A 72,089-nucleotide genomic window follows, 5' to 3' on the forward strand; every position below is an offset into this window, starting at 1 on the left:
AAATTGATGAGCAGCCTTATGGCCATTATTTTGAACTCTTTATCAGATAAATTATTGACCATTATTTTTATGAGGTTTATTTTGTTCTTTCATGTGGAACATGTTCCTTTGTCATTTCATTTTCCTTGACTCTTTGTACCGGCTTCTATGCAATAAATAAAACAGCTACCTCTCATAGTCTTGAATGAGTAGTATAATGTAGGAGATGATTCTTCTTGTTCAACCTTGCCCTAGATCTTGATTGTCTCTGCAACTTTTGTGATTGTCTAAGCAGTAGTTTTTGTTCTTCATGGCTCCCTGTAGTTGACGGTGTCCACGGCCTGTCAGTATCTCAAAGGGGAGGATCTCAGTCAGTACCTAGAAGCAGGCTGATTAGAAGCTGGACCCTCAGAAGGGAGATTTTAAATTATGCAAATATACCTCTGTCAAGGTTAAACTGGGAGATGGGCCTTTCTGTTTCCTCTGCAATGAGGCTTGGGATGACAGCCAGTTACAAGCTATTTCTTTTGTTTGATACCATCTCATTGACCCCATGAACAGAAATCTTGCAGCCACCAGAGCCAGACTATCAAGGGCTATGTCCTCTACACAGCAGCCATAAAAGCCATGGCACCAGACACATGTACATACTCCTTTCTCAGAGATACCACCAGGAGCCTGAGGAAAGGCAGATGGAGACCTTGAAGATGGCACCTGGCAGGCAGCCCCATTTTTGGAGAGGACTGAAGCTGGCCCCTTGATGTTTATTAAATTAGAAGACTGCCCCTCATGCTACAGCTATTAAGATAAATGACCTCTTTTAATACAAGACTGGGTGTTTCTGTCTGCTGCCTTTGTGCTGTGTCTTGGAGGATATTGGCTGAACTTACAGGGGAAGAAATAAGAAAGGGAGCTGTGGGGAAATAGGAGATGAACCCAGTTGGTGTGGAAGGGTGTTGTGGAGGGCAGTGGAGGATAAGTATAATGAAAGCCATCAAAGAAATTGACGCTTAATGAAATACGTAAGATGGAGCCAGGAAAAAAATTGAATAGCAGGGGTATGTCTTAATTAAATCAGTATCACAGTCACTAGCAGTTGAGATACTTTCTTCTTTTGGGAAGTTCAACAGCGCTAATGTGGAGATACTCTAAAGGATGTGGGAAATGGGGGAGAGGCAAGTAGAATCTTATCTACTTGCTTGTCTCTCCCCTCCTTCCTCCTCAGAATACCCAAAGGCTCCATGGAGCAGAGCTGAGAAACACTGTCTCACTAGATTTCCTTTCTCCAGGTCAACTTTGGATTGCAATGGAAGCAATGAGAATGCACAACAGACATCCCCACAGCTTATGGAATTTCCTTCACTGTCTTTGCTGATGTCCACACCAGAACTCTAGGAGACCACCTTTCCTATTCCATTTGCAAAAGTCAAGTGCCAATTGTGAGGTTCAAAGGAAATTTTGGGTTGATTGGAGGGAGAGGGGTGACTGAGAAACCACAGGGAGATGTAGCTTAGTTTGGATAGGAGGACTGAAGATTAAATTGAAACCAGTGGCTTTAACTTCCATTTTAACAATGGCTGGAAATTCTGTCATTGCTCAGAGCTGTGTTTATTAATTTCTCAGAACTTGGGATGAATAGAGTTAAACCCATTTTCAAGCCATAATTCTAACATGGTATTTTAACAATGTTTCCTTACCCTCTATTTCTTTGTTTGAGGCTACTCCCAACACAGACTGCTGGATCCTTCAAATCACCTTCACATACTTACCTATGCATTTCAGGCAGAGGAAGACAAGAAAAATCTGAGCAGGATGCAGTCTCTGATGGATAATCTTCAGCTAAAAGTACAAACTTACAAGCAGCAAATTGAGGCAGCAGTAAGTGCCTGAGGCTGTTGCAGCCTCATGGATTTCCCCAGCCATTGCTTTTGATTAATGGAGATGTGCGGGCCTGAGCTAGGCATGCAGCTTGTCAGAAAGAAGCTCATCTTAAAGTCTGCTCATTCTCTGTTTTTCTCAAGCTAGAATCATCACCCATGGTAAAATTTTGTGCTACTTTTCCCTCCGGGGAGACAGAGCTCTCTCCCTCAACCTTGTGATTATACCTAAACATGTACATTGCAAGAAATGAGCCAAGTAAGAGCATGGAATCCAGGAGGCAGGGTGCATCTTTTGGTTGGGTAATCACCCTGGAGCCTTCCTCACCCTAAAACTTCGAGTGAGCATAAATGCAATTCACAGGCTGTTTTCTGATGAACCTGGACATGACTGTGCACAAAAACATTATCACTTGAAATGTACCTGCCAATGTTGGGTTAGTATCCATAGTTACATGGAATGTAATTGGTAAGTGCCATATACATTGGCTTATACCTAATAATATCTCTTCAGGGGTTTTGAACTGATTATTTAAATGAATTGGACTAAAACACTGTTATATCTACCACCCATTGGCCCATGTAACTGCAAACACCAGCCCCCTCTGCCCAGAGTAGAACAAGATATTGAATTGATGACATAACAACCAGCAATGGTTATTCTTGCACATACCAAATCTGTGAGAGCTGCTCTACAGCCAGTATGTGGAAAGTGCCGACCATGTTCTACACTTGCAGGGGAAAACAGTTATAAAAATAGATCTTGTGCCTGCTGGAAAGTCTGAGTCCCTATATGTCATACCGAAATATGCTATTCCATTTAATATGCAGAAGTTTAGATTCCTTTCACACATTTTTCAACTTTCTTATGTCAGAGTAGAAAAAATATGACTTTGTAGGCACAGGGGATTTCTTTTTTTTTCATTTTTTATTTTTATAGGAAGCACAAGCCAATCAATATCTTTCCAAGTATAAGAAGCAGCAATGTGAGTTGAACTAAAGCTAAGTAAAGGGCAGAGATAGCAGAATCTCAAGTCAATAAACTCAAGATTAAAGCAAAAGAGTTTGGAAAAAAGTTACGTCAGATATTCAGTTCTGTTCTAACTCTTAAAGCATGTGTATTTAGAGCTCATAGCATCACATGGACCAGTATTACAAGACGTTTCTTGTTTTCTTCTTTAAACACTTTTTAAAAACGGTAACATCAAAAACAAAATCTAATAAAACCTTTCCATATTTATTAAATTCTACTTGTCCAAGTAGTAGGAGGTGCTAAGTATTTGAGTGGGATGCACACTGTATTTATACTTCTCAAATGCTTAATTCTAGGTTAACTTGCAGACTCTGAGAGCCAGAGCCTAAATTCATTTGTATAGAATAGTCAGGTGCCCAGGGAACAAAGATGGTTTAAACAGCACAGATGGATCTGCTTGAAATTCCAAGTGGACTGTTCCTCTGGTAGATAAGTACATGACTTTGCGCTATGTCAGTATGGCAACCTGGGGGCTCAGGTTTAAAACTGAGGCAGTGAAGAACAAATGCAAGAGTTCTGCTTTTTGCCTTCTGCTCTAAATCACAGAGAAGGAAATTTTCTACATCTCTGTGATCCATAAAACTTTCTTAATTTTCCTGACAAAGTGGTAGAGTGACAAAGAACATCGAACAGTAGGCTTAATGGGGTCAATGTTGGGGTCTGTTAGGGTTGGTTGCTCTAGGAGGACACCAGGGATTGGGCATCTGCTGTTTCTCATAGTTCTGGAGTCTAGGAAGTCCACGTCCAGGTGCTGGTAGGGTCGGTATCTGGTGGGGGTTGCTGCTTAGATGGTGCTCTTGTCACTGGAACCTCACATCGTGGAAAATGGGGAAGAAGCTCTCTGGGGTCTTCTTTTAAATTTAATTGTATTTTTTCATTGTTGTTCAATTCCAGTTGTCCCAATTTCCCCCCGCATTGCTTTCCTCTGCCCCCTCTTGCCCTACTCCCTCCACTAATACTGTTTATGAGGACTCCAACCTCATGACCTAATCACTTCCCAAAAGCCTCACCCAATACCATCACCATGGGTGTTAGGATTTCAGCATGTGAATTTGTGGGAGACACAAACATTCAGACCATAACAGTCAGGGTAGTCTCAGCTTCCTTATGGAATTTGCCAGGAACAACTAATTTTTAAAACGAGATCTGGCTTTAGGAGAAACTAATTAAGAGATATTGACTATCCTTCATAGAATGTCTATAAAGCACTTGGCACAGTGCCTAGCACAGACAGGCATCACCATTTCATATTTTAAAATTTGTTATATGCCTGGTCCTCTTTCTTATTTATTATAAATGCAAAATAAGTATATATGGTTGCCAGTAGTAAATACTCTCTTAAGGGAGGTCAAAAGAACCTCTTCGGAAGGAGATACTAAAAGTTGGTTTGGTGACTAAATTTAGATGTAAATCTGAGAAGTGTGAGTCATTGGCAAACCCCAGAGTTTTCTTTTTTCCTCACCTGAAGACATTATTTCAGTGCTTTTAGAGAGAGAAAGAAAGAGAGAGAAACATTGGTGTGAGAGAGAAACATTGATTGGTTGCCTTCTCATAGATGCCCCAACTGGGAATCAAACTCGTGACCTTTAGGTCTATGGGACAATGCTCCAACCAACTGAGCCACACCGGCCAGGGCCAGAGATCTCTTATTGGTGCTTGCATAGCTGTCGCAGGGATAAGGCCTAGGTGGAGAGGCCGTTAAGTGGTGTGAACTCTGGCCTCAATTCGAGGAGGCTATGGCATTGGATTTGGGGTCTTCTGTGCAGAGCCTGCCCAGCAACCCCATATCATGAGTTGTTTAGGGGAAGGCCTCACATGTGCAGCAACTGCACTCAGCTGCACGAGGTTGAAGGGCCTCCAAAACAGATGTAAAGTATTAGACTTTGTCACAGTTATTTTCAACAAAGAGTAAAATGAGCAAAGCAGAAATTGCTTCTTCTGAAAGGCCAAAGATGAATAGGAAAAGTGTTCTTGGCAGTGCAATGACTAATTGTTTCCCATTCACAGAAAGAAAGTCTGGAACTCTCTCAACTGTCATAAAGCAGAGGAGAAGGTTTTCTGACAGAATTGTGTGTCGGAGCTGTGGAGCAAATGGGTGATGTGGCTGTAGAGACGTTCCCTCGTGGGGTCTTCTGTCAAGGGCTTTGCCTTCACTGGCAAGGCCAGGTGGACAGAAAATTGAGTGACCGAGCATGGCTTTGGGGTGAGTTACCGTTCCATGTCTGCTTTCTATAATGCAGATAATTGCCCCAATTTTGTGCCTCCCTGTGAAGCTAATGAAGAGTTGGCTGAGGCCTGCTCACCTCTGGAAAGTACTGGGTTTGGTTCTGGGCCCATATTCCACTAGGAAAAGTCACTGGAATCTCACAGAACACACTGATAACTCTGGTTTTCAGGTTTGTGGAGAACAGGCAGTCCTTGCTTATGACAGACAGTGGCTGGAGAAGTACAAGTTTCCATTTGATGGCCAAAAAGCTAAATTGCATTTGAAATAAACATTAAGAAAACATGTTTTTTTAAAAAAGCAGCTTAAACAAAGTAATTAGAAAAATATAATAATTAAAGGGAGAGTCCTTGCTTCCCAGGTTAATGGGGATTTTTTGATCCTCAAATACAAGTAAATATTTCACATGAAATGTTAAATAGATGTAATGATCTTTTAAATTCTGAAGTTAACAAATGAATTAATACTTGTTCTTTATTAATATTACCTCTTAAATTGTAATATTCACTGGATAAATCCTTAGATCAGTTATAGTCCACGATGACTAGAGCATGTTAGTAAATGGCTATGATTGAAGTAAATGAATTTTGCTTGACTCATTCCATCCATAAATCGACATTTTTAGCCACTAATTGTGGGAGTTGATAAACTTCTCACTAGTACTGTAATTTACATATAGTTACAGTTAGGCATTTTGAACTTGTAAGGGAAAACTTCCTAACTGGCATACATGAAAGCCACATGCTGGTACAGACTTTAACCACTGAAACAACTTCCCACACAAGACATTCAGGCAGTGATAGGTGGTACACTGGCTTTGTTTGGTGCCAGTTTCATTAAGCTGGAGGTGCATTTCCAGAATTCCTTTCTCTGTGGTTTTGGATTGGAGTTGGGCATGGAGAAATTTGCACCAGATTTGAGAAGCAGAAGTGAAGGAGCAGCTGTTTATTTTATGCTCAGAAGGTCAGTATATGGCCCCCGGCACTTTGATAGCTGGCAAATAGTAGCCCAGGCCAAAAATGGTGAGCTGCCAGAGATCAGCAGCAGCTGCCTGGACCCACAGCCCTTCCAATGCTTGTCAGTTTCCCTCTTCAGCCCCAGCCTAGGCCAGGTGTGTGTGCAACTCCATGGCAATGGGCAGCAGCTTCTCCTGTAGGTCACCCACAGCAGGGGCTTCGGAGGCCATCAGACAGGCATAGATTCCAGTGATCATCACTCTCCTCACTCCATGTCCAACTCTCCCTCCCAACCATTGGCACAGCTGACCTAGAACGACTTCAAGCCCACTACCAGATGCAGAGGGGACAGCCTGGCATAGACTTCTTCACTGGTGTCTGCAATTGTGTGAGGTTGAACTCCTATAATAAATCCTTATTTTCTCTCATTCTCATCAGTTTATCTCTCTGGTGTAACACCGACTTCTACAGGTGGCTCTAAGATTAATTCAGGGGCTCAACAGTGTTGAAGGACCCAAGTTCTTTCGTTTCTGCCATTCTCAGTGTGTTGGCTTTGGTCTTTAAATTTGTCCTCATCATCACTCTAGAAGGACCACAGAGGTTCTGAGGATTTCCTCCCCACAGAGTATCCTATGGTTCTTTTCAAAGGTTTTCTTTACAGTGGCATCCTTAACGCTTTACAGCTTATATACACCTGTCACAACATTATATAGCAAGTGAGATTAAACAAAACTGTGCACAAGGTATGAGATTGTGAAGCCAACACCAGCTGGTAGAGAAAAATGGATCTGGTGGCATTCACACATAATTGAGAGTTGGTTTTGCCCTGTAAACTATAGGGTTAAAATTTGATTAAGTGACAAAAATCCTGCTTAGTCTTTTTCTTTCTTATAGATTGATGATTAAAATTAAGAGGAATAGATCACCAAGTCAGCTGAGCTATCCATTTTCTCCTTGCATAAAAATTTATATGGAAATCTAAATTTATTAGAAAACTGATGGACAATATGATGACTGAGCCAGAAGAGTGAATCAAATTATCTTCAGAGCTGGGGTCACTCAGCTATGCAAAGCTGGTGCTGTGAGCTATAACCCAACTCCAGAGATGTCAGTTCTTGGGTTGATAGGGCCCTTTGCTGCAGGCAGTCTTAGAGATACTGAGATACTTACTCTTTGGGGTTTCAAGACTCAGCACACTAAATCTAGTTGGTTATTCACATAAAACTAGAGTATAATATCTCAGCAAATCAATTGCCTAGGTTTCCAGGCTGTGGTTTTTCCACCTTTCCACTTAAGGTGATTTCTGCTCCTACCTGCTCTCTCATCCATCATTAGTTCATCAGATTTTTTAATCAATTCTTAGTGATACATTTCTTCCAAGTTCTTGGTGGAAACCTCACTGTAGCCTCCTGGGCTGATTGCACCAAGAGTGCAAATGAATGAGACAATTGTTTTCTAAGTTGGACTGGCATCCAGGCATTTATAACCTTGATGCCATTAGGTGGTCAGTGAATGACACTTAGGTGTTGGAGAGTGACCATAATACTGGAAAAGAGGAAGTTTACAAGTCTTTGCAATGGTAGAACGGCCTGGTCGTGGCAAGTCATTGCTGAATCCAGGTGAGGAAAGGGGAGGTGAAGTCCCTGGATATTAAGGTTCTTTGTGATACGTTGTCACAGTCCTGTTTTCATTTCCTGGACTGCCTAGCTATTCTGCAAGAGCCTACGACCAAGATAAATGGACTCGAAATGGATATTTTCATGTCAGAATAATCATTTTTATCTTAAGTATTTGATGATGGTAGTATTTTGTTTTGTTTTGGGGAGGCGGAACTTTAAGCTATTGTTAGCATTTCTAATCAGAGATCCATGACACCGTTATAAATTAAGTAGTTATGAAGCCTGGGTCTCATCAGTCAACTTTAATCTCCCTGCTAGATGTTCCTGAGAGTTTTTAACAAGTTTATGCCACTCTTGGCTCTTATTTATATTCTGATTAATGGGACTCAATAAAAGCTATGTGACAGAAAGAAAGTATACAATCAAACTGTAATTTGTAAGTAGATTATCAGCCCCCAAGGAACCTAGGAGTGACTAAAAAACTGTGAAAGGTCAGCAATCTGAGTCTGGACAGAAACTGCAGTATGCTTTCCTTCACTTTATCTTTCTGTACAATCTATACAATCCCATGTTTCCTTCAGAAGAATAAGTATATGGATGCACCCTTATCTACATAGTGCCATTCTCTACAAATAACAATAGGAGATAAGAGGAGCAACCACTTATTTAAGCAAGTATAGTCTGCTTCATTACAGACATTGGGAAAAGCCTAATTGTATTTTTTTTCCTTTCATATTATCCTGCAATCCATCCTGCCTTGTTTTCCTCTATAAAAGTCTTGAATGACAATATGTGAATCAGTTAAAACTTCAATTACCTTTTTACAGTAATATTTTTATACTGTAAGTTATTTGATAAAGGAAATGTCTTCCCATGTTTTCTTCATTATCATCATTGCTAGCTCTCTTATCAGTAGAGACAGAACTTCATTCTATAGGAAGAAAGAGAACAGAGTTAAACAGAATATTTTTGCAAACACTCATTCTCCCTTATTTCTATCTCAGAATACAGACATAGCTCGGAGCCAGCGCAAATTCTGTTTCAGACCACCACAGTAGAGCAAATGTCACAATAAAGTGAGTCACATCAACTTTTGGGTTTCCTTAGGCATATAAAACCTATGCTTACACCATTCTGTAGTCTATTAGTGTGCAATGGCAGTGTGTCTAACAAAGTACATACTTTAATTTAAAAACACTTTATTGCTAAACAATGCTAACCATCATCTGAGCCTTTTAGCGAGTTACAATCTTTATGCTGGTGAAGGGTCTTACCCTAGTAACATCAAAGATCACAGATCATCATAACAAATATAATAATGATGAAAAAGTTTGAAATAGTAGAAGAATTATCAAAATGTAACACAGACATGAAGTGAGCAAATGCTGTTGGAAAAAAAATGGCACTAATAGACTTGCTTGTCACAGGGTTGCCACAAACCCTCAATTTGCAAAAAACCCCAATATCTGCAAAGCACAATACAATGAGGTATACCTGTGATTATGTTATTAGAATCACCTTAGTTACTCACTCTTTCTTATCTGTCTCTCAACAAACTGCATTTAAAATGCATTCAGTGTAGAAATACCTCAAAAACAAACAGCAGTAAATTCTTATGGCTCATTCAGTTGCTCCATAGTGGCAATAAAGCCAACTCAACCAGATCAGGAATTCCCAGATCTTTAGGATTTTTGGCCTGATTCCTACCAACTGTTAATGTAAAACAACAGCCAAGGGTGTGGTAGTTAAAGATGAGAGTGATAGTTAAGGAAAAGGGAGGACAATGTCATTTCTCAAGGAAGGCCATTCTTCTGGCCTTGCTAAAATCTAGGATAATTTATACTTATCCTAGAGTAAAGGTATTTTAAAACAGAGTAATTGTAAAGGAATTTAAAAAGAAAATACTTGAACCATAGTCATATAAAACTACAACCAGAGACCCCGAGGTAGGCGAGTTTTATAGCTTTCAGTATAACGCCTTGAAATACACTTTCAAGCCATCTAACTACAGAACTCCACAACATTCTCTTTTTTTAAAGTGGCCAATACCACTGTGGCTCAGTGGACTGAGTGCCAGCCTGCAAACCAAAGGGTCGCTGGTTCAATTCCCAGTCAGTGTACATGCCTGGGTTGTGGGCCAGGTCCCCAGTAGAGAATGCATAAGAGGCAAACACACATTGGTGTTTCTCTTACCCTCTTTCCCCTTCCTTTCCCCTCTCTCTAAAAACAAAGTCTTTTTTTTTAAAGTGGCAAATATCCTGACATTTTTTTCCTGTCTGTGATTTGTATAGTCTTTATTATTAAAAATATGGTTGAAAAATTGGTCATTGTTTTCCAAGACTCTCCTTTTTTCTTTAAATTCATTTTTATTGTATTTTTTCCATTACCATTTATCCCCCTTATGCCCTCCCTCCCATATCACACTGTTTTCCACATCCATGAGTCCGTTTTCCGTTTTCCACCCTAAACCCACCTCTCCCAGAGCTGTCAGCCTGCTCTCCTGTGAATCTGTCTCTATTTGGCTTGTTAGTTCAGTTGTTCATTAGATTTCACATATGAGTGAAATCATATGGTATTTGCATTTCTCTGACTGGCTTATTTCACTTACACAATATTCTCCACGTCCACCCATACTGTCACAAAGGGTAAAATTTCTTTCTTTACAGTTGAGTAGTATTCCATTGTGCAAATGTACCAGAGTTATTTTATCCACTCATCTGCTGATGGACACTTGAGCTGCTTTCATAGCTTGGCGATTGTAAATAATGCTGCAATGAACATAGGGGAGTTTATGTCCTTTCAAATTAGTGTTTCAGGTTTCTTTGGATAAATTCTCAGAAGTGTAATCACTGGGTCATAAGGCAGTTCCATTTTTAATTTTTTGAGGTGTGCCACACTACTTTTCACAGAGGCTGCACCAGTCTGCATTCCCACCAACAGTACAAAAGGATTCCCCTTTCTCCACATCCTCACCAGCACTTGTTGTTAGTTGATTATTGATGATGGCCATTCTGACAGGTGTGAGGGGATATTTCATTGTGGTTTTGATTTGCATCTCTCTGATGATTAGTGACATATGTGATTAGTGACATTTTCACACGTCTATTGGCCATCTATATGTCCTGATGGGAGAAGTGTCTATTCAGATCCTTTCTCCATTTTTTAATTGGAATGTTTGTTTTTTGGTGTTGGGTTTTATAAGTTCTTTATAAATTTTGATATTAAACCCTTTATCAGATGTACAAGTGAATATGTTCTCCCATTCTGTGGCTTGTCTTTTTATTTTGTTGATGGTTTCCTTTGCTTTGCAAAAACTTTTTAGTTTGATATAGTCCCATTTGTTTATTTTTTCTTTTGCTTCCCTTGCCTGGAGAGATGTATCAGATACATAGTCTAAGAGCAATGTCCAAGATTTTGCTGCCTATGTTTTCTTCTAGGATTTTTATGGTTTTGGGTCTAATCTTTAAGTCTTTAATCCATCCGACATTGTTTTTGCTGATACCTCCTGACGGCTCCTTCAGAATCGGTACGCTTCCTGCCCTCTGCCCTGGACAGCTGACCTATATGGGTCCCATGTGTAGGGCATCTCTCCCATCTGGTTTCTGGTTGAGGTGGGGATCGGGGCGGGGGAAACAAAATTGGGTGTTTATTCTTCCAGCTCCTTCCCTTTAGGGTCATCTTGGTCTGGCTGTGTTCTTGAAGTGAAAGTCACCCTCCTTATAAGACAGCAGATTTTATGCAACTCTCTCCTTCCAGGTTTTGGGAACCTGCTCTTTTTCCTTGCCCCCTCAAGTTTAGTTGTGTTAGTGAATCAGTTGCTCCCAGCTCTGAGGGAACACACTATCTTTCGTGCTCCCCTCTGTAGAGTTTTGAGTGTGCCAGGTGTCTTCTGTTAGGCACTGACCTATGCACAATGCCAATATAGAAACAAATTTGTCATTCTTTATCAGTATGTAGTGCTTTTCTCTCCTATTATTTGAACCTAATCCAATCACAAATATCCTTATATTAGGTCAAGGGTTATATTTCTGGGACAAACTGTATTGCCTGTGATCTCCTATTTTTTTTTTTTTCCTACTTCTGGCCAGCTAAGAGATAGGTGTAACAAGAGGCCTAGCCTGCCTATTCACACGATCACAGGGCTAAAATTGCTGAAGCTCTTGCTCACAGTCACTCTTAAAATCTTACCTTCAATAATGGTTCTGCTATGACCACATCCTTCCACAGAAGTGACAGGTAGATACCAACCAGATGAAGAGATATGGGATCTCTTTCAACCTCCCAGGACCCTCAGAGCCTTCTCAGGGGAATTGTGGAATAAGGGGGTGCTTCTTGGGGCCTAAACATACCTTTGCCACTGGTTAGCTGAGTCATTTTAGGTGGGCTTAAGTCTGTTTCACATGCCTACTTAGCATTTAAGCTAACGTCTTGCATTCCACTTTCCTAACCTGCAAAATATGGAAATAAGTTTTTTCTAAATCTAACTCTGCTGATAAAAATGAAGTCTTTTAAGAAGTCCAATGACCATGGCATCTTAATATATCATTTAAATTGCCCTAAGTAACACTGCTTTGTTGCAGAAAATTTGGAAAAGGTTTTTAAATATTTTAAAAGAATTAAAATAAAATGACACATAAAGGAAAATACTATTTTGAGCATGGGCCACTATACATAAAGCTGAAAGAAAGAGAAAACAGAGCCAGGGCCTTAAGGAAGTCCATAAGGTACCTGGGCAGGTGAGTTGAGGAGAGGAGCAACCTTCCTCCAAAAGCAACTGTTTGTAAAGCTTTTGCTTACTTCTTTTCAGCTATTTTTCAATGCGAGATCATTGGAATCATACGGGGCATTATTTTACTGCCAGATTTAATTTTTAAATCTTTTTTTAGTAAAAACAAAAAGCTAACGTTTGATGGCCAATTAATTTTGCCATCAAATAACAGAGGATTACTCAATCCTCTGTTATTTATTGAAATAGTAGAAAAGCTGGAATTAACGGCAGTGTGCTGCAGTGAATGTACTTATATATAGTCTGGTGTGTCTCAGGTGATTAAACTCAGAATAAATTCCCAGAATTAGAATATTTGGGTGGTGGAAGTGTAAGAGCATTTTAAAAGATTTCTGATAAATTTTCCAAATGACTTTATGGAGAATTCAGATCTGTTTACATGCCCAGAAGCAGCGTAGGTGTGCAGCTGTAGGTCACACCTCACCCTGAACACCCAGGGACAGAACCAAATCCTCCAGGAGTTACCACATTTGATGAAAGGGGCACATCTTCTTGACTGCAGGACCCAAAGTGCCAGCAGAAGCACCGCAAGCACCCAAATCACTAAAGGCAGAATGATAATCCAGAGGGCTGCTCTTTGACTCGGTTCTAAATAAAACAAACAAAAAGTCTATAAACTGGAAGAAAAATGAATAGAAAATGTGTGGGTGGATGGGTAGAGCATGCTTACTATTTTTAAAACAAGTTATTTCTGCCTTGTGGGTGGCGGGCAAATTTCTTATTAGTGAAAAGACAAGCCTGTCTGGACCAGAGAGGTTTTTATGAGCATAGATAATACCTCCCAGTCTCAGTGCCTGTTTTGTAGAAAAACCTACAAAAGCCACAATTTTAATGAATTTGGGGTTAGTAGGGGTGAGAGTCGGAAGAGAAAAAGAGTCAGAAAACTTGAGAGGCAATGATTATGTTATGTGTTTAAGCGTCTATTGTTTTATATTGTGATAAGAGAATTAACACCCTCTTTACAAAGGAATAATTATGACTACAAACTATACAAACTAGCCTCAGTCCCGTGTTCTCCTTGCATGGAGAAGACAGGTTCCTAGAGAAACAGTGATAAGGAATGCAGAGGTGCTGAGAAAACCTAAGTAGCAGCCATGGTCTGGAGTGAGAGATGACAGGTGACCACAGGGATAATAGTGCTGAAGCTCCTCAGCAATAGCTGGAGGTGCCCGAATTTTTCCCAGCATCTTTTTTGGTGCTAGAATTTCAATTAGTATTAAAGGAAGTGGGGACCCCAGAAGGCAGGAACTTAGACACCTTGTGTTACCGAAGTCAGAACCTGCTCATCTTGTGACCTAAGCAAGCATTAGAGCACAAAGGCCTATTTAGGAGGGAAAAAAATGGTTATGGCTGTATTTTAAAATGAACAGTGCTATATAATAGATATCAACTTTATGAACATATTCTTACTTAATGTTTTACAATAAAAAACATAATCTCTCCACATATTTGTGTCATTCTGAAATTCTATACCCATGTAAAGAAGGAGCAATTAAGTAGAAATGTTAAGCTGACTTTCCAAATAGTTTTCATAAGCTTATTTTTCCTCCTGACAAAAATCCTGTAAGGTATAGCTTCTTCTTACTTTATCTGTGACCTTCAGTTCCCCCATCTGTAAAGAGATTCACCCAAGGTCACATATTGATTCAGCAGCAAAATTTAGCAGGAGTTATTTAATTACCTTCAATTCAGTGCAACCATTATCTAGTAGATCGAGACTCTGAGAATAATAAGCACCCCTATCTGCACCTCCTTTTCAAATGTTGCAACATGTTCTGGACAAGGCAGCAAGTGGAATATTGCAATTCAGAACAGAAAACCAAGTTTCCTTGAAAGAGAGATGTGCAAGGTGCCAAGATTATTTGCCCCATTCTCTTCCCTGTTGGGCTAGATCATGCTGCAGACTTCTTCCTGGGGGGTAAAAGTGGATCCTCCTCCAGTCTCAACTGGGCAGGGTTTGCTGGGAATGAGAGGTTCCAAAAAGCTTGTTTTCTTTATCAGAGATGGATTGGTCCTGAGGCTTTGCTTTGTGTAAACTGAAAATTAGATCTCTGGTTAGGAAGATGAGCCATATGTGGTCTGCAGACCATTTCTGCCTGATTATTTTTCTACACTCCAAAATGCATCCAACATGAGGCAACGTTAAAAAAATAGTATGCAAGTTTAACTATATTTTACATAAAACAAACACTCCTATTTGGGAGAAAAGTAGGAGCTTCAAATACATTTCTGTTTTTAGTACTCTCAAAGGAAGTGCTATTGCTTAGTGCCTATTGGGTTCTATGTGTTTGAAGACCAGCTTAACTTAAAAACCATGTTCTGTCCTTATCTCTTAATCTCACTGCATACAATGACCAAACCTCCAAATATGTTATTCCTACTAATTTTCACAACTAGAATGATATGATAAAATATTTCCAAACCATATTCCATGAACTCAGATAACTTTAATAAAGAATAAAAAGAGAGATGCCATGGTCTCCCATGATGTGAAGTTGATAGTTTATGGGTAAAGGAATTAGCCAACCCACCTAGAAACTCAACCTCGTGGGTATGCATTCCATTATGAGTAGTAGACTAGAAATATTTCAAATGATTAGTTTTGATATTTGGCTATGCATAGAGGTAAAAAATGGCTGAGCCAGGCAGACACTTAGTATTTCAAGGGTCCTTTGGTGACTCTTTGCACCAGGTTCACAGACTGTGCTTCCTCAGGATCCAGCAGAGCCCCAATTCCAACTTCTACTGTGCCTACAGCCTCAACTCTCTGAACGCTGGATGCTAAGGCACAAAGTAAAGACAGTGGCAAACAGGAATTTAAGATACCCAGTTCAGAGTCACAAAACATGGATGTTCCCTCTTAATTTCTGAAGCCCTGAAACCCCAGAAAGAAAATCTCATGGGAGAATTTTTTTGTTCACTGCAGGACTTGTGTGTGGTTGAAGTAAGGATGTTGTTTGCTAGCTCGACCAGAAGTATTCTTATAAATAACATTTTCAGAAATGCTAATCAAAGGTATTCTTTAAATGCCAACCTGATTTCCCTGTTTGCAATTCACAGTCTCCGCTGCTATAGCCTAAACCCATTATCCAACCCTACTTGTATTGATAACTTACCTACATGCAGTGTTTGGAAGGTGAGCACAAGTATATTTGCTTGAAGAAATATTGCACAAATATTTCTCATTGCCTGAAGGACTAAGGTCCCTCAAAGAAAAAAAAAAAAAAAGAAAGAAAAAGAAAAAAGAAAAAAAAAAGAAAAGTCAGTCTGGCTTTAAAAATCACTATTAGCTCTTCATTCCATGCAAGTCAGGGTTCATTGATAATTGTATTTTGTGAGGAGCTCAGAAAGTAATTCAGGACTGAGGAAATACCACTTTCCACTCTGGACCAAGTGGTTACGATATCTTGATTCAGTAGGAAAGAATAGTTTGCAACTCACATGAGAGTAAAATGCTTTCCCTTTGCATTTTACAAAGACCATCTAACAACAGGACAGAAAAGGAAACATCAATGAGCATAAAATTTTCATATAAATTTTTAAAGTTACACTTAGAAATGCATTTAGAAATATTGTTGAAAATACCCTTTTATAGAGTTTCTTTAAAGAAAATGTTTAGTACCATTATTTTCAAGGCGCCCATCAAGGTTAAGTTTAGGCATTCAAGGAGGCCTAAGCCTGGGCCAGCGAGGGGTGTAACACCCCCTGGATTTTAACTTCTACAACCTGACAGTGAGCACTCAGGCATGGGCACCCAATATTAACATTGCTACCAGTTACTGACCTTTCAACTCCCTGCTCTGCTTCTGTGGACCTAGCGGTGCTGCCCCCCACCCCCTCCCCAGGACTCATCTCTTGTCCCTATATCTACTCCCTAGTTGTCTGTTACCTTATGGTCTCAATCATTTCTTAATCTCTCTTTCTAGACAAAGTGCCTTTTCTTACACATAAGAAGTACATTTCCAAGTGTTTGTAAATAATCCTCCACTGGCCCAAGCTCTTTTGGAGCAGAAGCTGTGGTGGGTATTCTCAGTTTGCCCCCCGATCAGCTCCATCTTGTCCTTCCTGTTGTATGGTTTTGCAGGTCTACTTCTACGGACTGCCATCTATTGTTCTTTCTGGCCCTAGACTCACCCACTATTTAGTGCACCTGGAAGAGAATATGTCAAAGCAAACCATCTAAAATTCAAGTCCAGGATGTTTCTGATGCTTCTAATCCTTCTTTGGCTCCACACTAACTCCAGGACCCCACTCAAGCTCCTTTGCAAACTCTAGTAGGCCTTTTATCTGGTTTTTGCCCTCTTCTCCAGGCTTATCACTTGACAATTTAGCCTTACAGTCAACCACTTAAACTTTCATAAATCCAGTAATATTTAATCCTCTGTGCTTTTGCACATAATGCACTTTTTAACATGGAATGCCTGCGTTCTCCTGGAATTTCCTACAACTCTTTTAAAATTCTACTCTCAGGCAACTTTCTTAAGCATATACTCTTAACTCCATTCATTCCCAACCACAGTGAATAGAATTAATTGCTATCGTTTTATGTACACTTCCTGGTTGAGTTTTCTTTTTATGCGTTTATGCTAGATGCTGTAGATCCAGAAAATAAGAGTCCATGTTCATATGCTCACAGTCAGAGGGCAAGAATTCTTACCAGGCACGTTATAGGTCCTCGACAAGATAAATAGGAAGCCTAAGGACATATTGATGCTTCAGGACACTTAATTCTGGATGAACATGAGAAAATACAATTTCTCATAGAAAATACTTACAATTTAATATTTTCATTGTTTCCCATGTTTCCATTGCTGCCTGGCTGATGAGAAGTGGACATTGGGTGACCGTTCCTTCAGCACTCAAATCACGTACAGGTATGAAATGCTTATAACTTTAGTGTCTTCTCAGGGGGCATTTTGAGAATGTGAAACTCAGGAGAAGTCCAAAACAGAGAGCTAATCTCCACTTTCCTTATATAAGGGAGATTTACAGAAAAATCTTGTTTTGCTTCTAATGAAATATAAAACATTATTTTTCCTTGGAATTGGATAAACAATGTCAAATACACTTTTCTTCTCCTCAATTTTTCTTAAACACTAGGTTATAGATATAGAGATTGATCAGAGTTTGGGTTTGTTCAAAGGAATGAGAGGAAAGAGTGTGAAAAACTGCCCATGCAATGATAGAGGTATTGATAAAGACTACTGGGTTGGGACTACATAGAAAGACTAAACAGAAGCAATAATACTAATCAGTTAATTTTTATTTAGTTGAAAGATTGGCAAGAATCAGAGGTTGGGACCTGATAATACACAAGCATTCTTTCCTTCTCCTCTGATCTTTTAATGTACAGTGAAGGTGTAAAATCCTCTTTAGAGGATGAACTCTAGAGAAACACAGTAGTATTTATGAATAGATTTGCTACTTTCCATTTCACAAATGTTTTCCTTCAACTCATAAAGACCTAGGAAGGTAAGAATTACTTCCGTTTCATTAATGAGGAACTAATGCTCAGAAGTAAAAATGATTGCTTAAGGTAACACAGCCGTGAATATTAGACCTGGGACTCCACTCCCAGTCTTCTAGCAGCCACAAATGTATTTTCTTTCTTTCCTATTCCTTTCTTTCCCTGTAAATAAATCCCATTCCCTCCCGCACTCTGACACAGCACATATACACAGGAAGCCCCAGGAAATCTGCCTTTCACTATCCATCTCCCTGTCCATGTTTGCTTTAGCAATGGGTTTTCATAGCACATTCATAAGATAAAGTTGATCCTGTGATATTTATTCTAACATTATACAACAGATCAAAGACCCAATTTTTTCCATAGTGCTTTCAGAGATAGGTGTATTGTCACTTTCTGTGTGATAAGTGGATGAGGATAAACATTTAACGTGCCGCATATTAAGGAGCTGTTTGTGTCCTCTCTTCATACTTCACGACAGGTGTGACAAAAGCCATGGGGGAGAATGAAGAGCACACAAGGAACTGTCATCATTAGCTTCTTTTTAGGTCATCTGAGCAGGGCATTTATTATTTCAATACTCATGAAATGAAAAGCTAACCTTTATGAGCAAAATTTGGCAGTTACTGAAAGCAAAAACAGCACAAAAACTGTAGAACCTTAAGATAGGTATGTGATTATCTACAAGTGAACAAAGGGCATTCATGGATACATAACAAATAGCAATCCTGATTCTCCAGAAAGAATACTAGGAAGAAATCAAATGGCCTCCTGAGCAACCAAAATGTGGGTGTTGGAGTCTATAAACTACAGCTCACGCAGCACACCATGCTCTTCAGGTGCTGACTTAGCATTTTGACCCTGCTTACATATAATTCTTAGATCTCTGAGTCAAGGTCTGAAACAGCTAAATAGGGAAAAGGAAAAGGAACAGTGTGGGATAAAACAACCATTAGAAAATGCCACTTCCTCCAATAAAGAAATAGATAGATACAATTAATATGGACAAGAGATCAATACAATTGACTATTGAACAACACTCTTGTAAATGGCATGGGTCCACTTACATGTGGGTATTTTTCAATTGCCCCACACAATTCAAACCCACATTATTCAAGGGTCACATGGCCATTGGGAATCCACATGTACGAAGGGCTGACTTAAGTTTTAGGCAGATTTTTAACTGCACGGGCAGTCCGCATCTCTAATCCCTGTGTTCTCCAAGGGTCAACTGTATATAATGTTAAAATTAACTCTTTTGAGAAAACAGAAAAATTTAAGTCAATAATTCAGTATTTTTTAAGTTATCATATTGGCATAAACTTTTACAATTGATGATACTAAGTGCTGATAAGACTAAGAGGATGCTCTAATATTGCTGGTGGAAGTAGTGCGTTAAAGTCTTATGTCTGATACTTTATTTTTCCGAATAATTTTCCTGTATTAAATGTAAGAATGTTCATCACAACATTTTTTTTTATAATGTAAAACACTAGAAATGTTGGCATATCTACCAATGGGGGAATGGATATATCAATTATAGGATGTCTATACTATGAGATACTATTCATTAAAAGTGATGTAGATTTATATATATTGACTTAGAAGAAAGCCCATAGCATATCAAATTAAGAAAAAGACACTTCAGAAATACATGGAACGATATCATTGTTATGTTTTATAAAACCTTAGGTACATACTTGGCTCCCACCTTTAGTAGCACTTCGGGATGTTTCTAGCTGTTGTTCCCACACAGCACATATAAGTTAAGTTCCTTGATCCAGAAGACTTACTCTTACGAAGGATAGGGAAGCATTTCCACTATGAATTTCACTGTGGAAGAGTGTGTGCTGTTTGTGTATCTGGGATCTTTCTTTTACAAGTGGTCACTGTCTTTGTAGCATGTGTAAACATGATCTTGATTCCTCCAGTGAATTACAACTTTGGGTCCACTCTCAAATGAGCAAGGGAGAATTATGTCCTCATCAAATCTTTCAGTGACTATTTGCTCACTCATTTTAATTATAGAAAACTGGAAAGACTGTTTATAAAATCAAGAGCAATTATGAAGAGAATTAGTGATGGTGCTTATCAAGGGTTATATTGGGACTACCTAGAAGAATATCTTAGGTCAGCAGCCCATACACATGATCGAGGACCTTTGCTAGTCTAATTACTAGAAACAACCCATGAAGCCCTGTGTTTGAGTTACTGGTATTTTAATTGAATATCTGTTTGATTCATTGTAGTTGTGAGAATTGGCAACAGCCTGAAGCACGGAAACACTAGTTTGATCAATAGTCTCATTTCTCCTCGGATCCTGGCCTGCTATAGTTATTGGAAATTATGTATATTATGTAGTAAAAGACTTCTGTTGATTTTTATTCCCTGAGAACATTCACTTTTAACACCTACTATAAAATAACAAAGTTTATCCAGCTAGCTAGAGCCAGCAGGCCCTAAAAGATTAGCACAAACTTACCTTTGTTGGGTTGGTTATTATATGAGCATGTAGAAAACAATCTGTGCAGAGATCGGTTAGGAATATGCAGACATTAGTTTCAAGTGAGGAAATGCATGGACAGAAGGAGTCCAAAAGGACAGATGAAGTAACTCACTTATGTTGGCTTTGGGATAATTCTCAGGATGTCCCATGAGTTAATCAAAACTAGTTAATAAATATTATTCTGAATATAAATGTGGAAATTTAATGCTCCATTTCAGAAGCTGATTTCAAAAACCAAATGGATTTATCAAAGGATTTTGCAAAGAAAATATCCTTACTTCCATTTCATAATTATTGAAGCCTGCATCCAGGTTATTTGACCGTTTCACAACACGTTGTAAGTAGACTGTGTGCCCTATGTATGAATTCTATGATACTAAGACTGAAAAGGAACGTTTCTTATGGACAGTGTAGTAAACTCCTTTGCACCTTGGCCAAGGCCACGCAAGGTGGGGAAATTGGGTGCTCATGTGGCTCTGTCATAAAGTCCCTTCCTCTGCCTCCTCCTCTGGGGCTGTTTCCACCCTGCCATGTCCTACCTCTCTTCTTCGAGAGATTTCGCTCATCTCTGTACACAGTATTGGAGGGATGTGGTATTATGCCGAGAGAAAGGCATGGAAAGATGGGATAGAAAAGCAGTGGTTTTGTTGACTTCCCTAATTGTTCTACTAAACGCCTCTAATGTTTCATCAGTTAATTAAAAATGCCTGTCACAGGACCTAGCATACCTGATAATGCCTCCTGTCAAGTGTTGAATAAGCACCAAGCTTACACTTAAAAAAAAACAAACCAACCAATCAATCAAATTTGCCCTTCTAGTGATTTTATATCCAGTAGCAGATAACAGAAAGAGTCTTAATCAGATAAGACAGGAGAAAATATGGTTTTTAATCTTCATGCAAACTTCCAGTCTGTTCCCCATTTCTCATTAACTGATCTTTCAGAAGAGTTCACAATGCTATGGCTGCAGAGGCAACAGCCACCTGGCACTGTGTGCTTGTGTTCCATTCTAATGATACAAATAGGCAGTAACACTTGGGTGTATTATAAAGGAATTTACCTTGATATCTGCTTAGAGATGTTTTAAGAATGAAGAAGAGAGACAGCACGCACTGCCTGTGCCTTCATATCTCGTGGAGGTTGTGTTAGCTATCCTATCAAAAAGAAGCACAATACTCATTTTATGAATTTTAAGAGCAAACAGGAATTGAAAGAGAAAATGTTTGATTATAGTAGATGAATAAAATATGGTACATCCACAAAAATAATTCTCCTGCAGCCATTAAAGGTGATATTGTAACAGATAGCTCAGTGGCATGGAAGTAAGTTCTTAATATTATAGGAAAAAATTAGACTACAATGCAACTTTTAAGTAGCACAGTCCCTTTTTTAAAAACACACATATTTCTGCACATAGGAGACTGACATGACATATCATTAAATGTACACTAGGATGTTAGCTCTGCAGAGAAGGTTTCGCATCTAAAGCAGTGCCTGCTATGTGGCAGGTACTGAAAAACCACAGTTGAATGAATGAAGAGTTGGTATATGTCTAATGGTGGTTCTCTGGATAATAATTTTTGTCATCCTTAAAGCTTTCTACAGTGGATATGTAGTGCTTTTATAGTAAGTATACTGAAACCAAATTCAATTAAATATGAAGTGCCAATAATGTTAACTATGGTGTTATTTATAATCACACATAAGAAAGGCAATTAAAACAAAACCTGGAAACATTCTTAAATGTCCAGTAATAGAACAAATCATAAGGCAACCATTAAGGTGATGGTTTAGAAAGAGTGTTTCAAAAACCTTAAAAAGTGGCCATGGTCAGTGACTTGGTTGGTTAAAGCACCATCCTGTACACCTCAGTGCTCCTGGTCAGGGCACATACCTAGTTGCAGGTTCCATCCCAGTTGGGACATATACAGGAGGTGACTGATCAATTTTTTTCTCTCTCTCTTTTCTTTCTCTCCCTCTCCCCCTTAATTAAGATATTAATTAATAATAATTAAATGTAATATCTTATTATTAAAATCAATAATAAAATATCCTCTTAGACATTTTTTAAAAACTTAAAAAAGTGAGAAAATACAGATGGAAAAATCTATACACACAATATAATTTCAAGTAAGTAAGTACAACTTATTTTCTCTAGTGAAGGGATGATAGATTATTTTTACTCTTTAAAAAAAATCTGGTTTAAAGAATAGCATCTGAAAGAAAATTTTAAAGACATCATTTGAGAGCTCTACCATTACAAGGTTGTATTATAGGATGTGAACTTTAAGAATGATTAAAACTATTCTAAAAATAAAATTAGATCCCTTCATTACATTTAATCAAATTAAAACCTGGTAGATTAATAATTTATACTTTCATTTTTACATTTTAAATAGTAAAAAAAATAATTGGTATACATCCTTGGAAGAGCACCTTTTTAACATGACTACATTTTCTATTATAGATGTATCTATGTAAAAATTGGAAAAGCAACACAAATACTAAAATATAACTACGGAAAACATTTGCAATATGACAAAGTTATGACTCCAATAATTTTCATCTTTCTCACAGCAAAAGCTAAAATGATTGGCAAAATAAAATCTTGTAAAATAGTATTAATTATGAAAATAAGACCTTTATATTTGTTCCTATACATGTATTTGCATGTATAATAAATGAAAAGACATATTACAATGATTATCTCTGAATAGTAAGATTATAAGTAATCATTAAACTAATTTCCTACTGTAAACATATGTTAATATGTAATAATTTTCTACCTTTATAGATTATTAAAAAAAAACAGCTTAAGATTTAATCAGTCTCTTTCCAAGCAAAAAATGCATCCAAATCCACCCTGTTTAATATAAGTTTAGGGGATTTCATGTTCATGATTATAGGTTCACCATCCCATTTTCCATAATGACTCCAAAATTTGCTACTTTTTCATGAAACTTACATCTCATTTTCCCATCTCCCTTTCAGCTGATGCTCTTGCTTCATTCATTAGTTACAATTAATTATGGATACTTCCTCATCTCCCTACCATCAACTCACCCACCTGTTTAATGGCCATGTCAACACTTTCTGCCTCCTCTTCTCTAAACCAAACCCTTCACTTTTGTTCTGCATCTCACAATTTTTTTTTTTTTTTTTTGCATCCAGGACTTTGTGCTGCAATTATATTCCCTCCCTATTGTAGTATCAGGTTCTGTCTCTTTGCTAGATCAAGCCCATGAGCATAAACACTCCAATACATCGCATCTTAAGAACTTGAGAAAAAAACAATATTTTCCTCTGACTCTTGGTTAGCTATCCATCTATTTCTCAGCTCTATTAACTCCTTAAAATAATTGCTTAAATAGCCATCCCATTTTCCCCCTTACCATCTCCCCTCAATCCACTCTGCACCCGTGTCTACATGACATGTCATAAACTGCCCTTGTCAGTGTGACCAAGAACTTCCATATTGCTCAAAACAGTGGACATAGTTTGCTCTTTTATCCATCTCACAATTCAACATAACGAGTTGTTACCTTCCTCATGGAAGATCCTTCTCTTCATTGCTGGACCACTATGTTCTTCTAGTTTTTCCTTCCTTACTGCTGCTCCTCTTCAGTCCTCTCCTGGGCTTCCTCCCAAGCTTCCCCTATTTTTATGGAAATATGGATGTCCTCGGGCCTTATATTTTCTCTATGCTCCCTCCCTAGCTGAGTTCCATTCTTCCATGACTCAGAAGGAGAACTGTATGCCAAGAATTCTCAAACTTACCTACTGAGTCAATGTCATATATTCAACAACCCATTTGGCCTATTCATTTCGATGCCTTATAGGCATCACAGAGTTAACATAAGCCTTTGTTTCCGCCTCATTCCCTTCACCATAGCTCCCTGCCCCACCCCAAACATGACAACAAAATTGCCCTGCTCCCCCTCCAGTCTTCATCTAAATAATTGATACCAGATCCTCCCAGTTGTTTAGGCTAGAAACTTAGAAATCAACCTTAACTCTTCCTTTCCCTCATGTCCCATGTCTAATTTACTAAATAGTCTTTTTTTTTTTTTTGATAGTGGAGTAAATAAAACTACAAGTCTACCATTACCGTCCTACTCCAAAGTCACTATCATCTCTTACTTCAGTGATCTGCAATAGATATCTGGCTGGTTATCCTTTTCTACTCTTGCCTCCTTACAATCCACTGTCAACACAGCAGCCAAGAGTCATATCTTTAAACTATAAATTATTCTATGATATCTTCCTAATTAAATCCCTCCAGTGGCTTCCCACCACACTCAGACCCACATTCTTAACCCTAGCCCACCAAGCCTTGCAGACTCTGGCTCCTGGCCTGGCCTGCCCCTCCAGCCTCTCCCAAAACGGCCCACCACATACATTCCAAAAGACTGGAGAGCACAATTCAAGGGTCAGCATGAATATAAGCCAAAAATTAGGCCCCTGAGAACTATGTAATTCATGTCTTTTGAAAAGACTGATAAATTACAGTAACCCTTTTATCATATAAGATAAAGTACTAGGAATAAAAAAAATTACTCAACCTCTTCTACACAAACGCTTGATTTAGCGCTGTTGAAATCATTTCAGCATTCAGCTAAGTGAGGCAGCTAATGAGTATTTGGCCCTATTTTTATGCCTAAGTTTTATTTTTAGACATTGATTTTCTTCCCCAAAAGCAGCAGAAATCTTCTACCTAGGATTAAACTGAAGTTGCCCACGTTGCAATCAGCATTCTTACAAAAGGGTTTAAATATTAGAAGCTGTTTGTTCTGGTACATTTTGGCTGGATTCCAGATGTGGCAGGGTGGGGAGGCAATGAGAGGAGGCTTTTGTAATAGAACACAGCAAAGAGAAGTCCAGGGGCTAAGACCAATCAGACATAAAAGAAAATTGAGGTCATTCTACGTATAATAAAGAGGACAGAACAGCTACCCTGCACCCATCTTAGTAGCTACAGACCAAATCGACTGCAGCCATAAGCACTAATTGTGACAACGATGACAACTTCACTTGTGTTCAGATCAGATCCTCTAGCCTGCACATCAGTTAACACTCAAAACTAGTTCTGGTCTTGTAACTGCTGGCCTGCATGTGACCAGAGCCACACTGCAAGTCAGTTCTCTTTCTGAAAAACAAGACCGTTTCACATCACTTGCATCATGCCAGTTCGGTTATGAATTACTTCAGGGAAAGCAGCTTCCAGGCTACTACATTCTCTGCATCGTGTTTAAATTCCCTGCCTCTCCTCAGTGCTCATGGCACTGAGCCCATTTGTGATCAAAACAAAAGGAAAACTCTTTGTAGCATCCTGGGGGTTTCTCCTTGGCATCCACTTAGGTTTTAATAGAATTGACTTTGTTTAGATAGAAAAAGAACAAGAGAACGATTTGAGGATCATTTTCGCTTTACTCAAAAAAAATCTCCCCTGATGTTTTACAGTGAAAATTTGCCACTTAAGAATTTATATATGGGGTTTGAAACTTTGAAATTCTAGGAGTCCTACGTTGCTGCAGGCTGGGTTTTTTTTGGGGGGGGGTGTGGTGGGGAGGAAGTTGTTCTTTGTTTGTTTGGAACCAGGAAAGACTGTGCTAATACATTTTGGAGATGATATGGAGGTACAGTGGCAGGGCAGCAGAGTGAAGGAAAAAGAAGTGAAACAAGGAAGAAAAGAAAGCAGGTGCTAGCTGGTTGTTGCCTTGCTGGCTAAAGTTTGAGAACAGAAAGCAGAGCCACTGGCCTAGTCACAAGGGACAATCTGCAGGATCCTCTACAGAACCACAGCACCCCAGAACAACTGTTAGAGGAATAGAGCAAAAGAAATTTATCTGTCGGTTTTCTCCATTGGTCCAAGTCTTCCCCATGGGGCTTTAACTCCCCTGCCCTTCCTGGTGTGCACCTGGCTCCTGTGGACAGCCACTGAGGAAGCCAGATGTCATGCCTGGACAGCCTGAAAATACAGGGCAGGAGACACCACAGCCTCTGTGAGTGTCCTTGGATCACATCAGGACTCTGCCGCTGTTGCACCTCCCCTGTGGTGGATACAACGGAGGACATGCTGAAGTCAGTCTCCACAGGGAAGGCGGAGTCAGCTGCTCAGGTTTGGAAATGAGGCAGGGGCTCTCTTTGTCCAACCAGCTGAGGGACCAGGAAACAGGTGAAGCCAAGGAAATTTAGGGAGGCTCATAAATTGGGTCCAATAAAAGTAGCTATTTCAAAAATGCCACACATTTTATATCTGATATTTTGTGTATTAGTAGACCATTAATCACCTGCCCAGGTCCCCTGCAGTCCCTTTTATCTGTTCATTTTCCATGCACACATTGCTCAGCTACTGCTACCTGCTCCTATGACTGCAACCTTCTTCAGAAGATTGCCATTAAGTGATGGAAACTGTGGTTCTGGAAGTTCCTGTCCTTCCCCACTGCCTGCCCCAGTGGTATCTTCAAGGCAGGAGATAGTCAGTGGTCCAGAGCTTCCCTGAGAAAGAGGCTGAGGCTTCCCCCAGAGCCACATCTTCACTCAGCTTTGACCTCTGCCCCACTCTGCTTCCCACACTTCCTTCTAGGTTTCTCATTACTTGTCCACAAATCTCCAACTCTGGAGGGCTTGGTCCTTAGAAGCACAGCCTGAGACAAAGCATGTGTATAGGAAACCACATTATATAGGAGAGACCAGGGCTCCATTGTGCCTTCATGGACCATTTTCCAGTTCAGACTACTATCACAAAATGTTTCTTCTTGCCAAAAGGACAGATTATATAATCCTCCTCGATAGTGCTCTATACAAGAAAGAATATAGCTAAACAGGAAGTTTTTGTTTGTTTTGTTTTGTTTTAGCAAGAATTCACAAAGCCAAGGCAACAGACAAGAGAAAACGCCAGGGATAACAGGGCAGGTGGCAGCCAATTTGTTCAGCACATAAAGGCAGGGAGCAATTGAACAAGATTCTATTAAGTGAAGTGAGTCTTGTACATGTGCAGATGTGAGTCCAAGACCTTCGGAAAACAGTGATCTCTCCCTCTAAGACAGAGATAGAGCCCACAGCTCAACAGATGCCTCTAGGAAGCTAGTTCACTGTGGCTGTGTCCTCCTTCTTTCATCCACTCAGTATGTAATCATGTTAAATAATTTTAACTGAATGTTATGGCCATTGATTAAATCAAAGGACCAAACTTGGTGTTTCTCCAACAACTAAGTTGGATAAAATGAATGCTTTGGAAAGGCTAAATAAAAGCAAGCCACAAAGAATGAGGGAAGAAAATTCTGGTATTGGATTAGGTATGGGAGAGACAGTAGTAAAAGACTGAAAGCAAATTGTAAAGGTCTAGAAGGAATTGGGCTCTTTTGTAACAATCTGAATGCAAAGTTCTCTGGGAGCTTTCAAGAAACAAAAGCTGGAATACTGGACAGTGTGTTATTGATTTAGCCTGTGCGAGAAAGATAATTCAGAAAATCAAACAGCGGGCTCCATACTCAGAACAAAGCCCTGATGCTCTCCACTCAGAAAATGAGAAAATAGAGGGACATTTGCATACTTTAATTTTAAAAGCATTTAAAATACATAATTTGGATACCTGTTTTTAAAACCATACCAACTAATTGTGTCAGATGTAAGGATTTTGACTAAAGTAATGAAAGCTCTGAAATATGAATTTCCACCACAGATAATGGGAGAAGAGCTTCTCTAACGCAGAGGAGCAGCAGCAGGACATGGAGGGCAAAGGGTCTGGGCTCCATGGCACTGAGGGGCGGCAGGCCTCCTTGTGTTAGTTTAGATTTATTACTTAATCCTGATATCAGAACCCCACGCTATGATGGTCACAGCTGTTACCTTTAAATGCCCTATTGCATGGTAGGTGATATATCCAGTATTCCTCATTCCCCAGTATGAGATTAATCATCCCGACTCAATCTCTAGGTCTTCCTTTCTGATCCAAATATAAAGAACTACTCCATTTATCTACGTGTTAAGTGGTTGGGGTTGAGTGACCTGTAAGGGATTATCAGAATGAAGGATTTGTGCGAAGAAAACCCAACTTCAACAAGCAGCACATCGCTTAGAGCCTTTATTACGTGATGCTTTCTAAAGGTCTGCTTTCTGGCACGTGTTATGCCTATGTACACCTGAGTTAGTGGCTTTCAGTCCTTAGAATTTAAACTTGTAGCTAACCTGACTAGCTGGCGCACAAGAAAAAAGACTGCTGGCCTAGTTCTATGTGCTCAGATCAGTGGGTCATTTCAAAGTAGAGTAGTTATCAGGTTGGCTTTGTACCAGTGAGTTTTCTGTGCAGCTGAGTCAGTCTGGCAAATAACTTTTGTTTGTAAGACACTATTGCTTTACCTCTATCTCCTACTCACAATCCATTCCTAAATTAGAGTCAGAAAATGTCCAAGTTCTGAGAAACAAGAGAAAATGAAAAACCTCAACTTCATCCTGACCTCCTTGGAAACAGGACTAGACTTTTCTTCGTATAATCTATTCTCATCCAGCAAGCTTACTATCTTTTCTGCTGTTAAAAATATACAATTTGAGTATCTCTTGTGTGTCACAAACTATACAGGCATGAGTCAGAGAATCCCTAATCTCAAAAATCTCAGTCTGGTACCAAAAGATAGATGGGTTATATAAACAAATAAGTTATAATACAGAGATACAGGCTGTAATAGGAATCCTACGAGGTGCTACCGAAGGACAAAAGAGAAATATTTGAGCTTAGTGAGGGGAGGGTAGCAAGGGAAGCTTCTTGAAGCATCAGTTTTGAAAGACCAAGAGAAACTATCCTGCAAGGAAGAGGAGAGGGAAGTGGGGGAAGGGAAATATTCTACATAGGCAATAGGACAAATTATACAGCTGGAAGAGAGAAAATAAGTATCAAGCAAGCCATGTGAAAGAGAAAATGCGAGAAGGTGAGTAAAGGCTAGATCATGACCTTTCTTGTAAGCTATGGTAAAGAAATAGAAAGCTAATGATGAAATCAAATTTGTATTTTAGAAAGATCACACCAGTGGGATTCTAGCATATGAGTAAGAGGAGCCAGCCTGTAAGCGTCAGTTAAATGAATGTGACAGGAAGCCATTTAAAAGCAAACTTTTTATAGTGTGAAATAAATAAAACATGAAAAGATGCTGTGACAGACACCAGTTCCATTCTCCCTGCTCACTAACAGAGCTTGTCTTCTGCCCAGTCCTATGCAGGACAGGACCACCTCTTGCTAAAAGAAGGACAGAACAAGGCTCTGGCAGAGAGAGGGAAAATGAGATGGTCACGGTGGCTCCGAGTGGGAGGGCCATCCTCTGTGTTTGGGAAAGATGGTGCTGAGTGGTAACCCCTGTGAAGGGCTAGGTTTGGAGAGCAGTGCAAGCCATTCAGAACTTCCCAACTTTCTTGGAAACTGAGTCCAGTCACTAACCATGTTTACCTGCCTCTTGAGCATCGATCCCTGACTACAATGTTTATATGCTTGCTTTTTCTTCCTTCCTAACTCTGAGCCCAAAGGGAGAAGGGAAGTGTGGCCAGCCTGTTGCATTGCTTCTTATCCAAAATAAATTATAGGCACACCTCATTTTATTGCATTTCACTTGATTGCACTTCACAGATGTTGCATTTTTTTTTTTTTTTTTTTTAACAAATTGTAGGCAAAATTCTCCCACAGCAAAAAAATTCAGACTCACTTTACTGCAATTCTCGCTTTATTGTGGTGGTCTGAAATTGAATACATAATACCTCTGAGGTATGCCTGTACTAAAATCAAACTAAAAAAAAAGATACATTTTCAGACTTTTGGGTAATGGGTCATAAACAGAGGTCTGTTGGGAGCATTTCTATGGAAACTTTTGTGTCATAAAGAGATAGATGCCAGAGCAGAACTTGATGGCAAACCCCTTTCCTCTACTTTTTGAGCATTGACTTGATGGCTGGAGCTGCAGCAGCCATCCTGCAGAAGTGTGGAGACAGGCATGAAGATTGAAAAATCCATAAAGCAAGGATGATAGTGCAGAAAGTAGTTTTGTAATGAGATTTTTGAGTCCCTATACCTGCATGTTCTGGATCCTCTACCTTTAGACTTCATATTAATTTAAACTGCTGTGAGTTGGGCCTTTAAATGTTATTAAACATTCCAAAGTGACACAAAATAAAAATAATTTTTACCTGCTGAAGGGAAAATATTGCTTTTCCTTGAAGAGAAACTGACACAGAAATAGGCTCCCTTTTTGTCTACATAAATAAATCAATAAGAAAACAATCTGAAGGAAAGATGGCGGAGGAGTGAAAGGGAGTCACGCTGACCTCCTCCCAAAACCAAACTGGAATTGCAACTAAATAATGGAGTAATCACCTGGAAAGCAGTGGAGCGATAGTGGGAGAGGAGCCTTGGTGTCACGGACAGTGGATTCTACTCTCACACATCCCAACGGGTGAGAATTGTAGTGGAGGCTCGAGAGGGTGGGCTGGGTGCGCACGGGCACTGGCACCAGAGGGACATTGAAACGGCCAGTTAGCTTCCCCCGAGAAGAACGGGGTCTGAATCATAAACAGGAACCCCTAAACTACAGCAGCTAAAGCCGAGAAAATACAGACAAAACGCAACCCCAAAAAGCTTACGGGTGCTCACTGCCAGAGACAGGTGGCTGGGGATGCAAAAAGACATTTAAAGGGCAAACGCAAAAGTTGCAGCTGCAGCCACCCTCCTTGATCGCTGGGTAGAGGCAGCAGCAGGGTGGACTGGTGCCTGGGAAAAGACTGGTGAGGAAAACTTTGTGAAGAGAACTGACACGGCGGCCGGTGGAGCCCCGGTGATAATGCACTTCCCACTCTGCAGCTACCATCTCGCTCAGGCATAAGGGAATCAATTAACCTGCCTTTTGTGCGCTCCGCACACAGCTTGTACGCCTGTGAGCTACGGGGCTGGTGCAGACTGGCTGGGAGAGCCTTGAGGAGAGACTGGAGACAGAGGCGTTGGGGAAAGAACGGGAGGAGGAACCGGGGAGTCCGGACTCCCTCCCCGTTCGGTAGTCTCCATTGTGGGCTGGAAAGGCGCGACCCCAAAGAGGCAGAAGCGGGGCGCGCATGAACCAGACTGCCTGCGATTGAAACGCAGTCCGCACAGGGGTTGGATCCCTGGCTGAAGGGGTTACAGAACTGCCCAGAGGCCCCTGAGGGGAGATTAAAAACGGAGGCATTGGGGAAAGAACGGGAGGAGGAACCGGGGAGTCTCGACTCCTTCTCCTTGACGTAGTCTCCATTGCGCGGGAAGAGACCACACCCCCAAAGAGCCAAAAGCTGAAAAGCAAACATAGACACCCCCAAAACACCCAGAGCAGGCACGCACACTTGCGCCGAGTGACCCGCGAGGGTTGGCGAGCGTGTGTGTGACCCACGCGGGCTGGCGAACGCTTGCACCTGCCGGCAAGGCCTCACACAGACTGGCACCCATACAGCCTGCGAGGGAGTGCACAGAGGGGCAAGGGCAGGCGTAAACTGACCTACCCGCCACGATTGCGGAGCGGCCCACAAAATAAGTAGAGCTGCCCAGAGTCCCTGGAGGAGAGACCAGAAACAGGATTAACCGGAGAGTCCTAGAGCTGATTTCCTCCCATTTCCGTAGTCCCCATTTGGCGAGGGCAAGCAACGCACCCAAAGAGCCAAAAGCGGGGAAAACACACAATAGAAGACCCTAAACTGTCCAGTGCCGCGAAGCTCGCGTGCCAGGGAGGCCAGATGAGTACGGGAGGTCGCGAATAAGCCTCCTGGTCTGGGGCAAGCACATGCGAGCCCAGGCAGGTGGGGGACCCTGCCGCGCTGGGAACGTGCTCAAGGAGCCCGCATGAGAGCGCAGAGAGATCCCAAAAAATAGCTCAGCCCTGACTGAAGGGGTCACAGAGCTGCTCCAAGCAGGAGTCAGACACAGGCATTAGACTCCTGAAAGACTCAAATAAACAACCCAAGGCCCTATAGGGTCAACAACTGACATCATCAGAGGCAGGCCCAGAAAGAAAAGTAAAGGACAAAAATACTTAACAGACTCTCACAAAAATGGGAAGAAAAAGAAGTTCCCCTCAAATGAGTGGAAAAGGGGACTCCCCACAGAGAGAGCTAAATGAAATAGAGGCAAGGGAATTATCAGATATGGAATTCAAAACAATGGTTCTAAGGAAGCTCAATGAGCTCAGCCAGCTCAAAGAGAACTATGAGAAACTGCAGAGAAACTATCAGGATCTCACAGCAAACTATATCAGCCTGGAAAAGGACATAGAAACTATCAAGAAGACACAAGAGGATATGAAGAATACCATTTCTGAATTGAAGAACACAGTAGAAGGAATCCAAAGCAGGCTGGATGAAGCTGAGGATCGAATCAGTGAGATGGAGGACAAGGTAGAAAAAAGCTCCCAGAAAGAACAAGAAATGGAAAAACGACTCAAAAAGAATGAAGAAGCATTTAGGGAAATGCAGGACAACCTGAAACGCAATAATATCCATATAATAGGGATACCAGAAGGAGAAGAAGAGGAGCGAGGAATAGAGAACCTCCTCAAAAAAGTAATGATGGAAAATTTCCCTAATTTGAGGAGAGAAAGGCTCTCATGGATCCAGGAGGCACAGAGGACCCCACTCAAGAGGGACCCAAGGAAGTCCACTCCAAGACACATCATCATTAAAATGGCAAATGTCAAAGACAAAGAGAGAATCCTGAAGGCAGCAAGGGAGAAGGAGAAAGTAACATACAAGGGGGGCCCCGATACGCCTAGGAGCTGACTTCTCAACAGAAACACTACAAGCCAGAAGGGAATGGCAACAAATATTCCAAGCCATGAAAAGCAAGGGCCTACAGCCAAGGCTGCTCTACCCAGCTAGGTTCTCCATTAAAATAGAAGGAGAAATAAGGAGTTTCCCAGACAAAAGAAAGCTAAAAGAATACATCTCTACCAAACCAGCACTCCAAGATATGCTAAGGGGACTGGTTTAAGCAGATGAAGGAAAAGAATGAGACAGAGAGGAACACAAGTACAAAGAGAAAAGATGAGTAAGTTTCTATCAGTAATATCTCTCAATGTGAATGGACTAAATGCCCCAATCAAAAGACACAGGGTAGCTGAATGGATAAGAAAACATGACCCACACATATGCTGCCTACAAGAGACCCACCTCAGAGCAAAAGACCTACACAGATTGAAAGTAAAGGGATGGAAAATAATATTCCAAGCAAATGGACATGAGAAAAAGGCTGGCGTTGCCATACTTGTATCAGACAAAGTAGATTTCAAAGCAAAGGCCATAAAGAGAGACCCAGAGGGGCACTTTATATTACTTAAAGGAAGAATCTATCAAGAAGACATTAACATTGTAAACTTATATGCTCCCAATATAGGAGCCCCCCAAGAGTATAAGGAAATTGTTGGATGACTTCAAAAAAGATATAGACAGTAACACACTGATAGTAGGGGATTTCAACACCCCACTGTCAAAAATGGACAGATCTTCCAAACAAAACATTAATAAACATATCGTGGTGCTGAATGACACACTGTATCAAAGAGACTTAACTGACATATATAGAACCTTACATCCCAAAGAAGAAAAATACACATTCTTTTCAAATGCTCATGGCAGTTTTTCAAAGATAGACCACATGATAGGACAAAAGCAAGCCTCAGCAAATTCAGGAAAATTGAAATAATACCAAACTTTTTCTCAGACCACAAGGCCTTGAAACTCGAAATCAACCTCAAAGAGAAACTTCAAAAACTTGCAAACTCATGGAGACTGAACAGTACACTATTAAACAATGAATGGGTCAATAATGAGATAAGAGAAGAAATCAAAAAATTTCTGGAAACAAATGAAAATGAACAGACAACTGTCCAAAACCTATGGGACACAGCAAAGGCGGTCCTGAGAGGGAAGTTCATAGCAATACAGGCTTACCTTAAAAAGATAGAAACATTTCAAATAAAAGACCTAACACTACAACTTCAAGACCTGGAGAAACAACAACAAATAAATCCCAGAGCAAGTAGAAGGAAGGAAATAGTCAAGATTAGAGCAGAACTGAATGACATATAGACAAAAAGAACAATTCAGAGGATCAACCAATCCAGAAGCTGGTTCTTTGAAAAGATTAATAAAATTGACAAGCCATTAAGCAGACTCATCAAGACAAAAAGGGAGAGGACCCAAATTAATAATATCAGACATGAAAGAGGAGAAATAACAACTGATACCACAGAAATACAAATGATTATCAGAAACTATTATGAACAATTATATGCCAAGAAATTTGAAAATCTTGATGAAATGGACAAATTTTTAGAAAAGTATAATCTTCCAACACTAAAGGAGGAAGAAACAGAAAGCTTGAACAGACCAATAACAGCTGGGGAAATTGAAGCAGTAATCAAGAAACTCCCAGCACACAAAAGCCCAGGGCCAGACGGTTTCCCAGGAGAATTTTACAAAACATTTAAGGAAGAGCTAACCCCTGTCCTTCTCAGACTATTCCAAACAATCCAAGAGGAGGGAAGACTCCCAGACTCCTTCTATGAGGCCAGCATCACCCTGATCCCAAAATCAGATAAAGATCCTACAAAGAAAGAAAACTACAGGCCAATTTCGCTGATGAACATAGATGCTAAAATCCTCAACAAAATGTTGGCAAACCGCATCCAGCAATACATTCAAAAGGTTATCCACCACGATCAAGTGGGATTCATCCCAGGGATGCAGGGATGGTTCAATATATGCAAATCAGTAAACGTGATACAGCACATCAATAAAAGACAAGACAAAAACCACATGATCATCTCGATAGATGCAGAAAAAGCATTTGACAAGGTACAGCACCCATTTATGATCAAAACACTCAGAAAAATGGGAATAAATGGGGCATTCCTCAACGTAATAAAGGCCATATATGAAAAACCTACAGCTAATATCATACTCAACGGGCAAAAACTGAAAGCTTTCCCACTAAGATCGGGAACACGACAAGGATGTCCGCTCTCACCGCTTCTTTTCAACATCGTATTGGAAGTCCTAGCCACAGCGGTCAGACAAGAGAAAGAGATAAAAGGCATCCAAATAGGAAAGGAGGAAGTAAAACTATCATTGTTTGCAGATGACATGATAGTGTACATAGAGAACCCTGTAGACTCTACCAAAAAACTCCTCAACCTAATAAGTGAATTTGGCAAAACACCAGGATACAAAGTCAACATTCAGAAATCAAAGGCGTTTTTGTACACCAGCAATGCAATAGAAGAAGAAGAAATCAGGAAAAATATACCATTCGATATAGCACGAAAAAAGATGAAGTACCTAGGGATAAATTTAACCAAAGACACAAAAGACCTGTATGCAGAAAACTATGCAACATTGAAAAAAGAAATTAAGGAAGACACAAATAAATGGAAGCATATACCCTGCTCATGGATTGGAAGAATTAATATCCTCAAAATGTCCATACTACCCAAAGCAATTTATAGATTCAACGCAATCCCTATTAAGATACCAATGACATATTTCACAGAAATAGAGCAGACATTTCAAAAATTTATATGGAACCATAAATGACCCCGAATAGCCGCAGCAATTTTGAGAAAGAAACACAAAGTAGGAGGGATCACAATACCGGACATCAAACTCTACTACAAAGCCACCATACTCAAAACAATCTGGTACTGGCACAAGAACAGACCCATAGACCAGTGGAACAGAATAGAAAGCCCAGAAATAAGCCCAGGTCTCTATGGACATCTAATATTCGACAAAGGGGACAGAAGCATAAAATGGAGCAATAACAGCCTCTTCAACAAATGGTGTTGGGAGAGCTGGACGGCTACATGCAAAAAATTGACATTGGATCATCAGCTGACACCATACACAAAAATAAACTCAAGATGGATAAAAGACTTAAATATAAGTCGCAACACCATCAAAGTCCTCGAGGAGAACATTGGCAGGAAACTCTCAGATATCCCACGCAGCAATTTTTTCACTGATATGTCTCCTAAAGCAAGGGACATAAAGGAAAGAATAAACAAGTGGGACCTCATCAAAATGAGAAGCTTCTGCACGGCAAAAGAAAACATCAGCAAAATGAAAAGGGAGCCAACCGTATGGGAAAATATATTTGCTAATGATACATCAGATAGAGGTTTGATCTCCAAGATATATAAAGAACTCACTCGACTCTACTCCAAGAAGACAAACGATCCAATCAAAAAATGGGCAAAGGACCTGGGCAGATGCTTTTCTAAGGAGGAGATACAGAGGGCCCAGAGGCATTTGAAAGGATGCTCAGCATCACTAGCCATCAGAGAAATGCAGATCAAAACCACCATGAGGTACCACCTCACACCGGTCAGAATGGCCATCATAAACAGATCCACAAACAACAGGTGCTGGCGAGGCTGTGGAGAAAAGGGAACTCTAGTCCACTGTTGGTGGGAACGCAGACTGGTGCAGCCACTATGGAAAGCAGTGTGGAATTTCCTCAGAAAGCTGAAAATGGAACTGCCTTTTGATCCAGCGATTCCACTGCTGGGACTATACCCTGAGAACACCAAAACGCCAATACAAAAGAACCTATGTACCCCAATGTTCATAGCAGCACAATTTACAATAGCCAAGTCTTGGAAGCAACCTAAATGCCCATTAGTAGATGATTGGATCAAAGAATTATGGTACATATACACAATGGAGTACTACGCAGCAGAAAGAAAAAAAGAAGTACTAAACTTTGCAACAGCATGGATGGAACTGGAGAGCATTATGCTGAGCGAAATAAGCCAGGGGGCGAAAGACAAATACCATATGATCTCACCTATAAGCGGAACCTAACCAACAATGCAAAGATACAAGGAAAATATGACCAGCAACACTGAAAGGAAAAGAAATCAGCAGAGACAAGAGAGAAGTGGGGGGCAGGGAAAGGGAAGGGAAGGGGAAAGTCAAGGAACATATAGCAAGGACTCATGGACAAAACCAAAGGGGAAGAGCTGAGGGAGGGAAGGTGGGAGGGGGCCAGGGAAAGAGGTGGGGGGGAGGCAGAGACAAATGTATTTAAAAAGTAAATAAATTAAAAAAAAATAAAAAAAATAAATGTAAAAAAAAAAAGAAAACAATTTTTCCTCCTGCTACAAAAATACATTGAAAGGCATCATGTCATCTTTTAACGGAGTAAAGTTAGAGACATTTATTTGCTTGCTAATGGTAGCAAACCCACTTGTAATCTTGAAGCTAAAACAAACATTAGTTATGAGCCATTGGAAGTTTGCAGTAAGTTTAATGTGACTTATGCTTTTTATAGGAAGAGCTTTCTAACAGCAGAACCAAATTAACCTTAAATGTCCTATTTCTTTTTAATGTCAACATTAAAAGGAAAATACTGATTCTCAGCTGAAGCATTATCTTGCAAATATGGAAGTTTTCTTATACAACTAGAGAAGAGCTTGGCTAGCTATTTTACTCCCCAGAACCCTTGTTTTTCCTTATTTCTTTCGAAGAAAAAATAATAAATACTTGTTTTTAAAGGGCCCTTAAAAATAAGTCTATAAAGTAGAAAAGTAACTTTACAGTATAAAACTAGGACCTGCATGTTAGTAGAAAGAATAAGTTTGACATGTCACAACAATTACGTGAACTTCAATTTTGTAAATTTAGTATTGAATCTATAAAGTTAAGACTAAAGAAGAGACGAGAGAAAAGTTTCAAGTCGGTCTATAGACTGTTCAAATGCAGAGTACATGAGTGTGGCTCATTCAGGTACATTAGTATATTGGTCTAACCATATAACAAGCTGCCCAGATACACCTATAGGTCAACCTCTGCTCAGTTCTATTTATTTCTATAGATAGAAATTCTCCTAGGGCGTTTCTGGGTTCAGTAAGACACTGGCAAACTTAAGCAGGCAGGCAGAGACACCAGCCAATGCTGATAGGAGGATTTTAAAAAAATGCAGCATCTTTGTCACTGTCCCCATCTATTCAGGCAGTGAGATCCAGGCCCAGCATGATTCATGAGAGAATGATGATTCTACTTCTCCTTGCATTGGCTTCCAATTCTTACTCTCCAAAGATTAGCTACCACCTTATTTAAGAAATAGGAAATATCTCATCTACTTTCCATTCTGTTAAACCCATCCTCTGGCAATTCCTCCCTGCCTCAATTCCGTCCCCTCTAATTTTTCCCTAGACCCTAGTTCTTCTACCTACCCTCCCAACCTACCCCTCTTCTCCCTCTTCCCATGCCTATGAACACACAGAATAGCATTCCTTGACTTCATTGTTCCCTCTAGTTATGACCCTAATTCCCAACTACCAGTACTTTCTGAGTTGTATCTGGGACCTTATGTATTGCCACTCCTCATTTCACACTGGCTCGAGTCCTGTGAGCTGGATTTTCCCCCTACCAATCCTGTAATCATTTTTGGAAGGCCCTAAGGATACAAGTGACAAACACAAAGACATTGTTAAGCCATGAAAGATATTCAGTGACACCATCCTTGCCACAAAAATAGGGCATTTTCTGTATTTGGAGAGAACATGGTGGGGAGATCAGAAGAGCACATTGGAAGAGCAACTAAAAACAGATGAAAGAGCTGCTATGAATCATGCTTATAGGAGGTCCTATTTGCTTAAAAAATTATAGTTTTTTTTCTTCTGCATTTTATTACCCCTTTTGGTAGTATTGATCGATAACATTTCAGTGCTACTAATCATATAATAGTGTTATATGCACCATAAATATTCTATGTGAAACATAGTAATTTCCATTTTAGAGATGGAGACACTGAGGTGTAGAGAGGTTAAATAACTTGCTCAGGGTCACAGTTGGCAAATGGCAAAGTGAAGACTTTAAACTGCATCAGGCTCATGGTTTGAAGCGCTCTATTAACCCTCCACTAGGAAACCTCACAAGTGACACTAATGGTTCACCACCCTGAGGTTACTCTCCTGAGAACCAACTATCAAGAAGAAAATGGTTTCTTCCCATGTAGTTTTAGACTTTTTGTGAGTCTTGACCTTTTCCTGAGCTTTGACCTTGATTCCAAGAAAATACTTTCTCTCAGCAATGGTTGATGATACTTTTAAAACCATCAAATTACTGTCGGACATTTATCATATCAGAAAAGAGGTTAGTGCAATAATTCCCAAGTAATCTCTTTGCCTGCATTTAGCTCTCCAAATAGGGTACACTTGCAATCATTAGTAGCCTTTCACTTCCAAAAATGTCCCAGTTTGGATGATAAATTATACGGTCACCATACCTATGTACCACTGCCACCTCAGTTTTCTTGAAACATCAATTTCAACATGTAATCAATCTGCTAAAGAATCAAGAGTCTTGCTAGATGTGTAGGGGACATTTCTGCTTCTCTAGCAAACTTGCCTCCGGGGAAGCTTTCTCCCCATTTTCTTTCTTTCTGAAGGGATTGTTAATCACTCTTTGTCTCAACGTCCTGCCCTAACGTCCCAACCAAGGAGAGGCTAACAATCCAGGCACGGTGAATCACGGCAGCCCACCCCAAGAGTGGGCTAGCACTCCAAGAAATACCAAAGCATCCCTGGACATTAAATGAGAAGATCTTTTTCTGCTAGGCTTGTAGGCCAGGAGAATGCATATGAAACTGCTGGCAGCAATATTTCCTGACACATGAAGAGAACTGTCTGACAGAAATCAGTTGATGGTAAGGAATACACAGAGAGGCTGAGTGTGGAGCGTGATGGCAAACAGGTGAGTGCACCAGAGCAGACATAAGTGCCCCCCAATAAGCATGTCCTCATGTCTTTGGTTCCCACACTTCTTAATTCTAAAACTTACTCCTGTATGTTTCTATTTTATGTGTGCCAACAAAATCTCTTTTTCTGCTAAAGATAATTTGAATTTGGTTACTATAATTTCCACATAAAAGTGTCCTGACTCCCAACACTCCCCTCCAAATTCACCTTCAATAATATACAAAGATGTGAAAAAAATCTAAATAAGGCCCCATTTCCAACCTAGCAGAATGACAAAGAGAGAGATACTTGCTCATCTCATTGGTGATGGAATACACTGATATACAACTTCCCGGAAAGCAATTTGGCAATATTATCAAAATGCATTTAAAACTGCAAGATCTTTTGTATGATTTAAGGTTTAATGACAAGCAACAGGTTTAAAACTTAAGCAAGAAGAAAAATATTTAAAAGGACATTGGGGAGTTCCAGAACTGAAGGAAGAACAACCGCGCTGCAAAAAGAGCAGAGGCCTGCACAGCTCCAGGGAAGTCAATCGCAGAAACCCTGGAGACTTCTCGGGTTCTGTTTCATAGTGACTCAGTTCCACTCAGCTCCACCTGAGTAGGTCAGTGTTCTACTGTCCAAATTGGAAAGACCAAACATTGATTACCTATTTCTATCCTCGACTAAGTCAGCTATGGCAGGGAAAGAAGAGAGGGCAAAAGAATAAAAGCTACATGGCCAGCTCATTTGTATATTTCTATTCATGTACCTTTGGCTGCCCAACATATGTGCTCTCCTGTTTAGCCAAAGGTGCTACCACCACTCAAATACTCTATGAACAATGGCAAGCTCACTCATCTCCTTCACAATGGGAGTGGTCTGCAGTTACATGCAGCTGCTGTATCCAAGAGTAAGAACAGATTTCACAAAGCCTCAATTCATCAAGACCAGTGCTTCTTAGCTATCTGTAGTATATAAACAGTAAAGGTTTGTTTCTAATCTGTCATGAACAAATTCATTGGGGAAAAGCAATAAAAATGAATTGCTAGAAAAATGAAATTAAAAAGAACATAAAATGCAAGCCTTGATTTTTTATTATTACATACAATAGGCAGAGAGATTTTGATACCAATTTGACAGAGTAATTTTAAATTCTTACTCTCTATTCCTGTACTTCTTGCCTCATGAACTGGTAATAAACCGCTTATGGACTGGCACCAGCCTGCAGATCCCCCTACTCTGAGTAGCTCTGCTTTAGATGATGTTTATTTCCCTCAAATTCCACTTCAATCTGTGGTCCAAGAGGAATACTTTACTTCCAGCAACATATTCTACATATAATATGAGGAGAAAAGAAGATATTTTGTTCTAAACCCTGTGATAGCAAGCAAGGAAACAGGCATTCTTCCTTTATGCTCTCAAAGTCTGCAAAGCCTGTCTTTAAAATCTAGGAGCTTTTATGGTAATTCTCCTATTAAGAATGGCCACAGGCATCATTCCATATCCAGGTCTGCCTCAGGCACTGCATTAATTTGCTCCAGTGAGGAAGCAACATATGTACAGGAGTTGCGATGAGAATCACCACCTGATTAAAGAATAATACATTGGGCAGCTGTTCTGGCACCAGCTGCACCTTTTTTCCAGGGCCCAAGCTCCCAGCAGGCAGACCTGCCAGGGTCCAGCTTCCAGGAGTGACCTCATCCCTGGGATTCCATAGCACAAATTCCTTCCACTGTAGAACAGACTTCCTACTGTTTCCCAAGTTCTTCACTATCTTCTTTTTGATTTTCCAACTTTTTGATCACCTGTTTTTCTGCATTAAATTCTCTCTCTCTGTTGTAAATACTTGAAGTGGGTGCTATTTTCCCAGGAAGACTACCTGTGTGTCAACTACTGTATTTTGCCATATATAATACACACCCATGTTTTTTGGCCCAAACTTTCAGGGGAAAAAAACCTTTCATTTTAATTTTTTAATTCAGTTTTTTAAAATTTATTTTTATTTTGATCCTTTTTATATTATAAAGGAATTTTAGCATTTATTTTTGAACATATTATGGTACAAGAACTTTTACGTAACAAATAATTACAAAACAAGAACAGATACAAGGTACAAGAAATATTATGTACCAGTAACAAATTTATAATATTTACACATTATAGAAGGCCAAGAACGCTTCATCACTGTCAATATCATAAGTTAATTGCTTTCTAGAGTTATGCTTTTAATGCATAAGCATAAATAAAAGAATTAAAAACATTTATATAGATATGGAATTAGTACTACCCATGTATAATGCGCATCCTTATTTTTTCCCTCAAAAATTTGGGCAGAAAAGTGTGCGTTATACATGGCAAAATACAGTAAGTTTACTCATACTAGTCCTTGTGGAACTATAATTAACACTTTTTTTTCTGAGTATATAATAGAAAACATTTATCCTTGGCAACTTTTAGGATCTCCAACTTAGCTCTTTCATCTCTTTTGTAAAGGCTGTTTAGAGTAGGAGAGCCAAATGATAGCTCTTTGCTACCCCATACCTTCACAACAATTGACCAAAAGCAATACCACATCCTAGCCTATATTCAAAGGCTTAAAATATGTGCATGTGGTTATTCATACCTGATTCCTATCCACTTGGTTCAGCCACTTCAAACATTGATGACAATTGAAAAACAGTCTTTTTATATCAAAAAAGTAAAAAAAAAAACAAAACCAACCAACAAACAAAAAATAGACTTGAAAGGCTGGCTCATCAATATGATTTCTGAAGATTCCATGTTGAATCTGAGCCACAGATTTCTTCCTGTCTATTTCCTGAGCCCTGATTATTGCATTGCCTTTGGATCTCTGACCACACCCCCTCGTAGTCTGCAATTACTGGCCTTCAGCATGATTCCTAATGCTGCTGAGTTTGGGGATCCCATTTTCATTGCATCTATCTTCTCTGCAGCTCTGGCCCATAAAAACAGTTAGCAATGTGCATTTTGAAAGGATTCTGCAGCCTGACACAGCAATCTGTTTCTTGTGGGGAAGGAGAGTCTCCTGAGCTACAGGCAAATGGAATGGGAAGGAGGTATGCCATATGCATACACATATATCCAAACTAATGTTCTTAGTTGTTGTAGACTTCAAGAGCAAGAAAAGCCCCAGTATGATAGACAGGAAGGAATTCAAAGTCACCTAGTATAAAACAGCATTCATCAATGGTCTGCATTCAGCAAGCCATCAAACATTTAATTAAAGCTTATTGCTTAGCCTAGCTCATTGAATATAGGTGAGTACTATAGGAACAATTTCAGCAGATCTCAATTTCTGAAATTTCCTTCAAAAATGTTGCCTTCACTGTACCCTCTAAGGCATATATGTGCTAAATTTTAATTATTTTTTTGTGACTGAGAGAGTAATAATGAAAAAGAGAGATATGAGATTGGGCCATGTATGGTTGCCAGATAAAAAATTAGACATCAAGTTAAATTTGAATTCAAATGATAATACTTTAGTGTTGGGAAATGCCACGTCTAGTTTCAGGGACTGTAGCCCTGCCAACAGGCAAGAGGGCCCCAAGGCTGGTGCTAATCAAGGAGGCCTTGGGAAAAACAGGCCACTGAGGAGACAAAACCTGTCCCTGTGGCAGGGGCACAGCTCCTGCCTCCCTCACATCATCCTGTTTGGCCCTGTGAAGGTCAGATAGTCAAAGACAGGTAAGATCTCTCACAAGGAGGGACAACCTAAACCAGACACAGCTGGTATGAGCAGCAGACAAAGACATGGAGAAAGGGCAAAAAGGCCCACACCCCTCGGCTCAGCTTGGATGTGGCCGGCATCCTCATTCTAGCCGGAAGAAGTCTCCTTATCTCTTGGTGGCTCTGCCCCACCTGCCTGGCTCAGGCTTGAAACAATACTAAAGGCAGGTACAGTCCTAAACGGGATCGGGCAGTTCCAGCGGACAATCAGGCCTAGAAGTAAGTTCCTCTAAGCATGCTTTGTTCTTCCCTCAAAAGTGATGATCACCGGCTCATACTGGGAAGGAGATTTACATTATTCATAGACCCTCACCTGAAGCAGATTTCTGGTGTTCCTTCAATTATTATGTATGATCTCTACTTGTTTTCTGTAAACATAGACTCTTGACATTGATTGATGAGCTTTGCATCCATACCCCTGTGAATATGGTTCTCAATAAAAGCCTTTGGACATGGGGGCTTGCGGCCTTTTCCACTAGAGGGAAGTTGCCTTATTCCCTCTCCTGGCAAACAGAGGAGTGTTTGCGATGACTCATGTATATTCCCCCCATCCATGACAACCCGGGATGGGATCTGCTGGATTCAGAGCCCCACTTCCTCCTCAGCTGGTTCCAGACAGTAACCCTCAGATCCAGGAGTGCCCGCGCCCCGCGCTCCCCACAACACATTACCTCCTGATACAAATGGCGCCCAAACAGGCACCCTCAGGACCTGACCAGGAGTGCCCCGCACTATGCTCCCCATGGCATTTTAGTATAAGTATATCCTGGAAAATATATGGTACATGCTTATACTAAAACAAATCCCTCATGTTAACTTAACATGTGTTTTTATTTGCTATCTCTGGCAACTGCATAGGTGGGGACAAGTTGGCCTTAGGTTTTCTCCATAGAAAGACATAGCTACATTTGGCAAGGGAGTATAAAGAAGTGGTTAAGAACTAAGGCTGTGGAGTGAGGTTGCCTGGGTTTGAATCGTATCACCTCCACTTAATGATCGTCACCTTGGAACAGGACCAGCTACATAATTTATGGAGTTAGGATGCCTGATCAGCCTTCGTTCTCTTCCTTTGGCTGCTCCTACTCAAACATCCAGGGCTTCACCCCGGGGAGATTCCCAGTTGCTTACGAGCAGGAGGTAGATGAGATATCTGGCTACCACTTACCATGAACTTTCACATTTCTGTCCCAGAACATAGAGGGGAGCCTCGCTGCCTTTTACCCCTGCACAGTCCAAAAGCTAATTCCAAATACTACCATTCTCTAGGTGTCTGCTGTATGTAACCATCATCAATATCAGTTAGGAGTTTCTTTTTTGGTAGCAACAGAAAGAAACCCAGAATAATGAGCAAATCATGGATTTAGGGGGAAGGTATCTAATGCTGCTCACATGTCTCAAGCAAGGGCTGCACAGACCACCTTCAGGAAAGACAAGAGTAGAAGCTGTGCAATGTCAGAACCCAGCTGCAGAAGCTCAAGGTCATTGTACCAGGTCCCTACATGATATGACCCCGTTTGTTCCACCTCTGTCTGTCAGGTTTCCAAATCTTTTTTGGGCTGCCAGCTCGAATCCAGGTGCTCTATTCCTGAATCAGAATGACTGGGGACAAGGACCGAGAATGATATAACAACCAGAGCCTCCGAGGGAATTGATGTGAGCTGGCCACACTCTCCAGTTGAAGTCTATTTTAAACTACCCCCAGCAACCCTGCTAGGGCTCTATTATTTAAAAGAAAAATAATCAGAGATATAATAGATGGGTGAACAAAGCGCTGTGTTACAGTGAAGAAGGAAAGCAACTCAAATGTCCAATAATAGGGGGAAGGTTAAAATAACAATACAGGGAAATAAAATATGGAATGTAATTGTAATTATTCATGAAGTAAGTACTGGATTGGTATTCAATGTAATGGGAAGTTCTCATATGAAATTTATAATGCATGTCAGGATTTTATAATGATTCTTTTTTGCAAAAGACTGACAGGAAATATAAGAGAAATTAAAACTTACTGGTCTCACCACCCAGGCATAATTTTGCTGTTCACAGATTGCCTCCATTTTTCTAATGAGTCTGGAAATTATTATTTTTTAATTAAGATCTGTGATTGCTTATGAATCCAGCTGCAATGTGCCTTTCAAAATGGATTTTTTTCGTTTCTTGAACTAGCCACTCAAGAGAAACCAATGCATGTGGTTTCCCAAATGCCTCGTCCTTATCCCCACAGGTTGTTTTCCTTACAGTCAGCACCTGTGATTGCAGGATTGCGAGAAGGCCATGTCTTCCAGAAAATCTCAGTCAACTCCTAGTGATGGCGCGTGCCTCCACTCTCCTCTACATTTTGCTCATGTCATTCACACAAGAAAACTTACAAGTTTTTTTTTTGGTGTGGTTAGTTTTAAAAACATAGAAGAGTTTTAAAATTTAACATTGTTTTTGCAAGGGTAGATGGAGTGAAGGGAGGCAAGAAGTAGGGGAGAAGGAGAGAATAGGAAAAAAATAGACTATTTTATTTTACATTCAATAAAATAACATTTATTACAACACAATTTTACTGTTATTGGTACTATTTATACTCTAGCATCAAAATATAATGAAGGAAAAGCTATTTGTTATTTTTCGTTTTCATTTTTCTTTTTCTGACTTAATCTTTATTGTATTTTTTCCATTACCATTTAGTCCCCTTACACCTCTCTCTCCCCAGCACTCACCACACTGTTGTCCATGTCCATGAGTCCTTTTTCCTTTTTGCTCAGTCCCTCCATCCCCTCACCTCCCCCCTTCCTTAGCTGTCAGCCTGCTCACAGATGGAGAGTGGGATTGCAAAATAGACTATTTTAGTTTAAAGATGCTAGAGAGCAAAGAACACATTGATAACCCAAATGCAATGTGATCATTGATTATGTCTTTAATCAAAAAACTGCTACAGGTTTCTCAAACTCATGCATATATGAATCACTGGATTCTTGTCAAAAATACAGTGATGTCTAAGCTGCTGGTTTATGGAACACACTTTAAGAAGCAATAATCCAAAGGGCATTTTGAGGACTACTAGGAAAAAAAGGACTGTATATTAGATAGTACGTCAGTGTTTTGATTCTTCATTGTGATAGGGTATGTGATCATATTAGATAACTTTATTTGTAGGAGACATGTTTGAAAGTTTTTAGGGGAAAAGTATCATAATCTTTGAAACTTACTTTCAGATGTTTAGGAACAAAATCATGTACATAAATATGTATATGAGAAATAAAAATACTGAGTAAAATATTAACAATTGATGAGTCTTGTGAAAAGCATGTGTTTACTGTGTTACTTCAGCTTTTTTCTTTCTTTTTAAAATATTTTTATTGAATTTATTGGAGTTACATTGGTTACTAAGATTATATAGCTTTCAGGCATACAGTTCTATAATTCATCATCTGTATATTGTATTGTGTGTTCACCACCCAAAGCCAAGTCTCCTTTCATCACCATTTATCTCCCCTTTTCCCTCTTCTACCTGCTCCCACTGCCCCGGCCCCTTACCCTCTGGTAATCACCACACAGTTGTCTGTGTTTATGAGTTTTGTTCTTAATTCCTTCACCTGTCTCACCCAGCCCCCTGCCCCAACAGCCGTTCAGCTCTTTCTGATTTTGAAACTCTATGAAATGATAAATAAAAAAATAACTCATATCCGTAAGCTATGTGCCCGAGATGAGTCAATATGTCGGGAACAAGGCCTAGGAGCCTATATTTTAACTAACACTCCAGAGAGTTCTATTATAAATCATACACAGACTACTTTTTGAGAATGTTTTAAGTATTGTTTGCTTAATGATTCAAATCCTTGAAATGGCTAAGGTGCCCAGGTTTGAAATTTTATAATAAACTCTGGGAGCTTAGTTTGGTTTGCCTAGTGATGTGTGCCATCCTCTCATTTCTCCAGCAGCATCTTTCTTTCCTTGGAGATCTTCATCCCAAATCACAATATGAGGAGATATTGACAGAGATGACAACCACCTGTCCTTTACTTTTCACAGGTGGGCACCTGAATTAGTTTGTTTTCAATGCTGGATAGCAAATTATCACCAATTTAATAAATGAAAATAACACATTTATTATTTCACACAAACTGTTGGTCAGGTTTCCAGACACAGCTTAATTGCATCTTGTGTTCAGGCTGCAATCAAAGTGTGAGCCAGGACTGCTGTCTCATCTGAGGCCTGGATGGAGTCCCCTTCTGAGCTCACTGACTGTTGGTAGAATCTGGTTTCTTGCAGCTGAGGCCCTCGGCAGCTAGAAGTTATCCACAATTCCCTGGTTCAAGGGCCTCTCCATAATGTGGCAGTTTGTGTCTTCAAGGCTAACAGGACAGTGTCACCACTACTTCAAGTCTCTGGACCTCTGTCAAAGTACTCACCACTTAGGTCAGATGCAGCCAAAACAATCTGCCTTTTGATGACCTCGAAATCAGTACACAGAGGATGGTAATGACATCTGCAAAATATCTTCACCTTTGTCATACAGTGTAATCTCATTAAGGCTGTAACTACTCAATCATATTCACAGGCCCAGTCCCCACTCAAGGGGAGGGAATTATGCCAAGTGTGCACCCCGGGGAGCGAGAGTCTGGGGCCACCTTACAGTTCTGCAGGACTCAGCCTCTGAGACACCCCTCAGTGATCGCTCTACTGCCTGGTACTTGGATCCTTGTGTAGTCCTCTCCCACACTATAGCAGGGTCAGTGTGTAAACCATAGAACAGAGCAGAAATACTACTTCTGAGGTTAGGTTATACAAGGTACTATGCTCCCATTTTGGTTTCTCTCACTCTCTGACCACTCGCTCCAGGGGAAGCCAGCTGCCTTGCTGCGGGAGCAGCATTGTGGTGAGAGCCACGTGGCCAAGAACTGAATGAAGCCTTCCAGCCAACAGGCATGCGAATTAGTTTCTTCGGCCCCTTTAGATGACTAGAGCTCTGGCCAACACCTTAGCTGCTACCTCATGAGAGACCATGAGCCATAACCATCCAGCGAAACTGCTCCCAGATGCCTAACCCTAAGAAACAGAGATGATGTTTGTTTTTTGATCTGCTGAGATTTGGAAGGATTTGTAAAGCAGCAGTAGATAACAAATACAATAATTATCCCAGACCTGACGAATCAAGGAAGAGTGGAAAATGCCTGTGTCCTTCTTCCCTGCTAACACAGAAGTGCATACTCAAGTAAGAGTTAATAAGCCCACAGAGAAAGAGGAGAGAGCAAAGGCAGGCTGAATGGTGCAAGGGCAGAAGTGAGGTTTTTTTTTAGCCTCTAGATCCAGTCAAGTGTGATTTGGTGCCATGCCTATTATCCCCAATATGATGAGCCACACATTCCTTTTTCCCCCTTTTAAAATCTGAGCCTTCCGAAGCACATTTAGGCCTGCTGAAAATATTTTGGAACTCTCTCCAGGCAAGAAACGAAAATTGATATTGATGTGCGATGCAGTCAGCCCAAGACAGTCATTTGTTCCTCTTCCCCCTCTCTTGCTGCCTGTGATGAGGCTGCTTTGAATCTGGTTTCTGTCACTTGCAGCCAGGAGTTCTGACTTATAAAAACCTCCTACAACATTAGTTTCATGCCTTGCTCTGGTCGTTCTTTTTTTATTGCATCTTTCCCTCTAAGGTCATGTCGGCTGGTCCTGAATCATAGGTTAGGCCATGCTTTTCGGGTACCCTGGAAAATAAGTTCTGTTTACTTGTGTTTCTAAGAAAGTTCTTAAGGCATTTTCTCCCAATGAAGCCTTAACATGCTGAAAATATAGCAATTTGACTAAATGATTTACATTTATCCAGGGTAAATTTCTACTGTAGTGTATGGTATTTTGCTTCCTAACTTAGCTAATCAAACACTCAGTAGGTACTGAGCCAACTGTTCATGCTGAGGCAGCCTGAGCAGTCATTGTGAAAAGAGACACAATAAACTAATCTCACATATGAATCAAGCAAAGATTCTAAGATACAGTTTCTCCATCCTTGCTCTCAGTACCAAGTAGTCTGCAGAGAACACACATTTAACTGACAATTTTGCTTCCTCTTAATTCTGAACCACAGCAGTGAATTTGCAAAATGAGAATCTCTCTCAGTGAGTCTCTTCCTTCATATAATAACCCTATCATGATTTCCCCCTAAACACCCAGCACCGCTGCCAAAATGACAGATACATAATGCATTTTTAAATTTATAATTTTCAGACAAAATCAAATGGGCCACTTCTAACTGTCCTTCCCTACATAATTCCAAAATTTACATTTCTCTGAATAATATAATACTTGAAGTCTAAATTTGCCTCAAACAGCATTATCTCTTACCAAATCAATTTTATTAAGTCATCCTGGTGACCACTCACAAAATTTGCCTCCAGAAAAAACTTAATTAGTCCTATTACTGGTGTTTACCCTTTGGTTCATCACATTCAGCAGCCAGAAACTGAGCTAAGGGGAGCTCAGAGGACCTGACATAAACAATAACCAGCACTTTTCCCCCTAAAGAATTTTCTCACTCTACCACAACAGTTAGGATCAGATACTCTGGAACCTACTTGGATTCAAAGTGCAGCTTTCCCATTAAAAGCCATGAAACCAACTCTTCCTCTCTGTCTCAATTTTACATCTGTCACACAGGGATAATAGTAATATCCATTTCAGAATCATTGTTATAAAAAACTACCTTAATGATATTTGGAAAGCACTTAAAATATTACCTGGTACAAAATAAGTGTTAAATAAATATCAGGCACAGATCATATTGAAATTGGATTGTGTATCTCTTTACTTATCCTGTGAGGTACTTTAGCATCATTCAAAAGAGGCATCACCATTGCATCTTGTATAGCATTAGTACTCTCTGGCCATGCTGTGGGAGAAATTAGATTAAGGTGATTCTAAAGTATTAGTACCTCATATGCAAACCACCCCCCCCCAATCCAATACACACAAATCCTCTTTGCCAGACGATGTCATCTTAAACTAAAAATTATTTCTGCGACATCTTTGCATATACAATGTCTGGCACACAATAAAAATTAACCAGGAACTCAGAGGAAGGTAACAAATAAACAAACAGAAATAGCTGAAAATAAAATTCACAAGCAACTCAGATTGGACATTTTTAGACATAAGCTTTAAAAACCATACTTATTTTGTTCAAGGAACCAAGACAAGATAGGGAATTTTGGTGGAAAATTGAAAAACCATGATATAAAGTACCAAATAAAAACTATGAGAACTGGGAAATAACTGAAATAAGCAACAATTTAATAGATTGATTTAACAGCTGTATAGATAGTTAAACGATTAGTAGCTTGGAATATTGATTGGTAAGAAGAACCACCCAGAATGAATCAAAGAGAAACAAACAAACAAACAAAAATGGAAACATTAGAAAAAAAGGTGAGATGCATATGATACAGTGAGAAGGTACAATGTAAGTAGAAAACAGGGGGTGGGGGAGTGGGAATAAAGAATGGATAAGAAGGAGTATTTGAAGAAATAATGAATGAGACTTTTCCAAAAGTGAAAAATATTAACTTAACAGACATAAGAAGCTAAAAACTCTAAACAAAATAAAAAGAAAACAACCAAGTACCTCGTACTAAAATGGTAAAAACCAAAAAATAAATAGAGAGAGAGAGAATCTTAAAGCAGTTGGAAGAAACATAAAAGGCAGATTGCCTTCAAAACAACAATAATTAGGCAGATAGCTAACTTTTTCAACAGTTAACAGAAGCCAGAAGACAAGAAAAAATACCTTCCAAATGCTAAAAGAAAATAGCACTCAACCTAAAATTATAAGTCTATCAAAAAGATATTTCTAGAATAAAATGAAATAAACATTTTTAAGACACTCAAAGTGGAATTTACATTCAGTAGATAAGTACTAAAGAAATACTAAAGACATGTTTTGCAGGCAGAGAAGCAAAATTATACCAGGTGAAAGCTCAGATTCAAGAAGAAATGAAGAGTAGTAAAAACGTGAATAAGTGGCAAATTTAAATAATAGACTACTGTTGATATGATAATTAGGATGACAATTAAAATACAGGCAGAATTAAAGGACATACAATAATGGCTTAAAAGTTTAGAGGAGACTAAAAAGAATTGAATTATCTATAAGAGTCTAAAGTCCATGTCTTGCCCATGAAGAGGGTAAAATACTAATTAATAAAGGGTTTTAAGAATCAAAAATATATGCCATAATATTGTAATTAATCTGTGCAAAAACTGCAAAAGAATGTGAAATTTCAAGTTAGTAGGACAAAAAGTAGAATAATGATTTGCAGTAAGGGCCAGAAAGAAAAAAATTTAGAAGAAAATTTAGAAAAAGAAACAAAATAGGTGGGACAGGTAGAAAGCACTGAGTAAGCCAGACATGAAACAATTCATACTACATGATTCCAACTGCCAGAAATTTTATACAGGCAAAACTATATTATAAAGTTTAAGGCTGCATACTTAGATAGTAAAACTAAAGAAAAGCAGGAAAATGATAATTATTTAAAAAGTGCAGAAGATGTTTCCTTGGAGGGAGAAAGATGGTAGTAATTTGGAGTGGACATGAAGGGTTAGGAATGTTTTATTGCTTGGCTAACCAGGAAGTTACCTGATAGGCTTTTGTGCTGATCCACTTAAATATGGGAGCAGCCGGGGGGTGGGGGGGTGGGGTGTGTGTGTGTGTGTGTGTGTGTGTGTGTGTCTCTGTGTGTGTGTGTGTCTCTGTGTGTGTGTGTGTGTGCACACGCGCATGCACTTCCTTGTATTTATTTCATTTCCACACAAAATAAAAACATGGTAGAGATTTAAATGTGCTGATGAGATAAATCTTCAGAAATATATAGTTAAATAAAATAAGGTACAGAACAGCAGAAATAGTATGCTCTTGTTAGTACTAAAAAGCTTCTTTGTATATCTGCTTGGATTCACACAGATCATTTTTCAAGACATACATAAAACATGTAACCTGGTTGCGTGCCTCCAAGAGGGGAGACCAGGACTCTGGTGTTTATGGAAAAGTGGGGCTAATTTCTCTCTATATGCTTTTACTGTAAAAATAACTTTGAATTATATTTTTAATAATAAAAAGAAACTTCATCAACCTATAAATCAACTTGGGGAACAAATAGGGTTACCATTTGATGAAATCATTATTTTCAAATTAACAACTGCATTTTGAAATCTTAATTTAAATCTGGCAGTAATAGTCAAGAATTTTAAATCATTGATAAATTTATTCAAAAGATAGGCCAAATTTTCATAACCAAAAAGAGAAGCGGCTTTTGTTTTAAATAGATACCCATGAATCTAATGTCTTTCTATTACAAATGGAGTAGAAATAGGTATAGATAATTCATTTTCATTTCAACTTGTTTCTGGAATATTGGTACAGCCTTCCATCTGCATTACAATGGAAAGTTACTAAATGTAAGAAGCAATTTTAGCATAAACTGAATGGCTGAATTTAAGAATCTGCCATATATAATGAAATTGTACTTTAGCTTTCTAGTCATACATACAGTGGACCAGTTCAGACTCTAATAATATGGATAATCTGAGTTGTCAGAGAGGTTAGAACTAAATGCAGTATATATTTCAGAAATTCAGCAGTAAGTAAAAAGGGAAACCCCACTGTTGACAAGGTATGAAGAAATGAGCCACCCAAGACTTCTGGATTAAGAAAGCAGCTTGAAGACATGTTTCTAATTTTGTCTTACCTCAAGTCAATAGAAATTTAGGGAAGGGATTTTTTTAAAAAGAGAAAACTACAAATCAGAAAAATAGGAAAAGAAAAAATCAGCAAAACTTTGGGAACTAGAGAAAGATGGGTAAGTACTAACTTAGTAGATCCAAGAAAACTATTCTGTAGCTAGTACTGGGAAAATGTGAGAGCCAACCAATTTATACCACAAAGTGTTCAAAAGGCAAAGAAACTACGTTTGAAACAGGTGGTGAAAGGAAGATTAAGATAAAAGAAAAATCTGTGAAAACTATTTCTTATGGCTACACAATGCAGATGGTATGGACCTGACCTGCTGTAGACGAAATGTTTGTGCCCTCCCCCAGTTCATATGCTGAAACCCTAATACTCAGTGTAATGGTATTGGGAAACGTTGCTCTTATGATGAGATTAGTGTCCTTAGATAAAATAAGAGATAAGAAGATTAGTGCCCTTAGATTAGAGAAGAAGAGAGCTTGCCTCTCTCCTCTGCTCTGTCATGTGAGGATATAAGGAGAAAATGTCCATCTGCAAACCAGGAAGCAAGAGTGCTCTCACCAAACATTGGATCTGCTAGCACCTTCATCCTGGACTTCCCACACTCCAGGATTGTGAGAAATAAATATTTGCTATTTAAACCACCTACTCAAAGGTAATTTTCTATAGCAGCCCAAGTAGACTTAAGACCCCCTCCCCAGGCAATGAACAGGTTTGGGTGTCTACACTGATGACACCATTCACACACTGAGAGGTAAGGAAAAATTGTATTACATCATAAAACTGTCTGGGCAGAGCAGGACAGCACCCAAGCTGGCCTGGAATTGGCTTGAGTAACTCAAGAGAGTATAAGTAAGTAGCTGTGGTTCTTTATCACAATTAGGGGTGGGGTTACAGAAGAATTCATTCCTGGGATGGTTTCAACTTTTCTCTGACACCAAAAGAGGGAGTGCCGCTGTGGAGTGCCGCAGCTTTCTTATCAACTTGCCCAAACAGGGGACATAAAGGGAAGGTATACACTAGGTCTTGGAAGCTCTCAATAGTCAAAGATTTAAACAAATTTAGTCAGACTGAACTCTGCTATTTAAAAAATTAAACCTTCTAAATCCCCTCCTCTACTCTACTGAGCAAGTAACCCTTCTAACCCTGAAAGAAACCTGGAAGTTTGTTCTTTGAAGAAACTAAAAGCAAGGTATATGGACTGATGATCCTCACACAGATTAGAGTTGAAGTATGAATTATAATTAAGTGACCAAATGCATATCTAATGTTGAATACAGGTAGCTTTCCCTACCCCCAATCTAGATCACCCAACTGTGATGTGAACTCAGTTCATAAACATGGCCCTCTGTCCAAGCTCCGAGAAGAGGCCCAGTGAGCTCTGAAGATCCCTACCCTCATTCTTAACATTAAATACATATTCAGGTATTACCAATTATCTGAGGAAAGCTACTATTATGAAAGATAGAAATTAAAATAAAACTGACCTCCCTCGCCAAAAAAAGCATCTTGGAGTAAATAATTCAGGTGCCTGGGAGGTGGGGGATGAGAAGAATTAATAAAACTCAAGGAAATATTTTTTAAAAATTCTGCATCCATGAAAGAACAGGATGTTATAAGAAATTAAGAGAAGGAAAAGAGATCTCAGAATTGAGTACATAATGATAGAAGTGAAGTCAGTGGAGGGTTAGAAAATAGAGTACAGGGTGTCTCCTAGAAAGTGAGGCATAAAGACAAAGAGGCAGAAAATAATAGAAAAAGATATAAGAAAACTGGATAACAACTCCAAAATATGTAGGGGGAAAAAAGAGGAAGAAGAGAACAGGAGACAAAACAAAATTATTCAGAAAAATTTCCCAGAACAATAGGAGATGAACTGCTATATTACTGGAGGGAAAAAAAAAATAGCTTACTGAATAGAAAGCAGCAGATAAAAATACATACACAGAGACATGTACACTTTCAGAACACTATGGGTAAAAATGGTTCTACGAACTTCCAAGAAGAAAAAACAGATCAGAAAGCACCAGAATCATAATGTTAGACTATACAACAGCATCACTGTGAAGAACAAAATGAAGTAATGTACAAAATTCTAAAGAAAATGACTTGTAACCTAAAATCATGGTAAATTTCTTAAACTTTGTGAGGACAGAATATTTTCAGACATTCATGGTCTCAAAAAATAAATTTACTATTCATCTTATCTTCCCAAAGAAGCTACTTGAAATGCGATCCACCAAAATGAAAGCATTAACCAAGAGAAATACATCAAACTAAGAAGATTTTGGACAGCATAGGAAACCATCAAGAGGCAGGGGTGTTCAACCCGTGGCCTCTGGGCCACAGGCAGCCCAGAATGGCTGTGAATGTGGCCCAACACAAAATCATAAATTTACTCAAAACATTATGAGATTTTTGGGGGATTACATGTTGCAATGTATTTAATGTGTGGCCCTAGATAACTCTTCTTCTTCCAGTGTGGTGCAGAGATGCCAAAAGGTTGGACATCCCTGAATGGCAACCTACTGAATGGGAGAATTTATTTGCAAATGATATATTCAATAAGAGGTTAATATGCAAAATATATGAAGAACTCATGCAAATCAATATCAAAACAAACAATTCAATTTAAAAAATGGGCTGAGGACATGAATAGACATTTCTCTAATGATGACATACAGATGGCCAAGAGACATATGAAAACATATTCAACATCACTCATCATCAGGGACACGCAAATCAAAACCACAATGAAATAACACCTCACATTTGTCAAAATTGGTCATCAAAAAGACAACAAATAACAAGTGTTGGAGAAAATATGGTAAAAAGGGAAACTTTGTGCACTCTTGGAATTGTAAACTGGTGCAGTCATTATGGAAAACAGTATGGAGATTCCTCAAAATATTAAAAATAGATATACCACACAACCCAGCAATTCCACTACTGAGTACTTATCCAAAGAAAACAAAAACACCAATTTGAAAAAGATATATGTACACCTACATTTATTGCAGAATTTTTTACAATAGCCAAAATATGGAAGTAACTTAGGTGACCATAGATAGATAAATGAATAAAGAAGTCAATGAAATATTATTTAGCCATAAAAAAAATGAAATCTTGCCATTTGTGACAACGTGGATAGACCTAGAGAATATTATTCTAAGTTAAATAAGACACAGAGAGAAAGACAAATACCATGATTTCACTTCCATGTTGAATCTAAAAAAACAAATGAACAAGCAAAACAAAACTGAACTAAACTTATATGCAGAGAACAAACTGCTGGTTGCCAGAGGGGAAAGAGTGAGAAGACAGGCCAAAAGGGTGAAAGGAATTAAAAGGTAAAGTCTTCCAGTTATAAAATAAATCACAGGTATGCAATGTACAGCATAAGGAATAGAGTCAATAATATCATAAGTTTGTAAGGTGACAGATGATTCCTAGACTTATGATGGTGTTCACTTCCTAAGGTATATAAATGTTGAATCACTCTAATACACCTGAAACTAATATAATATTTATGTCAACTATAATTTTAAAATAAATTAATTTTTAAAAAGACATGGTATAGGAACATGAGTTCCAAATAGGCGAGGTATGAAGGGAGTCCTAGGCAGATAGTGAACAGGCATCATGAGATGCTCACTGACAGTTGTAAACTATACCACATTGGAGCAGTATGAGTCTGGATGGTTTTGCTACAGGACATAGGACTGGTATAGTTTGTTTTTTTTAAACACCTGAATGAATGTTCTGGGGAGACCTGCGCAGACAGAAATGTGGTGATTTGACAACTTGCTGATAAATTTCCTGTTCTTTCTTCTAGGTCTTGCTGCCTAAATTGGTTGCGGACATTTATTTTATCCCACCAAAGTTTTTTGTTTTGATTTATTTCTGTGAGCTGGAACATAGTGAGCTTAGAAAGAGAAACACAGGTCAGTTCCTACTGTTCATATGTTTAGTACCTGTTTTACACTACAAGCCTTCCAAATTCATACAGTGTGGTGAGCCTCAGGTTTCCTAGAACTCATGCACAGCCTCTCCCACTGAATATCCCAGAAAGTCCTCTTGAAAACTCCCAGGAAGCATAAGCTTAAGATGACCCAGAGACAATATTGAGTTTATTTTTTCCTGGAATCCTTCATAAGTAGCTTTGTATTTGCCACTCTGTGGGAGGGAGGGAGGCATGTAGAGGAATGTTGAGAAGCAGCAAACACAGAAGGATGTTAAATTCTATTTCACAACCTGGGTGAAGGACTCAAAGGTTTTTTAAAAATTCTTTGGGGGTTAAACATTTATATTTTACACATAATTTCACATACAGAAAATAAAGGAAAAAGAAATAAGTCTACTCATACAATAATAGTTGGATTATAAATTGGCGCAAACTCCCTTAATGATTATTTGGCAATGAACATAAAAAACTTTAAAATTGGGCATGTATTCTGACCCAATAATCCTACTTCTAAAAAATATTCTATGAAAAGTTGGACAATACCCAAAGTATACAGAAAGGCTTTGCTAAATCTGAAAGTAATGGTTAAAAATTAGGAACCGAAAACACTTACTCTTGAAGTGATTAAAATAAGTACGATATTCATGCAATTGGCCATTATGTGGTCATTAGATATGATGTATTTACTTACATGGATGAAGTTCACATTACACTGTAATTTACTTTAAAATACTTAAGTGTAGACCATATGATCAGTGTTTGCACTGATTTTAATTTAATCCCCAGGGAGAAGTTAGTTAATATTTGTAGAACCCTGTCCAGAGCAAGCTTTCCAGATGTCTGTGTTATAGAAGCAGCTACTGCAAGTGCTTCAACAATAGCTGACTGAATCAGCTTTGGAGGATGTTCTAACTACCACAATAGATGCTCAAAATATTTATTCATTGGTGAAAAACACAAGCACATCCACTCTTGTATGAACAGGAGTATAATAGAAGCCAATACCCATAAGAGTGGTTAGCACTAGAATATTTCAGTGTCTGCCTCTAGTAAACCTGTCATGCAAGAAACTTCAAGTACTTATGGGGTGGGAGCTCACCCAACTTGCACAATCAGGTTTTATGCCTCTTTACGTTCACTTGTTAAATGTGTGTGAGTATTGTTCTAGGTACTTCTAAGAAGCAGGTGTCAAGACAGGATTAGTGCAGATTTATTGGGAGACATGCCTATGAAAGAAAAGAGGAGAAAGCTGGAGAAGGCAAGAAGGACCTTCAGACTTTGATGAAGGTCTGGTATGTGAAAGTGACAGGGGAGGAAGGAAGGTGGATGAGGTGGGAAGAATTTCAGGTTACAGTAAGTTTCCAAGAAAGTTCAAGCCAGTCTGATGGCGAGTCCTTATGCCAAATTCTCCCATCATTCATGTTGCGGCAAAGGTCCTGCATTAATACTCCCTAACTGTGCTCAGCCATGGTAAGCATGATATCAGTGTAAATGAGTTGGCCGATCCAGATGAGCAGCAGCTGGCTCTGCCAGTCAATTATGCTCCCCACAGCAGGAGACTTGAGTATTCTCATGGCTGCCATAGTATGCATGGTAGAAAACTATGTTTAGTTTAGACTGAGACAAAACACCTAGTAGAGAGGCTGTGGGTGCTCTCATCAATAGTCTAACCATTGGAAACATGATAACTGGGAAAAAAGAATCTGATGGTTGTCCAAAAGCCAAGTTAGCTGTAATCTATTCTCAGCAATATAATTGCGTGTATTTGAGTTTCTATGTGAATAGAGAATGGTCCCATTTTGGGGATTTTAAAGTCAATTACATTATATTTAATTTTTAATAAATTTATTTTATTAAGTAAAATTGATGGAGGCTTTTTTAAAAACGTATTTTGCTAGTTACCATGAGAATTCTTTGAGGGACTTTGCCTCTTTCTTAGCCAGGCCCTCAGGTCCTGAATCCTGCATGCAACCTTCTTATTAAGGCCTTTTCCTAAGGTACTGTGAATAAGAAATAAACAGAAATTTGGGATGCAGGAATATGTGAAGAAACGAGCAAAGGAACAGAGAAAGAGCAAAACAAAAGGTGTATAGAGGCCAACGGACTTTATACTACCTTACAAGTGACACTACATGTTTTGGGAGGATAAGGAAAAGGAGCTTCATGCCAGGTGAAGAGGAAACTTAGGCACGATGAAGTAATAAATGATAACCAAGGCTGACACGGTCCCAGAGCAATTGTAGAAACCTGAGGGCATACACTAAACTTCCCACGTGATGTGGGCCCGGAGGGGTGGGTAGTGGAAGGTATAGGCTGCTCCACGGTCAGTCAGAACAGGCAAGGTGACAATTGACAGTTTGGTTAAAAATAGATACAGGCACAAACTATATGTGAGTAGAAATTATTTGATAGCACAAATAAAATGCTAGTATTGTCTTCAAAGAATTGGGTTCTAACTTTTTTCTTGTCTCTATTTTCTTATTTTTAAACAATGAACATTAATTGGTATAGTATAAAGGAGAAGATGCTGAGAAAAGGGAAATAATTTGGGTAATTGCTTATTTCCAGGAATTAGGCTAAACATTAGCTAAGTAAAGTCATTGTTTTCAGAACAGCCTCCGACATAATTGGTCATTATAAAAGAATTCCATAGAATAGGTCAATTTACCCTGTAACCCATGCACGCTTTTTGCAGCCAATTCATCTTGGGGGCCATATTTAGTAGACTATGTTAGGCATAGTAGACCTTTTAATTTTTTTTCCCCTCATGGCTGTTGATAACTAGCTTTGAAAATCCTTTGACCAGACCCATGTCTACTTTGCTTTATAATGAGGTCTTAAGAAATATATTGCTCCAATAATTACTAAACTCAAAACTGACTATAATTACAGCTATACTTTCTCAAGAAACAATCTCCCTGGATTATAGGCTACTTCACCCTTTCAAGAACATGACCCAATCAGGATTCTATTGATAAACTGTTATGTAAAGTAATAATAAAACATAAAGATGTTTTCTTCTTTGCTACTGCTACTCACATTTCCACTTACCAGTTTAATTTCTAAAACATATAGATCCATCATTAATTAGCAGTGGATACCACTTTAGACCTCTACTAGAGGGCATTAAAGAAAACTTGTATGTATTAAAAAATATACCTGGCTGAAAGAATGTCGCAGAGATTCTAATTGCATGCCATATATGGTTTATTACGTTCTGTCCTTGGATCAAACTATATCACTGAAAGATGATATGTGTTGCCCCTGTCCATAGCGTCTACCTGTAAAAAACAAAAAGTCTCCCCTCCTTCCAGGCAGACACTGTTCTATACCAGGGCGCATGATTTGATGAGAGTAAAAAGGAGTGGATACCAAGCTCCATTTACCCCACAAGCTCATGCCCTAATACATTGTTCAATCTGAGTAATTGTCCAGGACATCCCTACCTTATGCACTAAGAGGATGTCACCTTAGTCCCATGAGGAAATCCTGTCACCAGATCATGCTTCAAATCTAAACCTTTATTATTCTCATGTGTCTCCAGCCACATGAGTTGAGGGTCCTATGTAAATCAAAGTTTCCTAGCTTTTTGGATTACATGGACCAATGGAATTCCAAAAGCAAACAAAAAAAAACACAAAGGTATTTTTTGGGAGCTGATATAGGGTTGCCAATGTTTATTTTAAAAAGTAAGGACTTCAAGTACATAATTTACTGAGCACAGTAATTTTAAAATCGAAGGCCAATATTTCTCAAGAAATAAAAACTATGTACTTAGACCCACGTTTTTACTTTAATAAAATAAAGCTTGGGCTGTGCATTGAGGAACGGCAGACGTGCTCATCACCACCTGACTTCCTTGTCTTCTCTGCACTATTGTCTGTACTGTTCTGCTCTAGGTGCACTGGTTCTCTTAAAGTGCTCTAATCCAATGAGTTAATTCTCCTCCTGTTGTCTTAATCTGGTTTACGCCTACTCATCTTTCAGGTCTCACATTGGGGAATCAGGGATGGATTCTAAGACATTTAAAGGAATTTAGAAGTTTTAACTGTTTCAATAAGTGATCAAAAGAAAAGTATACAAGCTTATATAGCAATAGATTTAATATTTATCACTCCTATAGACTTTTTTTAAAGATTTATTTATTTATTTTTAGGCAGGGGTGGGAGGGAGGAAGAGAGGGAGAGAAACATCAATGTGTGGTTGGCTCTCATGCGCCCCATACTAGGGATCTGGTCTGCAACCCAGGCATGTACCCCGACTAGGAATCAAACCAGCCACACTTTGGTTCACAGGCTGGCACTCAATCCACTGAGCCACACCAGACAGGGCTCACTCCTATAGACTTTGAGCTTTGTAGAAGAACACTCATACTTACAGTTTTGTCTCTAGCACCTGACACTGATCTGGCAACATAATAAAGGCTTAAATTTTTGTTAAATGAGTTAAACCAACATCCTTAGATAATGTGCTTTATTAGAGATCTGGGTTTTGGAGCCAGAAGAACTTGGTCCTTTATTGAATGTTAAAGATTATATCATTTAGCCCTTACTGATGTCACTCAGTTGGTTGGGCATCATCCCGCAAAGCAAAAAATCACTGGTTCAGTTCCAGGTCAGGGCACATGTCTGGGTTCTGGGTTCAGTCCCCAGTAAGGGTGCATGCAACAGGTAACCGATGGATGTTTTTCTCTCACATCGATGTTTCTCTCCCTCTCTTTCTTCCTCCCTTTCCCACTCTCTAAAAATAAATAAATCTTTATGTAGTAAAAGAAGATTATATAATTTCTTTCTTCCCTTACCATATTTCAAAAAATTTTAGGCACAGGTATACATTCCATCATAGCAATAATGTTGACTCTTCTTGTTGGAATACTGACTGTTTCCTCTTTCTTATTATTTTACTCTCTATTATAAGCCATTCTAAGTAAGCTCTTTCAAATTCCTCTTCAGAACGACTCAGGGTATAAATAAATAAATAAATAAATAAATAAATAAATAAAACCTTATAGTGCAATCATTCACCTGTTCCTGAAATAAAATGCTGACATTTCAAATGTTCCTTTTTGTAAAGGTTAGATGTATAAATATATTCCTCTTCTGCTACCTCAGCTTATCCAAATAAACATCAACCACATGCAAACCACACAAACAGATTAGGTTTTTGAATGGAGGTAGTTTTAAGGGACAGATAGATATTTAAAGATCAGGAGAAAAGAAAATGCAAGGTATAGCATTCTAGTTAAAAACAAACAACAAACCTTAGGAAAACTTCCACATTTAAGCTTATTATATGCCCTCTTAAAATATCAAGAAAAGCCAGCAGCCAGTTGACGTATTTTCCAAAGATTTTGAAGAAGCATCAAAATTCATTTCTCCCATGAAAACAAGCTTATTATTGTAGGTCTGCTTTTAACATTCAAAATGGTTAGACTAGCTATCTTGTTTGGTAAATAGTACTTAGAATGAGGCCAAATAGGAATTAAACTTCTAATTCTGTACCATTTTCTAATAAAAAGGATTTAACACAAAATACACATAGGCTAATAATCCCTAATTGGCTTAATTATTTCCCTAAGTTATATATCTTCCATAGTGTTTAGCAGAGCTTTATTATCTCAGAGGAAAGCTCTTGCATTTTCAGGGAAGTTTTCATTGTAAGTAAATAATCTTAGTTCATCTAATGGCTTGCCTATCCAAAAAGATTGGAATTTTCGACATAGAAAGCCTCTTGGAATAAATGCTATCCAGCCTCATCCTCTCATGTGACAGATAAACAAACTGAAGCAGAGGTAAACAGACTTGCCTAAGACCACACAGTGAGCAGCAGTTACGACTGAGTGCTTTCTCTGCACCTGCAGCCTCTGCAGGGAATACTGACTAGCTGGGAAGGCCAGTTGAGGGAGTCCAGTGGCAAAGGTAAGGTTAACAGCTCGAAGGAAGCACACTGGCATGTTCCCTGGGCACATGCTTCAGCTCCAAGAGACTATAACCCCATTCATTAAAATAGGAGGCCATGTACTCACTCTCATATCTGCGGATTCTCCAACATTCTTGTCTCCAGAGCTACAGAATACACTCAGTCAGTGTGCACAGCACTTTTATGGAACACTGAGGGCTCAGCTCTGAACTCACAGCTCTTCGAGGGCAGAGGGGCAAGAGAATATACTCCTGGCATACACTTGATGAGCCACCTTGAATTTAATCTCATTTCACAGGGTGAGGGCCTCTGATGAAAGACTTAATGTGAGTACAAAAGCACCATTTTCAACCCATCTGGGAAAATAAGGGCATTTGTTCTTCTGAAGAGCTGGGAAAAAGTTTTGGCACAGAGCCTGGCATCTTTCTTGGTAGGCATAGCAACCTTTATATGCAGAGCAGGAAGGGTGGGGGAAAGTCGCACCTGGAGTGGCAGGCTGCTTTTATAGTGGGGACGCCTAAGTCTTGTTGTCAATACTGTTAGGTGTTTTAACAGCAGGCAGGTGGGAACCCAGGCTCTGGAGTCAGGTGGGGTTTTTGCTTCCAACTCCAAAACTTACCAGTTATACGACTTTGATAATATAGTAATCTTTAAGCTGTTTCTGTGTCTGTAAAATGGAGATTGGGAATAGCAGTGGATACAAATAGTGTCTTTAATCCTCATAAACAACTTGATGAAGAAAAATGCCCAGCTCTATAATAGGTTCATACACAGGGTCTGGCAGAAGTAAGTCCTGCTTGAGTGTGGTTGGTAGGGTAATAATATGGGTGTAATAATTTACAGTTTTAATTTGAACATTTCACCTAAAATGTCATGGTATGCTTGAGTGTGATATTGTTATGTTACAGAATTACATGCTTATGATTTTGTAATAAAAAAGGGGCATTATTTGTTCCAGACCCTGTATATATTTTTTTACGTTCTATAAACCTCCTTACTTTCTATTTCCTTCCCAGCTTTTGTTCTAACAGGAGACATGGAGGAAGGAGCTATGGACATAGCCATGCCCATCCCTAAGGCATCTGGGGCCGGGGGAAGCCCCTCGTCTTCTGCCTACCTCTCTTATTTGCAACAATATTCTTTTCCTTTTTAAAAATTGAGAAGCAATGAATTTCATGAACAGAATCAAAAGGGGAAAGAATCCACTAAATGGCAAAAGGTGATCCAAGGGATGTGGGAGAAAAAAATTTTTTCCCCACCAAAGAGGCAGTACAGGGCCATTGATTGGCTTTGCTTGTAGAAACAATGAGTAGGTGCTCACAAGAATATGGAATGTGCTTTTCTGGCTGCCTATCCCAACTCCTTCTCTTCCCTTACTCTCTCTCTCTGTATCATGTATGTTCATAGGTACTTGTTAGTTCAACAGATGGATTGCCAACTTGATAGTGTTTGGGGCACAAAGATAAAGAAATCAATATGTTCCATGCATTCCTATCTAGCATAAACAAAAGGATATACCATTACTACACTAAACATGGAACATGCTAGACTTCTTCTGGGAATGGTAGAAACTCAGAAGAGACAGTGATACCTCCTTTGTGAAGCCATCACTGTCCTTCAAAGTTAGTATCTGAGTTGTGCCTTGCAAATTAAGGAGGGTTTAGTTGGGGGCTGGGAAGAAAAGGGAATCTCATGAAGTCATTTTAACCCTGTAAAGAGGTATGATGGGAGTTCAGTTCCTAAACACACTCGGCTTTACTTTCCACAGTAAACTAGAACTAACCTGCCCAAGGTCATAGAGATTAATTTCAATATGACAAAGAGCCAGACCTTGCTACAGATTGAGTTTTTTCACTACTCTGTGGCTATCCCTTGCTCTACATGTAGTACCCTATGGACACCCATTGAGCACAACTTGATCCACTCCATATACCTCTTTATCCGGTCATGTTCCAGCAACCAGCTCTGCAAAGGCTTCAGCCAGCTAACTGCAGATATAGCCTGGGGCAACTTGCCTTGAGACTGTATGATTGCCTAGAGGTTCTGAAGTGGAAGTGAAAGAGTCACAGGCTGTACATTTCTCTATGAGTCTGCACATGCACACACCTACAATCCAGAAATATAAGGATGGTAGTGTCCATGCCAGGTCTGGAGGGAATGAATAAATGCTGATGGCTCTGAAACACATTTCTTAATGCTCTTCAGAAGGTCCTGAAACATTGAAACATTGAAGGTCATTGGAGGGGGTGACCTAATCAATAATGCATCTCAGGGTTAACCTTCTTTTGTTCCTGGTTTTATTCCTCCTGAACCACAGTCCTGGTCCCTGCACCAGCCTTTGTTTTCCTGAAAGCAGAGCCTGAGACAGGCAGTCTAACGTTTCATCCCTCTGCCTTCTTTTGCCAGTGTCATGCTCTCATCCTCACCCGGTACAAGGATGTATTCTTCATGATCTAAAAGTCAGTTAGGAACTTTATTTTCATTTCTATAATAAAGTGACCCATTTTCTAAATCTCCTGGTTGACCACTTTAAAGAGCTGCTACACAATTGCAGTATCAATGTTGCTTTTATTTGGCATCAAGTTGTACAATTTTGTTCTGTTAATAAGGATAGAGCAGATTTATATGACATGTTTTTATCAACTGAAGGCCAAATAACATACCACCTGGAAGGTAACACCAGTGGCCAAAGAAACAAACAAACAAAAAACCACCAACCACTTAATATTATACTAAAAATTACTTGCATGATTACTGGGGCTATAAGAGAATTTTTCTAAAAATAATTGTGTATCACTCAAGTTTGAGAAAAACCACCTTCCTATTTGTCTAACAGAGTTTATCATTCTAGTCTTACATCAGACTTGCATTTGTCTGATGGTATTTTCACTCTTGAAAACTTTTGGGGCTTCACACTCAACTAGTAAAAAGCACAATATCATCTTTTAGCTATGACATCTAGCCTTCCTGAACTTCTTAATTTTATAAGGTACTACTTTTCTAGTATCAAAATGACGAGTTCCCCAATAACTATAGATTCTTCAAAGATGTTCAGCTATTGCTTCTTTTTTTCATTCTTACTGAAACCAGTGTGGTTTGGGGAGTGGAGGGAGGGGCCCTGAAGCAGCACGGGAGAGGCTGCAGTCCACGGATAAACAAGCTAGCACAGCGTGTGTCTACAGATTCCCTCACACCCAGAGACGGCAGAGAGGGCAGGAGGAGGCCTTGCATGGAACATGTGTGAGGCTAGTGAAAAGCCCTCCTACTCCCTCCTGGTACATGGTGGAATGGGGAGGTGCTGTGCAAGGAAAACCCTGTCAGTCTAGCCTGGGAAAAAGATCGGATGGCTGGGGAGCTAAACCCTTCTGGGGTGCATGGACTATTGGGCCAGTAGATTTAAACAGAGGAAAGAGAGAAACATGCACTTCGCCCTCCCCTTGCTCTGTCAGGGGCTGGAGCACTGGCAGATGGGCAGGCCTTGAAAGCTGCATGGCCAGGTGGCAGGCCCTGGCCCCTGGCATGGAAAGCAGTTGGCAGCAGCTGGCAGTGCAGGCTGTGCCAGACTCCCGAAAGGAGCCTGAGGCCCAATAGTAGTGGAGAAAGAAGCTGAGCTGCTTGGAGGATGACTCAGCGGCTGCTTGAAGTTTCCCAAAGGATGGTATTTTTAAGTGGGAGAAGGAACTCTGGGCACAGCCTTGGATTGGTTTGGCAGAGGTGGCAGGGTTTTCCTCGGCATGTTCCGGAGAGGATGGGCTCTGAGGCAGAAATTTGCCATTCTTCCAAAATTGTGCAGCTTTTGAATAAATGACCTTTTTCCTTTTTTGCCAAACCTCTGGCTCCAGAGTTTGCCTATGGGCGATGGGCAGCAGTACTCCATTTCTGTTCCGTAATGTTACCATCACCATCCTCACAGTTAGGAACTGTAATTAAAACTCTGTTCACAACTTCCATTTAACCATCTCACCAGAGTAACAAATTTTCTCCATTTCTTCTATGAAATATACTTTCCTAGGTCAGTTTCCCTAGAAGAAGAGCCAGGGATGGGGATGCTGCAGCTGACTTTCTGAGGGTGCACCCTCAAGAGAAAGCCATAAGGAAGTGAGGGCAGTAGGACAGAAAAGGGAAAGGAGCCAAGCAAAGATGAGCATGACTGGAGTCTGGTGTCTTACTAACAGCGTAGCGAGCATTGGAGCACAAATGGCATCACAGACTTGTTTATCCTTGAGAAGGGATTATTTTCCATCCTCAAGTCAGTCAGTCCTTAGACACGAGCCAGTCCAGATGGGACACACAATGTAGGTTTCCATAGCAGCTGGAAGCTGGGTGTACCTGGGCAGCAAACAGGACGTAGGCTAAACATTAACAAGGGCTACTGCTCATACTGACATCTCTCCATTGACATAGTGAGTAGCCTATAAAATCCATCCAGGAAACAGCAACAGCCATAGGTTTTTTATAAAAAAGAAATTAATTACAGGAAATTGGCCATGTGAATTATGGGGAGCAACAGGGGTAAATGAGGCAATTAGCAGTAAAGAGAAGCTACTACAAACCTTAGGGCTAAAAGGCAAGGAGGAAGGTGCTGTTACCAGTCAGGGCTAGACAAGAGGAGTTAGAACCCCTGGGGGGACGCAGATGGGACACCTCAGGAAATAAGGAGGGGAAAATAACCTGATTTCTCTCCTCCTGCCTTCCAGTTTTCTGCCTGTGCTTTCTATTGGCTAAAGCTACATAGAAGCCAGAGAGATAGGGACCAGGGAGATGTAGCTTTTTGTGATGCACAGCAGAGTAAGGAAAAGGAAGAATGAGAACAAAAGCCAGTAGGCAGCTGACTGACACAGGTGCTATAGCGTATGTGTACTCCTCTGTCCATGACAAGTGAGATGCACACTTACCAAAACAGCTGTGTGTCATCATTTTCTCCATTACATAGAACATGCTAGTTTGGGGATATAGACATGTCTTTAGGTTAAAACAGAAGTTATCAAACTTATGCCAGGTCTTAGTTAACTCTTTCAAATATATACCATGTGTCATTTTTCTATTCAGCCCTTAGTTCTCAAACTGTGAAAGAGACCAACAGTAAAAGCCATACTCCTTCTGGTGCCCATTCCCTAACCCAAATTAAATCTAGGCAAAGAGACAAGGAAAAGGTGAAGACTTTTTAAGGTAATATTAAGAACCGAGTTCCATTCTATTAATAATTTTGGCACAGGTTGACTTGGTAGGACCATTCCTTTGCTTGAATTTTCATTTGCTCCTTTAGATGACTGGGTAAATACTACTTAATATTTGATATCACTCTATATTTTCAAAATGTGAGTCATTACCTGAAATATTTTACTGCTCATTAAATAACAATTGAGTATTAACCACAGATCCAAATTTGGTGGGCTCATTTACATGTGTCTTTAATTATTTGATTTGTGTCATTACTTGGAACTACTCAAGAGACAGCTTATACAATGGCTACCCCAAGGGACTTAACAAGCAATTATAGGCTTATTAGAAAGCACAGAGAGGCAAGCCTCCCAGGTGTTGTGCTCTACCACTTGCAAATCAAATAGCTTAAAAAAAATAAGGTTTGCTGTGAGTGGAATGATTTTTCAAGTATATACTACATGCAGTCACTCATACTGGCCCCATTTAGTAAACAGAGAAAAATAAATAATAGAATTCTATAAGTGTTCTCAACTCCATATTTCTTTAAAATACCTTAGAAGTTCTGTAAGCTATAACCTTTTACCAAATCCACTTACCATTGGTGACTGGTAAAATCTAATGCAAGAAATATTATTTATATGTGGGGATATTAGCACACAGTTGCCAAAAACTCCATTTGTTAAAAAAAAAAAAAAAAAAGTATGACTGACTACGCATATTAAATGTTGAAATTTTAAAAAGTTACTGTCTTCAAGAAATTTATATACCGGGGCAAGTGACATAGAGTTAAATATTGATAATATACCAAGTATTCATATCTTTCCCAAGTCCACGTTTTTAATGGTCTCTCAAGCTTTCAAGTCAGTCTTGAGACATACCAGAAGGGCATCCAGCTCTCAATCTGCTGAGACGAGAAATCAAATTCATAATCATTACATTCAGCAAATTATTCTCACTGCCAATATGGATGTGGGATGCAGTTAATTTTTACTGATTAACAACTTTTGAGAATCAGGATTCAGACCATTATACTATAAAATTTGTCTTGATAATCCAAATAAATTACTCTGACTTGCCAAAAAATTTCAAAAAAACCCCCCGAAACTTAAGACAGCTGATTTTTCCAAACAAGAAGAAAACAATATACTATTAATTGCAACAGAATATGATTGATGAAAGTAATACAAGTGTTCTGACTTCTGAGGAATTTTTTATTTTCCAGATATTTTTCTCCTGAAAGGAATTTATAAAACATGTAGCTGCTCTGTATCCATGTAAGATGTATTTTTATTATAAAAACTTTTATAATAAAAAAATAAAATAAAAAGCTTTTATTATAAAAACTGCAATAAAGTCACATTTTAAAAATTATTTTAGCCTAAAATTTCTCTCTGGAAACATATATTTGCTAGTCTGGGTGGTCTGAGGGTCCAAATTTGGTGGGTGATCAAGAAGGGAAAGAAAGTGATAATTAAAAGAAAAAAGTAGGAGGACTTCCTCAGGGCCTTTAACGGCCAAAGCTGAAAACTTTAAGCAGCAAAGTTAATTATAGTATTAGTTTATAATCCCAAGAATTTTTAAAACACCAAGAGTCCATAGCGATACAAATGGTTGAATATTTTTTCTTACCAAAGAATATGTGTACATACAATCTATACCACCCACTCTAGAAGGTGGAGCTTAATTCCCCTCCTCCTGAGTGTAAGCGGGACTTAATCACTCATTCCCAACAAATAGAGCATGAAAAAGAGAGGGAGTTGGGGGCCTAGGAGGTGGGATGGAGGGATTGAGCAAAGAAGAAAAAAAGGAAGGAAAAAAACTCATGAACATGGACAACAGTGTGGTGATTGCTGAGGGAGGGGGTTGGCGGAGTGGGGAAGTGGTGGAGGAGTGTATGGGGGGGAATAAATGGTGATGGACAGAGGCTTGCCTTGGGGTGGTGAGCACACAATATAGTGGACAGATGATGTGTTACAGAATTGTGCACCTGAAACTTGTGTAATTTTGTTAACCAGTGTTACTGAAACCAGAAAAGTCAGTGTTCGTGCTGCCTGTCACCACCAGAACCAGTGAGCAGAGACAGGGATTGAATTTTCACGTGTACTTTATTCAGATGGCCAGTGATCTGAGAAGATGGCAGATTATGTACCTTAAAAACCCATTTTATATTTCCTTTTAAGCCATTCTTTTTTATAAGGAGGGAAAAAGTATGTAGGTAAGGGGTTTGAAATTCAGGGGGAAAAAAGTATAGGTAAGGGATTTGTAACTCAGGAAAGAGGTTAATCAGGTAAAAAGCTTCAGTTATGCAATTTTTCTAACACTTCTTTATCTGTTGAATAATGATTTTTTTTATGTGTCCTGGCTGATATTCTTTATATTCCTTATGTCCTGTGTCCTGGGGGATCCTCTTCCTGTGTCCTGCATGGCACATGTCACTCCCTGAAACACGATGGCTCAGATACCACCTGAATTGCTTGCAGACCTCCTGGGGCACAAAGGTGGAATTATTTGTGGTCTCCTGGACTCAGGGCGGGTCACATCTTCAGTTCCTCAAACTCTAGCTTTTTACATTCATTAACTACTAAGCTTATTAACTATTATTTAAAACTAAAATTTCCTAACTCTTGAGTTCCCCCATCATCACCCCAACAAATTCAATAAAAAGGGAAAAAGTGGGATTTATAAAGAGAGTATACAAAGGGACAAGTAGTACCTTCACAGTGGAAAAACCAGGCAGATATCACCTTAACCTAGTGATCAAGGTTAACATTATTAGTGATAAGTCTGTTGTGGTCACATACCCCAATATGATGAGACAGGAACCTCACTTGTGCAGTATTCTTCCATGAAACCCACCACCCCAGTCTAATCAGGAGACAAAGAACAGAAAAGCCAACGTGGGAGATAGTCTACAGTATATCTGACCATTAAACCTCAGAACTGTCAAGATCACCAAAACTAAGGAAAGATGAGAAATTGCTGCGGATTACTGAAGACTAGAGAATGAAGTACTAAATGCAGTGTGTAGTATTCTGGGTTGGGTGAAATAGAAAATAGAAATTAGTTAAAAAATGGGTGAAATTCAAATAAAATTTGTAGTTTAGTTAATAGTATTTTACCAAGACTGATTTCTCAGTTTTGACAAATGAATTGTGGTTATGTAAGACATTGTTGACATAAGGTAAGCTGGGTAAAAGTAAACAGCAACTCTATTACGTTCTTGCAATTTTTCTGTAAGTCCGAAATAAAAAAAAATTAATTACAACCAAATGAAAAACACAACATATGAAAACAAAAGCAAAATAAATAAAAGAATGAGATGAAAATGGGTTTGCAGATCTTAGGAAACAAAACAGGCATTAAGACTTCTAAAGGGA

At 39.4% G+C, this 72,089-nt stretch overlaps 1 protein-coding gene across 1 annotated transcript; it reads right to left on the bottom strand.

Moving 5' to 3' along the window:
- Positions 1–15,127: 15,127 nt before the first annotated feature.
- HHLA2 (HHLA2 member of B7 family) lies at positions 15,128–19,958 on the bottom strand. Its single transcript, XM_054577260.1, is given in 12 exon segments — positions 15,128–15,255; positions 15,591–15,618; positions 15,620–15,698; positions 15,748–15,910; positions 15,913–15,957; positions 18,175–18,225; positions 18,228–18,284; positions 18,287–18,334; positions 18,337–18,399; positions 18,402–18,465; positions 19,711–19,787; positions 19,790–19,958. Coding segments are annotated over 12 exon segments (972 nt in total).
- Positions 19,959–72,089: the final 52,131 nt, after the last annotated feature.

Source organism: Pteronotus mesoamericanus, unplaced genomic scaffold (assembly GCF_021234165.1).
Source record: "Pteronotus mesoamericanus isolate MK-2021 breed Mesoamerican mustached bat unplaced genomic scaffold, CSHL_Meso_final contig_42, whole genome shotgun sequence".
Lineage (NCBI taxonomy): Eukaryota > Metazoa > Chordata > Mammalia > Chiroptera > Mormoopidae > Pteronotus > Pteronotus mesoamericanus.